The sequence below is a fragment of the Rhinatrema bivittatum genome, chromosome 1 (assembly GCF_901001135.1).
Source record: "Rhinatrema bivittatum chromosome 1, aRhiBiv1.1, whole genome shotgun sequence".
NCBI lineage: Eukaryota > Metazoa > Chordata > Amphibia > Gymnophiona > Rhinatrematidae > Rhinatrema > Rhinatrema bivittatum.
In genome coordinates this window covers 368,984,855-369,056,943 of record NC_042615.1, presented here as the reverse complement: position 1 = coordinate 369,056,943, position 72,089 = coordinate 368,984,855, and positions in this window count along the sequence as shown.

The window sequence follows — 72,089 nt, the reverse complement described above, 5'->3', positions numbered from 1 at the left end:
CGGCTGCAAACGAGCCCAGTGTTTGATGACATCCTGAGCACTAAACCTAAATACCAATGAGGATTTTAAGATAATAGGGTCTGGGGAGATCTAGGGGGTGTCCAGGGTGGGGGGTCTCTAGGCCACCAATTAAATGTTTGAAGACTTGAGGGGTGGGAGGTCACTACCAGCCTATTATATTGGAAAGATGGGCCAGAGTAGGGGGGCTCACTCTTTGGGAGGGTTTGAATCAATCATGAGGGGGTTTAACCATGAGGGAGGCTGTTGTCAAATGCTACCTTTTATTTATATATATATATATATATATATATAATATATATATATATATATATATATATATATATATATATATATATATATATATTTATTTATTTATTTATTTTTTTTTGTTGTTGTTTTTTTTTGTGGTGCCACCTTGAAATGCGGCCCAGTGGTAGGGGTGGGGTCTGTAAGACCTCTGGTGACCTGTTTTTGACATTTTTTGGCAGGATGGGCTCCAAGGCCTTTTAATCCTACTGTGCAGCATCGGGACCCATATTAGGGTCTTGGTGCTCCCGCAGTAGAATAACATTATTTACTCACCTCAGCAATGATTTCATACATCCTATAAAATTTGCTAGTTTGCCTTGGTAACTTGCTAATAAGGCAGCCCATTTACTTTAATGAGGTCAAGTAAGCCTTTTATGAAAATCTTTGTAGAGGAACTATATGAGCTATTTTTCTACCAGTCTCATTTGTATGGCAGTCTTGGTAAAAAAGTAGGTGCACTGTTTACCAAAACACATGTGATGTTCTACACACTTTAGTACATCATAAGAACATAAGAAGTTGCCATACTGTGTCAGACTGAGGGTCCATTAAGCCCAGCATCCTGCTTCCACTAGTGGACAATCCAGGTAACATGTACCTGGCAAGTACCCACACACTAAATAGGTCTCATGCTATTAAAGCTGGTAATAATTATGGCTTTTCCCCCAAGTCAACTTCATTAATAGTCCTTTATGGATTTCTCCAAACACTTTTTTTTTAAAATTCAGCTATACTAACTGCCCTAATCAAATCCTTTAGCAATGAAATCCAGAGTTTTGTTATGCACCGAGTAAAAAATAATTTTCTCTGATTAGTTTTAAATGTGCCCCATGCTAACTTCATGGAGTGCCCCTTAGTCCTTTTATTATCTGAAAGAGAAAATAACCGATTCACATCTACCCATGATTTTAGACTTTCCTTATCTCTCTCCCCCCCCCCCCCCCCCCCCCCCCATTAAGCCATCTCTTCTCCAAGCTGAAGAGTCAATCAAACTCAAGGATAGAAAAAAAACTTTGAATTTATTTTCAAAACCATTTTTTTTTGTCATGGCAATAAAATAGAGAGTGCACTGTGGAAAACAGAACCTTTCACAATTCCCTCATTTTACATGGTATAAAATCACATTCTGAGGTATTTACAAGCATACCAAAAGCATTTGGAAGGTCTCTAAATGAATGTTTTTTTCACGTAGTTTTCTTACATAAGGAAGAACCTACCATGCATTAGTTGAACTTATTTTTCATTGTCTCCAGGTCTCCAGTAAAGTAAATGGGAAACGGCTATGTAAGTACACAGTGTATTAATATCAAGCACTGCTGGATTTAGATGAGGATCCCACAGTGCACAGTAGGAGAGACTGCTTGCAAGATATCTACTGTAGATGAAGGATGCATGTTTTAGCCACGGACAAATAGTGATATGATAGCACCTGCATTATCAAAAACTTCAAGAAATATTATTCATCTAAATCTTGTTTCACCCAAAATCAGGACTTTGATCAATAGCTTTCTGCTGAAAATTATTATATTTTGCCCGATTAAAAATAAAAACACTTTTAAAAAAAAACAAAACAATGATGCAGCTTGAAGACAAGTATTAAATATCTTGACAATTACTGTTTGGAATTTTACATCTAACATAATTCTTGTTATGCATTAAGTATTACCTAATTTTCTGTGAAAATCTTTTCTTTTTATCTGTATGATCTAAAAATTCAGTAAAAAAACAATCAATAAATAAATAATTGTGGTCCAGAAGCCATGTGCATCCCAGGAAATCAAACTAATCTCAATTCATGCAGGGCTTTTGGAATGGTTGCCCCTTGTAATCATGTAATACATTATCAGTATCAGTATGTCATTAGAAAACACTTGACCTTCAGGATATCTTACTTGAAAGAGATGTGAATCGGAACCGGAATCGGTTCAGATTCCGGTTCTGATTCACATGTGTTTTTTTTTCATCGGGCCCGATCACGGTTTTGTTTATCGGCTGCGCCCAAGCCGATAAACAAAAAACCCACCCTGACCCTTTAAAACTAATACCTTAGCTTTCCCCACCCTCCCGTCCCCCCAAAAAACATTTTACAGGTACCTGGTGGTCCAGTGGGGGGCCCTGGAGCGATCTCCCGCTCCCGGGCCGTCAGCTGCCACTAATCAAAATGGCGCCGATGGCCCTTTACCCTTACCATATGACAGGGTAACCGTGCCATTGGCCGGACCCTGTCACATGGTAGGAGCACTGGATGGCCCGCGCTATCTTGTGCTCCTACCATGTGACAGGGGCTGACCAATGACACCTGTAACCCCTGTGACATAGTAAGGGCAAAGGCTATCGGTGCCATTTTGATTACTGGCAGCCGATGTCCCGAGTGCAGGAGATTGCTCCCGGACCCCCGCTGGACCACCAGGGGCTTTTGGCAAGTCTTGGGGGACGCTCCTGACCCCCACAAGACTTGCCAAAAGTCCAGCGGGCGTCCAGGAGCGTCCTCCTGCACTGGGACCATCGGCTGCCAGTGTTCAAAATGGCACCGATAGCCTTTGCCCTCACTATGTCACAGGGGCTACCAGTGCCATTGGTCAGCCCCTGTCACATGGTAGGAGCACAAGATGGAGCCGACCATCCAGTGCTCCTACCGTGTGACAGGGTCCGGCCAATGGCACGGATACCCTGTCACAAAGTAAGGGCAAAGGGCCATCGGCGCCATTTTGATTAGTGGCAGCCGATGGCCCGGGAGCAGGAGATCGCTCCAGGGACCCCCACTGGACCACCAGGTACCTATAAAAGTTTTTGGGGGGACGGGAGGGTGGGAGAAGCTAAGGGATTAGTTTTAAAGGGTCGGGGTGGGTTTAGGGGTTATTTTTATGTGCCGTTTTTCCCACCCTCCCCCAAAATGATAAGAAAACCCCCATGATCAATATTGTGGGGTTTTCCTATTGTTTTTGGGGAGCCCCCGATTTCTGATGATTTTGAAAATATAGAAACATAGAAATGACGGCAGAAGAAGACCAAACGGCCCATCCAGTCTGCCCAGCAAGCTTTCACACTTTTATTCTCTCACATATTTATCTGTTTCTCTTGGCTCTTAGTAACCTTTTTTTATTCTATTTCCCTTCCACCCCACCATTAATGTAGAGAGCAGTGTTGGAACTGCATCTAAGTGAACTAGCTTAATTTAGTTAGGGGTATTAACCACCACAATAAGCAAGCTACACCCATGCTTATCTGTTTATTCAGACTGTGTAATTCAGTCCTTGTTGATTGTTGCCTGAATATAGATCCACCTTTCTTCATTCCCCCCTGCCGTTGAAACAGAGGGCCATGTTGGCTATGTATTGAAAGTGAAATATCAGACTTGCTCCCCTGCCGTTGAAGAAGAGTACTATGCTGGATATGCATGAAGTATCAAACTTCCTCCCCTGCCGTTGAAGCAGAGAGCTATGCTGGCTTTGCATTGAAAGTGAAATATCAGACTTGCTCCCCTGCTGTTGAAGCAGAGGGCTATGCTTGATATGTGTGAATTGTCAAAATTTCCTCCCCTGCCATTGAAGCAGAGAGCTATGCTGGATATGCATGAATTGTCAAATTTCCTCCCCTGCCGTTGAAGCAGAGAGCTATGCTGGATATGTGTGAAGTGTCAAACTTCTTCCCCTGCCGTTGAAGCAGAGAGTTATGCTGGATTTGCATTGAAAGTGAAGTATCAGGTATTTTTTTGTTTGGGGTAGTAACCGCCGTAACAAGCAAGCTACTCCACTGCTTTTATGTGGTTGCAAATCTTTTTTTTCCACATTTACTCTTGCCGTTGAAGCATAGAGCAATGTTGGAGTCGCATTATTAAATAAGGATATTCATCTCCAGGTAGTAGCCATCATTCCCTCAAGCCACCCCCATGCCTCTTCTCTTCATTCACTTTATGGATCCACAGTATTTATCCGACGCCCCTTTGAAATCCTTCACAGTTTTGGTCTTCACCACTTTCTCCGGAAGGGCGTTCCAGGCATCCACCACCCACTCCGTGAAGAAATACTTCCTGACATTGGATCTGAGTCTTCCTCCCTGGAGTTTTAAATCGTGACCCCTGGTTCTGCTGATTTTTTTGAAATGGAAAAGGTTTGTCATTGTCTTTGGATCATTAAAACCTTTCAAGTATCTGAAAGTCTGTATCATATCACCCCTACTCCTCCTTTCCTCCAGGGTGTACATATTTAGATTCTTCAAGCTCTCCTCATTAGTCATTCGATGAAGACCCTCCACCTTTTTGGTCGCCCTTCTCTGGACCGCCTCCATCCTGTCTCTGTCCCTTCGGACATAGAGTCTCCAGAACTGAACACAGTACTCCAGGTGAGGCCTCACCAAGGACCTGTTCAAGGGGATAATCACTTCCCTTTTCTTACTCGATATTCCTCTCTCTATGCAGCCCAGCATTCTTCTGGCTTTAGCTATCGCCTTGTCACATTGTTTCGCTGACTTCAGATCATTAGACACTATCACCCCAAGGTCTCTCTCCTGCTCCGTGCACATCAGCCCTTCTCCCCCCATCGAATACAGTTCTTCCGGATTTCCACACCCCATATGCATGACTCTGCACTTCTTGGCATTGAATCTCAGATGCCATATCTTCGACCACTCTTCCAGTTTCCTTAAATCCCGTCTCATTCTCTCCACTCCTTCCGGCGTGTCTACTCTGTTGCAGATCTTAGTGTCATCCGCAAAAAGACAAACCTTACCTTCTATCCCAACCACAATGTCGCTCACAAAGATATTGAACAGGACCGGTCCCAACACCGACCCTTGCGGCACTCCGCTCAACACCGCTCTCTCTTCAGAGTAAGTTCCATTTACCATCACACATTGTCTTCTGTCCATCAACCAGTTTGCAATCCAGGTCACCACCTTGGCACTCACTCCTAAGCTTCTTATTTTATTCACCAGTCTCCTGTGCGGAACCGTATCAAAAGCTTTGCTGAAGTCCAAGTAGATGCCATCGAGCGTTCTTCCTTGATCCATTCATTCCAGTGGAAACACTGAGAGGAGAGGATCACCTTGCTGGTGGCTGAAAGGAATCAGTGCTATTCTTTGTTAATCAGCACAGCAGTGAGTCACTCAGGAAATCTAACTGAAAGGTCACGCAGGAAATCTAACTGAAAGGTCACTCAGGAAATCTAACTGAAGTGTACATCTCCTAAGGGATTATTTTGCACTAATTTACTTTAGAAGCACATTATAAATTAGAAGGAAAGAGCTCAGTAACCCACATTCCAGTGGAAACACTGAGAGGAGAGGATCACCTTGCTGGTGGCTGAAAGGAATCAGTGCTATTCTTTGTTAATCAGCACAGCAGTGAGTCACTCAGGAAATCTAACTGAAAGGTCACGCAGGAAATCTAACTGAAAGGTCACTCAGGAAATCTAACTGAAGTGTACATCTCCTAAGGGATTATTTTGCACTAATTTACTTTAGAAGCACATTATAAATTAGAAGGAAAGAGCTCAGTAACCCACATTCCAGTGGAAACACTGAGAGGAGAGGATCACCTTGCTGGTGGCTGAAAGGAATCAGTAAGTTTTTGCTTGGGACATTGACATTGACTTTTTTAAAAGTATTGGGGCAAAGTTAACTATTTGGGAATATTATTTAGTGTGTTTGTGTGTTTGTGCCTTTAATAGTCAGTCAGTAAATAAAACAAGTTAGACTGTTTGCATTTTTAAATAGTCAGTCAATAAGGTAGCAGTAGGTAGTGTGTTTATTTTTTAAAAAAAGTCTGCCTGACTATTAAAGTGTCCTCCAGACTTTTAAAGAGCTAAGTGTTTTATTTAATAAATAACTGAGTGCATTGTATTGAAAAACAAAAAAAACCACAAAAAAAAAAAAAAAAAACCCAACAAAAAAGTAGCCAGAAGCTAGAAATAAGCTAGGAGCAGTATATACCAAAGTAAAAAAGTTGAATATTTCAGCTCAGTTACTCACCTTGGAAAGGTGTTGAGGTAGTGTGATTAGGTTTGAATAGGGAACAACATTTGTTAATCAAGGGAGCTGTGAGTCACTCAGGCTGACTAACTAAAGTTAGACTGTTTGTAATTCCCAACCCACCCACCCCAAGCTCATCCCTTAATTTATAGGCAGGTGCCACTTGCACAAAAAAAAACCCAAAAAAAAAAAAAAACAAACCCCATCAACAAAAACTTTATTGAGAATTCGATCAGACCCCAGTAGGCCACTACCAGACATATAGTGAATTCACTAATACATTTAAAGGAACTTAGACACATTCCTAATTCCATAGCAACCTAAAACTTAACTAGGAACTGATCAAAATTGAGATGAAGGCAGCAGTCCAGCAGCAAGAGGGGGGCTTCCCAGTCTTTTGCATCGAGTGTCACATGTATGATTTTTTACCCACCGGTGAGAAGTTGTACATGTGCACGCGATGCAAAGAGCTCCTGGCTCTCAGAGAACGAGTCCGATCTCTGGAGGCTAGAGTGGCAGACCTGGAGGAGCTGAGGGAGACAGAGAGGTATATAGATGAGACCTTCAGGGACATAGTAGTCCAGTCCCAACTTCAGACTGGCAGCCCTGGTGCTGCCTTGGAGGAAGAAGGTCTCATAATGGGAGAGCACCAACCAGATGTAGCAGGAAAGGATCCTGTAGCAAGGACCTGCTCTCTAGGTGATGCATTGTCCTTTCGCACTGAGGATATCTCCCCAAGGCCTACTGCCCAGGAGGGAAGGGTTAGGTCGGCCGTCATAGTTGGTGATTCGATTATTAGGAATGTAGATAGCTGGGTGGCTGGTGGGCGTGAGGATCGCCTGGTAACATGCCTACCTGGTGCGAAGGTGGCGGACCTCACGCGTCACCTAGATAGGATTTTAGACAGTGCTGGGGAGGAGCCGGCTGTCGTGGTACACGTGGGCACCAACGACATAGGAAAATGTGGGAGGGAGGTTCTGGAAGCCAAATTTAGGCTCTTAGGTAGAAAGATTAAATCCAGAACCTCCAGGGTAGCATTCTCTGAAATGCTCCCTGTTCCACGCGCAGGTCACCAGAGGCAGGCAGAGCTCCGGAGTCTCAATGCGTGGATGAGACGATGGTGCAAGGAAGAGGGATTCAGTTTTGTTAGGAACTGGGGAACCTTTTGGGGAAGGGGGAGTCTCTTCCGAAGGGATGGGCTCCACCTTAACCAGGATGGAACCAGACTGCTGGCGCTAACCCTTAAAAAGGAGATAGAGCAGCTTTTAAACTAGAACAAAGGGGAAAGCCGACAGTCGCTCAGCAGCGCATGGTTCGGAGAGATGTATCTTTAAAGGATACTAATGATGCACTAGAATTAGGGCATCCCGACAGTGAGGTTCCAATAATTAGAAAAGTAGTCCAAATGCCTGTAACTAAAAACTCACCTGAGCTAAAAAATTCTAACTTATCCCTATCAATTAAAAAGCAGAATAAAAATACAATCAAAAAACAAACTTTGAAATGTTTGTATGCTAATGCCAGAAGTCTAAGAAGTAAGATGGGAGAATTAGAATGTATAGCAGTAAATGATGACATAGACTTAATTGGCATCTCAGAGACATGGTGGAAAGAGGATAACCAATGGGACAGTGCTATACCGGGGTACAAATTATATCGCAATGACAGAGAGGAGCAGTCGGGAGGAGGTGTGGCGCTTTATGTCCGGGATGGCATAGAGTCCAACAGGATAAACATCCTGCATGAGACTAAATACAAAATTGAATCTTTATGGGTAGAAATCCCTTGTGTATCAGGGAAGACTACAGTGATAGGGGTATACTACCGTCCACCTGGTCAAGATGGTGAGATGGACAGTGAAATGCTAAGAGAAATTAGGGAAGCCAACCAAATTGGTAGTGCAGTAATAATGGGAGACTTCAATTACCCCAATATAGACTGGGTAAATGTATCATCGGGTCACGCTAGAGAGATAACGTTCCTGGATGGAATAAATGATAGCTTTATGGAGCAAATGGTTCAGGAACCGACGAGAGAGGGAGCAATTTTAGATCTAATTCTCAGTGGAGCACAGGACTTGGTGAGAGAGGTAACGGTGGTGGGGCCGCTTGGCAATAGTGATCATAATATGATCAGATTTGATTTAATGACTGGAAAAGGAACAGTGTGCAAATCCAAAGCTCTCGTGCTAAACTTTCAAAAGGGAAACTTTGATAAAATGAGAAAAATTGTTAGAAAAAAACTGAAAGGAGCAGCTACAAAAGTAAAAAATGTCCAAGAGGCGTGGTCATTGTTAAAAAATACCATTCTAGAAGCACAGTCCAGATGTATTCCACACATTAAGAAAGGTGGAAAGAAGGCAAAACGATTACCGGCATGGATAAAAGGGGAGGTGAAAGAAGCTATTTTAGCCAAAAGATCTTCATTCAAAAATTGGAAGAAGGATCCAACAGAAGAAAATAGGATAAAGCATAAACATTGGCAAGTTAAATGTAAGACATTGATAAGACAGGCTAAGAGAGAATTTGAAAAAAAGTTGGCTGTAGAGGCAAAAACTCACAGTAAAAACTTTTTTAAATATATCCGAAGCAGAAAGCCTGTGAGGGAGTCAGTTGGACCTTTAGATGATCGAGGGGTTAAAGGGGCACTTAGAGAAGATAAGGCCATCGCGGAAAGATTAAATGATTTCTTTGCTTCGGTGTTTACTGAAGAGGATGTTGGGGAGGTACCCGTAATGGAGAAGGTTTTCATGGGTAATGATTCAGATGGACTGAATCAAATCACGGTGAACCTAGAAGATGTGGTAGGCCTGATTGACAAACTGAAGAGTAGTAAATCACCTGGACCGGATGGTATACACCCCAGAGTTCTGAAGGAACTAAAAAATGAAATTTCAGACCTATTAGTAAAAATTTGTAACTTATCATTAAAATCATCCATTGTACCTGAAGACTGGAGGATAGCAAATGTAACCCCAATATTTAAAAGGGCTCCAGGGGCGATCCGGGAAACTACAGACCGGTTAGCCTGACTTCAGTGCCAGGAAAAATAGTGGAAAGTGTTCTAAACATCAAAATCACAGAACATATAGAAAGACATGGTTTAATGGAACAAAGTCAGCATGGCTTTACCCAGGGCAAGTCTTGCCTCACAAATCTGCTTCACTTTTTTGAAGGAGTTAATAAACATGTGGATAAAGGTGAACCGGTAGATATAGTATACTTGGATTTTCAGAAGGCGTTTGACAAAGTTCCTCATGAGAGGCTTCTAGGAAAAGTAAAAAGTCATGGGATAGGTGGCGATGTCCTTTCGTGGATTGCAAACTGGCTAAAAGACAGGAAACAGAGAGTAGGATTAAATGGGCAATTTTCTCAGTGGAAGGGAGTGGACAGTGGAGTGCCTCAGGGATCTGTATTGGGACCCTTACTGTTCAATATATTTATAAATGATCTGGAAAGAAATACGACGAGTGAGATAATCAAATTTGCAGATGACACAAAATTGTGCAGAGTAGTTAAATCACAAGCAGATTGTGATAAATTGCAGGAAGACCTTGTGAGACTGGAAAATTGGGCATCCAAATGGCAGATGAAATTTAATGTGGAAAAGTGCAAGGTGATGCATATAGGGAAAAATAACCCATGCTATAATTACACGATGTTGGGTTCCATATTAGGTGCTACAACCCAAGAAAGAGATCTAGGTGTCATAGTGGATAACACATTGAAATCGTCGGTTCAGTGTGCTGCGGCAGTCAAAAAAGCAAACAGAATGTTGGGAATTATTAGAAAAGGAATGATGAATAAAACGGAAAATGTCATAATGCCTCTGTATCGCTCCATGGTGAGACCGCACCTTGAATACTGTGTACAATTCTGGTCGCCGCATCTCAAAAAAGATATAATTGCGATGGAGAAGGTACAGAGAAGGGCTACCAAAATGATAAGGGGAATGGAACAACTCCCCTATGAGGAAAGACTAAAGAGATTAGGACTTTTCAGCTTGGAGAAGAGACGACTGAGGGGGGATATGATAGAGGTGTTTAAAATCATGAGAGGTCTAGAACGGGTAGATGTGAATCGGTTATTTACTCTTTCAGATAGTAGAAGGACTAGGGGACACTCCATGAAGTTAGCATGGGGCACATTTAAAACTAATCGGAGAAAGTTCTTTTTTACTCAACGCACAATTAAACTCTGGAATTTGTTGCCAGAGAATGTGGTTCGTGCAGGTAGTATAGCTGTGTTTAAAAAAGGATTGGATAAGTTCTTGGAGGAGAAGTCCATTACCTGCTATTAGGTTCACTTAGAGAATAGCCACTGCCATTAGCAATGGTTACATGGAATAGACTTAGTTTTTGGGTACTTGCCAGGTTCTTATGGCCTGGATTGGCCACTGTTGGAAACAGGATGCTGGGCTTGATGGACCCTTGGTCTGACCCAGTATGGCATTTTCTTATGTTCTTATGTTCTTATGTTCTTGGTTACCCAGTGAAAAAATTCTATCAGATTTGTCTGACAGGATCTTCCCCTGGTGAATCCATGCTGCCACTGGTCCAGCAATTCTTCCAACTGTAGATAGCTCACTATTCCTTCTTTTAACAGCGACTCCATTACTTTTCCCACCACCGAGGTGAGGCTAACTGGTCTGTAATTACCAGCCTCTTCTCTGTTTCCACTCTTGTGAAGCGGGATCACCATCACTCTTTTCCAGTCACTCGGCACCACTCTCTTTTCTAGGGATCTATTGAACAGGTCACACAGCGGACCTGCCAGCACATCTCTGAGCTCCCTCAGTATCCTGGGATGAATCTCATCAGGCCCCATGGCTTTGTCCACTTTCAGTTTCCTCAGTTCTTCCCATATATTCTCTACTGTAAATGGAGTTACATCTACTCCATTCCCCTCTAGTTGTTAACTAGCAATGGTCCTTCTCCAGGGTCTTCTTTAGTGAACACAGAACTGAAGTATTTGTTTAATATTTCTGCCATTTCTTCATCTCTCTCCACACATTGATCCTTTTCACCTTTCAATTTCACTATACCACTTTGAACTTTTCTCCTTTCACTGATGTATCTGAAAAATGTTTTGCCACCTCTCTTAATCTCTTTGGCAATCCTTTCTTCCATTTTACTTTTTGCAGTCTTGATTACTTTCTTTGTCTCCCTCAGTGCTACCAGATATTCTTCTTTGTGCTGCTCCTTTTGGGATCCTTTATATATCTTGAATGCTGTTCTTTTAGCCTTTATTTTGTCAGCCACCTCCTTGGAGAACCAGATAGGTTTCATTTTTCTTTTGTTTTTCTTTACTTTTCTAACATATAGATTGGTTGCCTTGGTAATTGCTCCTTTTAGTTTGGTCCAATGTTGTTCCACATCTCCCTCATTCTCCCAGCCTACTAGTTCTTCCTCCAGGTACTTCCCCATTTCATCAAAGTCCGTGTTTTTGAACTGCAAAACTCGGGTTCATGTGTTTCTTTTCCATATCCTTTTTGTGATATTAAACCATACCGTTTGATAATCACTGGTGCTGAAATGGGTGCCCACCTGCACATCAGAGACATTATCTGCATTATTGAACACTAAATCGAGTATAGCTCCCTCTCTTGTGGGTTCCATTACCTTTTATTTGAACAAAGCTCCTTGCAGAGCATCCACTATTTCTCTACTATTGTTAGATTCTAGAGATGGGACTCTCCAGTCTACATCCGGCAAATTAAAGACTTCAACAATCACCACTTCTCCCTTCTTTCCCATCTTTTGGATGTCTTCAACCAGATCTCTGTCCAGCTCTTCTTTTTGGTTTGGAGGCCTGTAAACCACTCCAATAAAATTGGATGTCCCATCTTTTTTTAGGTTGGCCCATAGTGCTTCTTCATTGCCCCATCTTCCTTGCAACTCAGATGCTTGGATATTGTTTCTGATGTAAAGAGCCACACCACCCCGTTTCCTATCTGCTCTGTCCTTCCTTAACAAGTTATAGCCCGGTATTGCCGTATCCCAATCGTGAGATTCCGTGAACCACATCTCCGTGACAGCAACAATGTCCAAGTCCACCTCCACCATTAGGGCTTGCAGATCTGGGATTTTATTGCCCAAACTACGAGCATTTGTGCTCATAGCTTTCCACATTCAGGTTACTGCTGTTCCTGGACTCCTTGGTCATGGATGTTCTCAGGACTCTGTATCTGCAATGGATTTTAATAAGACCCTCCTCCTGATTGGCTTAGTAAGTTTAACTAAGTTAAACCTTTACTTAGCTGGACACAAGAATATTTAGTGCTCCCTGGCTCCACACTGTGCACTGGCCCAATGGTTCTCCTGCTTCTCTAAGTTTACCTCTCCCAAGTTCTGGGACAGCCACACCCAATCCAGATAGCACAGGTCACTTCTAGAAGTTTGTTTGTCCTTTTTTGTAAATTTTTTAAACAGTCTTTATGCTCCAATATTAATATTTAAACAGATTATTTGTGCCAGCTAACTCCAAATGAGAAATAGATTTTATCAGATTAAAAGCTGGAGTGTTTTGTTTTGTTTTTTGTTTTACATCTTAACTCTATAGCAGAGCAACCAAACAGCAAAGTAATTTACTAGAATAATATCTTACTATAAAGAAATGAAAACACAGAGAGGAATTATTCACAGAAGCCTTCTACAAGACTTATAAGTTATAAGCAAGAATACTTAGCCACAATGAGAATTCAGCTCCACAAGAGAATTCAGCTCTACAAAGAGAAATCAGCTCCACAAAGAGAAATCAGCTCCACACTGTGCACTGGCTACAATGGTTCTCCTGCTGCTCTAAGTTTACCTCCCCCAAGTTCTGAGACAGCCATACCCAATCCAGATAGCACAGATCACTTCTAGAAGTTTATGTGTCCTCTTTTGTAATTTTTTTTTAAAGTCTTTATGCCCCAGTATTAATATTTAAACAGATTATTTGTGCCAGCTAACTCCAAATGAGAAATACATTTTATCAGATTAAAAGCTGGAGTGTTTCTTTTTTTTGTTTTAAAACTTAACTCTATAGCAGAGCAACCAAACAGCAAAGTAATTTACTAGAATAATATCTTACTATAAAGAAATGAAAACACAGACAGGAATTATTCACAGAAGCCTTCTACAAGACTTATAAGTAATAAGCAAGAATACTGTGAAAATATCGTCTGATATTTTATTTTTCAATCGTCTGAAGCCCGAATCACATCCCTATTATTTGAAATACAAAATTGCTCTCATGACTTTCCTGACATCTGGAATTGAACTCTAACAGCCTACTGATCATGTCCTTGCTTTCATGTTACCTTGGATGAGAAGCATAAAGCTAAAAATGCTTACTCATATTTTAATCACAACTTTGCCTCATTTAAATGTATTCACAATTACTTATTTGACTTTACTCCTATTAATTCAAAAGACAAAGAATGTAATAATAAATGATGAATGCATCTCTTTCTGTTGCAAAAGAAATACATTTTATATTTTGAAGGAATTAATGTAGATTTTTATATATGAGTTAAGAACATTTCAAATGAAAAATTACAGAAGGCTCCCATGTATGTTGCAGACTTTGCATTGACCTCTTTCCCTTAGCTGATGCACTACACATCAAAGAGAGCTATTTACTTAAAAAACAATACCTTCATTCCCTACTGTGGTTTCATTTTACACTTTATTCCTCCTGCTTACATACTATTTTCTTACATCAATGCACTGCATAAAACATGGCTAAATATTTAGCTCCTTCAGCCTCTCCTCATATGTCTTCTGACATAGATCCCACATCTTCTGCATCATTTCTATCCTGTTTCTATCCTGATTGTCAATATCACAAAATAACCATTCAATAGAGTGTCAATTTAAATAGAATATATATTTATATTTATGAGAGACCTTCATATAATGGAGCTTAAAAAATGCCAACTCATTGTGAATGCTTTATATCACTAAAGCATCAAACAAGGCCCTCAGATTTAATTCAGCTTTAATAAGAATATTTTTGTATATTGCATTGGAAAATCAAGGGAATATTGCCACACATTATATTAAATGATAACCAGCACTGTATGGCTTTTCAAGATGATCAAATCCATTTGTTCAAATCACTGGGCCAAGCAACTGGGCCTGACACAAGCTGTGTTTTGATGCCTTCATCAGGGGCCAAGAAAAGTCTGCAATATTACCTTGAAAGCTTTTACAACAGGCATACTCCAAAACAGAAAAAGAATGACACCATGCTAAAAGCTGAGAGAGTTCTCTGATGGCATTCCAGCTCAGGATTCATCCAGAGGGGGATAGCTTCTACTATAAGGCCCAAGGGGAATTCATTCAGTCCAAAGTAATAGTCCACAACCAGAGGAGTAGATATTCAAAACTGTCCATGAATGTAATTAGCCAATTTGAATTTATGCGAAGCTGCTGAATATATGTATATATATATATTTAGTGTTTTTTTATACCGGCATTCACGATAGGCATCGCATCATGCCGGTTTACATTTAACAGGGGGTGAAAAAATACAATATATATATATACACTTAGCTGGATAAGTCTAGTTGGCTAACTTTAGAACTGCTCTATGGGGTGTCTAAACTTATATGATTATGAATAGGGATGTGAATCGTTTTCCATATCGTCTTAACGATAGAAATCGTGTGGCAGGGCAAGAAAATCGTCTTAGGCACGATTTTTTAGTTAAAAAATCGTTAAAAATCGTTTTTTCCGATTAGTGCGCACTAACGGGAGTTAGTGCGCACTAACTGGGAGTTAGTGCGCACTAACTGAAAATGATACAATTTGACACTTTTCAGGTCAGTTAAGGTCAGTTTAGGAATGAATATGTATTCCTATTGGCTGCCCTCTTATTTATTCATGTTACCAAGTTTCCTACTGACAGTATATGGGGGATGGGAAATGGAAACAGTTGGTAGCTTGACAAAACAAGTAATGTGATCAGTCAATGTGACTAGAACTTGTGCCCTAACCCTGATACCAGGGGTATTGTGATCTTCCTGCACACAGTGCCCTATCCCTATTAATACCAGGAGTGTTGTGATCTTCCTGCACACAGTGCCCTATCCCTAATACCAGGGGTGTTGTGATCTTCCTGCACACAGTGCCCTATTCCTGATACTGGGGGTGTTGTGATCTTCCTGCACACAGTGCCCTATTCCTGATACCGGGGGTGTTGTGATCTTCTTGCACACATCCCGATATCAGGGATAGGGCACTGCATGCAGGAAGATCACAACACCCCTGGTATCAGGGATAGGGCACTGTGTGCAGGAAGATCACAATACCCCGGAGGAGTGAGGGTCAGGCAGCTCCCCCCTGTCTGTGAAGCCAGCCTCTCACTAGTAATGCAGGGAGGGAGCTGTCTCAGACTTCACCATCCTCCCCCCCCCCCTTACCCACACACCATTCACTAGCTGGGACATGGGGGAAGTCAGGAGTGAGGGTCAGGAAGCTCCCCCCTGTCTGTGAAGCCAGCCTCTCACTAGTAATGCAGGGAGGGAGCTGTCTCAGACTTCACCATCCACCCCCCCCCCCCCCCCTCACCCACACACCATTCACTAGCTGGGACATGGGGGAAGTCAGGAGTGAGGGACAGGCAGCTCCCCCCTGTCTGTGAAGCCAGCCTCTCACTAGTAATGCAGGGAGGGAGCTGTCTCAGACTTCACCATCCTCCCCCCCCCCCTTACCCACACACCATTCACTAGCTGGGACATGGGGGAAGTCAGGAGTGAGGGTCAGGCAGCTCCCCCCTGTCTGTGAAGCCAGCCTCTCACTAGTAATGCAGGGAGGGAGCTGTCTCAGATTTCACCATCCTCCCCCCCCCCCCCTCACCCACACACCATTCACTAGCTGGGACATGGGGGAAGTCAGGAGTGAGGGTCAGGCAGCTCCCCCCTGTCTGCGAAGCCAGCCTCTCACTAGTAATGCAGGGAGGGAGCTGTCTCAGACTTCACCATCCTCCCCCCCCCCCTCACCCACACACCATTCACTAGCTGGGACATGGGGGAAGTCAGGAGTGAGGGTCAGGCAGCTCCCCCCTGTCTGTGAAGCCAGCCTCTCACTAGTAATGCAGGGAGGGAGCTGTCTCAGACTTCACCATCCTCCCCCCCCCCCCCCCACCCACACACCATTCACTAGCTGGGACATGGGGGAAGTCAGGAGTGAGGGTCAGGCAGCTCCCCCCTGTCTGTGAAGCCAGCCTCTCACTAGTAATGCAGGGAGGGAGCTGTCTCAGACTTCACCATCCTCCCCCCCCCCCTCACCCACACACCATTCACTAGCTGGGACATGGGGGAAGTCAGGAGTGAGGATCAGGCAGCTCCCCCCTGTCTGTGAAGCCAGCCTCTCACTAGTAATGCAGGGAGGGAGCTGTCTCAGACTTCACCATCCACCCCCCCCCCATCACCCACACACCATTCACTAGCTGGGACATGGGGGAAGTCAGGAGTGAGGGTCAGGCAGCTCCCCCCCTGTCTGTGAAGCCAGCCTCTCACTAGTAATGCAGGGAGGGAGCTGTCTCAGACTTTACCATCCTCCCCCCCCCCCCTCACCCACACACCATTCACTAGCTGGGACATGGGGGAAGTCAGGAGTGAGGGTCAGGCAGCTCCCCCCTGTCTGTGAAGCCAGCCTCTCACTAGTAATGCAGGGAGGGAGCTGTCTCAGACTTCACCATCCTCCCCCCCCCCTCACCCACACACCATTCACTAGCTGGGACATGGGGGAAGTCAGGAGTGAGGGTCAGGCAGCTCCCCCCTGTCTGTGAAGCCAGCCTCTCACTAGTAATGCAGGGAGGGAGCTGTCTCAGACTTCACCATCCTCCCCCCCCCCCTCACCCACACACCATTCACTAGCTGGGACATGGGGGAAGTCAGGAGTGAGGGTCAGGCAGCTCCCCCCTGTCTGTGAAGCCAGCCTCTCACTAGTAATGCAGGGAGGGAGCTGTCTCAGACTTCACCATCCTCCCCCCCCCCCCTCACCCACACACCATTCACTAGCTGGGACATGGGGGAAGTCAGGAGTGAGGGTCAGGCAGCTCCCCCCTGTCTGTGAAGCCAGCCTCTCACTAGTAATGCAGGGAGGGAGCTGTCTCAGACTTCACCATCCTCCCCCCCCCCTCACCCACACACCATTCACTAGCTGGGACATGGGGGAAGTCAGGAGTGAGGGTCAGGCAGCTCCCCCCTGTCTGTGAAGCCAGCCTCTCACTAGTAATGCAGGGAGGGAGCTGTCTCAGACTGGTATCAGGGTTAGGGCACTGTGTGCAGGAAGATCACAACACTCCTGGTATTAATAGGGATAGGGCACTGTAAGAGATGACTGTAGTAGATTGAATAAAGATCTGATGTTTCTGCTCTCCTCACACCAAACAAAAACAACACACAAGCAGAGAAGCCCTTCTTACAAAGCTGAGCTAGTGAGTTAAGTAGGAGGAAAAGTAAACATACTGGTGCCAGTGTGGCTACTTAAAAAATACACTTACCAACAATCAATTACATATATTTGAACTGTGTACAGTTCCAGCCAGGACCACCTTTCTAAAATGCACAGTGATTGCAAATTCAACATGCACTAGCATTTCAGGTGCCTGCTAACAAAAATAATAAACAAACAAGTTCTAGTCACGTGAGTGCTGATCATTACATTACTTTTTTTGTCAAGCTTCCAACTGTTTCCATTTCACATCCCCCCAACCATATTGGTAACATCAATAGATAAGAGCACAGCCAGCCAATAGGAATACATACATACATATTCATTCCTAAGTGACCTTTACTGACCTGGGAAGTGTGAACACTTTGTTTCATTTTCTGTTGGTGTTCGTTAGTTTCCAGTTCCATTTCCCATCCCCCCAACCATCACCTCAGTGGTAACCTTGGTAACATCAATAGATAAGAGGGCAGCCAGCCAATAGGAACACATATTCATTCCTAACTGACCTTCAGTGACCTGGAAAGTGTTTATTTGTATCATTTTCAGTTAGTGCGCACTAAATCGAGTTAGTGCGCACTAACGGGGAGTTAGTGTGCACTAACTCGAGTTAGTGCGCACTAACACGATTTAACGATTTTTAACGATAAATCGTTAGAATTTCTATTGTATCGTGTTCTATAACGATTTAAGACGATATAAACATTATCGGACGATAATTTTAATCGTTGAAAAACGATTCACATCCCTAATTATGAATACTTATGCAGCTAACACCAAGTTAGTCATATAAATTATATGGCTAACTTGCTCTGCCCACAATCCTCTCAGTATACGCCTACTTTTTGTGCATGTAACTTTTAGCCATATAGGGCCTTATTTTCCAAGGCTTGCGCTAACAGCTAACAGCGCAAGCCTGCGATAGCTTGCGAAGGTAGCACACGCCTGCGCTACCTACATTGGGGCGGAATCGGCCCCAGAAGAGGAGGAGTCAAGGCGTCACCGGGGCCGACTCGGCGATGACGGTGTGGACGGCGAAAAGGTAAGGGCCTTTTCACGTCCTATTTCGTGTCCAATAGCACTACCTTTCACGGTGGCGCTATTGGGTGCGAAACCGTGCTACCGGCTAGCGCAGGACCGCCCCCCCCCCCCTGTTTCGACCCCCCAACCCCCATTAGCGCAATTTTCTAAAGTATCGCAGGCCTGCGATACTTTAGAAAATGAGGCCCATAAAGGGCTTAAAAGGCTAAGCGGCAGCTGCTGAATTTGGACTCATATTCAGTGGCTGCTACTTAGCCACATAAGACCTGCTTAATTGGCTAAATAGCATTGACCAAGCTTTGAATATTGGGCCCAGAATTTTTAATCCAAAACAAGAAAACAGAATTTATTTAGAATCCTCCTAATCAAATCCAATAGAAGGTTTTCCTATCGTTTTGGGGGAGCCTCCGATTTCTGATGATTTTGAAAATATCGTCCGATATTTTCAATCATCCGAAGCCCGATTCATATCCCTAATATTGTGTTCATTTCAGGAGATCTTATCTCTGAAAGGACATAGTAGGCTAAATGTGCTCCAGAGTAAGGCAACCAAAGTGGTGTAGGTTCTGCAGCATAAGCCATAATGTATGAGTCTTAAAAACCTAAACATGTATACCCTGAGGAGAAGGACGATGGGGGAATATAATAGAAACATTGAAATACCTGAAAGGTATTAATAATAATGGCCAAGAAATAAATCATTTTCAATGAAAAGAAAGTTGTAGAACTAGGGTTCATAATATTAAGATCCAAGCAGTACACTCAGGAACAACATCAGGACATATTTGCACACAGAAAGCTTGGTGGATGCTGCTGAAATAGGTGATGGAGGACTAAAATTGTAATGGAATTTCAACAGTTATTTCATACAGAGAATCCTTATTTGTAAAAAGTGAAGGGATAATAGAAGCATGATCTAGTGGCACCACAATCCATGTGTGTATCCAAGGGGCAACCAGCATAGAGCAGTAGCTATGACCCTAATAGTAGTGGCTTTGAAGCAGCAGGGCATTGAGCTTCCAGGAAGCCAATGGGGTAACCTGTATAGTGTAACCATGGTTAAAACCTAATCTTCAATGAGAATGGGGAGGATCCATATTTTGGACGAGGGCTTTGCTAGTTTTGGTAGCTGTATGAATTATTAGAAAACTTGGTAATAAAAAAGGAAAGAGACCTAAGTATTTGGGATTCTTCCAGATACTTGTGCCCTGGATTAGCCACGGTTAGAAACAGGATACTGGGCTTGATGAACCTTTGGTCGACCCAGTATGGTAGTTCTTATGTTCTTAAGCTTTAGTGTGATCTTATTAGAATCATAGTGGAAGATTACAAGGCCTTAATTGGTAGATTCAAGTAATTTAATCAATTCTTGGCAAGCTTAGGACTGTAATTGTAAAAGGGTTGAAAGTTCAGGTAAATGACATGAGAAGTGGAAAGCTGATATTCCATTAAGAATGTAAATCTTACCCAAAGTGGATCTACCCAAAGTGGAAGAATCTAAACTGGCTAAGACTAGACTAGACTGATAGACTAACTTGGTCATTTTCTGCCATCACATATATTATGTTGCATTGCCTGTTTCTCCCTTGAAAACTATATTTGTGCAATTAGGCATTCTTTCACACATTATATTTCCTGAAACAAGAAAACATGGTATGATACCAAGTGGTCAGGACTAGCCAGAGAAGAGACTTCATACTGAACTGGCAACACTCTCTTCAAATAACTTTATTCTTAAGCAACAATAAACAAAACAGTAGCTAGTTTGATCAACTCAACAAAACAATCATAACTTAGAGTTTGCATTCTCAAGCCTTCTGTCTCTCTCCCTTGGCCTTACTCACCCTTTTGGCCCTTGACTCCACCCTGTCCAAGAATACCTTGCTGGGTAGGGTCTTAAGGAGGACCAGCACAGATAGCTGTACCCAATGTTTTCAGATGGTCTGATGGAGTTCCCTACTTGCTCCAACATACCCTCTCCCTGAGCTTGTCAGGCTGAGCATCCAGCTTTGCCAGGGCTAATTTCCAGCTATTCCTCACTGGTGACCTCACTGGGCTACCCTGAATCCCTGTAAGCTGAGACCACAGGTTCATAAACTGGGAAAAATTGCATCCCAGAATAACTGGGTCTGGGAGCTCAGGAAGGATTTCTGCTTCCATAATGGCTTGACCTGCTGTGAATGTCAGCAGAACCTGACTAGATGGGTATTATTGATTGTCTCCATGTATGCAGGCAAGTGTCTGCTTCCTCTTGTGGTTGATTGCTCTTTTTGGAGGAGGCCCTCATGAATGAGAGTCTTGCCAGATCCTGAATCCACCAATGCTTAGGTGGGGACTTCATTCAGTTCCACCTGAATTATGAACTCCTTGAGATGCTGATGAGGCATATCCATTAAACTACAACTTTGTAGCTTTACGAATGTGTTCTACTCATCTTCTCATTATTCATTCTTATTCTGGGGTTCTATTACTTACCCCTTATCTTCATTCAAAAATTGGAAGAAGGATCTGACAGAAGAAAATAGGATAATGCATAAGCATTGGCAAGTTAAATGTAAGACATTGATAAGACAGGCTAAGAGATAATTTGAAAAGAAGTAGGCCGTAGAGGCAAAAACTCACAGTAAAAACTTTTTAAAATATATCCAAAGCAGAAAGCCTGTGATGGAGTCAGTTGGACTGTTAGATGATCGAGGGGTTAAAGGGGCAATTAGAGAAGATAAGGCCATCGCGGAAAGATTAAATGATTTTTTTTCTTCAGTGTTTACTGAAGAGGATGTTGGGGAGATACCCTTATCAGACAGCGCAGGACAGTTAAATGGCACGACAAAGGGGCACTCCCCTTTGTGTACCCCTTTGTGTAACCCATAGAGTTAACAATCTCCATGTTCTTTTTATATCCATTGTTAACAATTTCCATATTATAAATGTTCAATGTTTTAGACAAAGGAAACACCTGATTTCCTGCATTTTTGCTTGAATGTAAACCGATGTGCTATGTAAAATCAAACACTGGTATGTATAAATAAATAAATAATGCCTCTATCGCTCCATGGTGATACCACACCTTGAATACTGTGTACAATTCTGGTTGCTGCATCTCAAAGATATAGTTGCGATGGAGAAAGTACAGAGAAGGGCAACCAAAATGATAAAGGGGATGGAACAGCTCCCCTATGAGGAAAGGCTGAAGAGGTTAGGGCTGTTCAGCTTGGAGAAAAGACTGCTGAGGGGGGATATGATAGAGGTCTTTAAGATCATGAGAGGTATTGAATGAGTAGATGTGAATATGTTATTTACACTTCAGAATAATAGGACTAGGGGGCATTCCGTGAAGTTAGCAAGTAGCTCATTTAAGACTAATCTGAGAAAATTATTTTTCGCTCAATGCACAAAGCTCTGGAATTTGTTGCCAGAGTATGTGGTTAGTGCAGTTAGTGTAGCTGGGTTCAAAAAAGGTTTGGATAAGCTCTTGGAGAAGTCCATTAACGGCTGTTAATCAAATTTACTTAGGGAATAGCCACTGCTATTAATTGCATCAGTAGCATGGGATCTTCTTAGTGTTTGGGTAATTGCCAGGTTCTTGTGGTCTGGTTTGGGCTCTGTTGGAAACAGGATGCTGGGCTTGATGGACCCTTGGTCTGCCCCAGCATGGCAAGTTCTTAAGGTTTTCATGGGTAATGATTCAGATGGACTGAACCAAATTACGGTGAACCTAGAAGATGTGGTAGGCCTGATAGACAAACTGAAGAGTAGTAAATCACCTGGACCTGATGGTATACAATCCAGGGTTCTGAAGGAACTAAAAAATGAAATTTCAGACCTATTAGTAAAAATTTGTAAGCTATCATTAAAATCATCCATTGTACCTGAAGACTGGAGGGTGGCTAATATAACCCCAATTTTTAAAAAGGGCTCCAGGGGTGATCCAGGAAACTACAGACTGGTTAGCTTGACTTCAGTGCCAGGAAAAATAGTGGAAAGTGTTCTAAATATCAAAATCACAGAACATATAGAAAGGCATGGTTTAATGGAACAAAGTCAGCATGGCTTTACCCAAGGCAAGTCTTGCCTCACAAATCTGCTTCACTTTTTTGAAGGAGTTAATAAACATGTAGATAAAGGTGAACCGGTAGATATAGAATATTTAGATTTTCAGAAGGCATTTGACAAACTTCCTCATGAGAGGCTTCTAGGAAAAGTAAAAAGTCATGGAATAGGTGGTGATGTCCTTTCGTGGATTACAAACTGGCTAAAAGACAGGAAACAGAGAGTAGGATTAAATGGACAATTTTCTCAGTGGAAGGGAGTTGGCAGTGCAGTGCCACAGGGATCTATATTGGGACCCATACTTTTCAATATATTTATAAATGATCTGGAAAGAAATACGACAAGTGAGGTAATCAAATTTGCAGATGATACAAAATTGTTCAGAGTAGTTAAATCACAAGCAGATTGTGATAAATTGCAGGAAGACCTTCTGAGACTGGAAAATTGGGCATCCAAATCGCAGATGAAATTTAATATGGATAAGTGCAAGGTGATGCATATAGGGAAAAGTAACCCATGCTATAGTTATACAATGTTAGGTTCCATATTAGAAGCTACCTCCCAAGAAAGAGATCTAGGCATCATAGTGGATAACACATTGAAATCATCGGTTTAGTGTGCTGCGGCAGTCAAAAAAGCAAACAGAATGTTGGGAATTATTAGGAAGGGAATGGTGAATAAAATGGAAAATGTCATATTGCCTCTGTATCGCTCCATGGTGAGACCGCACCTTGAATACTGTGTAGAATTCTGGTCACCACATCTCAAAAATATATGGTTGCGATGGAGTAGGTACAGAGAAGGGCGACCAAAATGAATAAGGGAATAGAACAGCTCCCCTATGAGGAAAGACTAGAGGTTAGGACTTTTCAGCTTGGAGAAGAGACGGCTGAGGGGAGATATGATAGAGGTGTTTAAAATCATGAGAGGTCTAGAACGGGTTAACGTGAATCAGTTATTTACTCTTTCGGATAATAGAAAGACTCGGGGGCACTCCATGAAGTTAGCTTGTGGCACATTTAAAACTAATCAGAGAAGGTTGTTTTTCACTCAACGCACAATTAAACTCTGGAATTTGTTGCCAGAGGATGAGGTTAGTGCAGTTAGTGTAGCTGTGTTTAAAAAAGGATTGGATAAGTTCTTGGAGGAGAAGTCCATTACCTGCTCTTAATTAAGCTGACTTAGAAAATAGCCACTGCTATTACTAGCAACAGTAGCATGGAATATACTTAGGTTTTGGTACTTGACAGGTTCATGTGGCCTGGATTGGCCACAGTTGGAAACAGATGCTGGACTTGATGGACCCTTGGCCTGACCCAGTATGGTATGTTCTTATGTTCTTTGTACAGTTTCTCCAACTTATCTTTGTACTTCATGTCCTCTAACCCTGGACATTCTTTGACATTATGGTCCCATGCTTTACAGTAGGAGCATGTCCCCTGTGTGGTGTCTTTGCCTTTAGTCAATCTCCTTGAGGGTTCTTTAGTTTCAGCCTTTCTAAATGGGCAGCAATCCTCCTGATGACCATTCCCCGCACAAAGGGCACAGGTGTCAATGTGGTGCCATGAAGTAGGATACTTGCTGAAAGAGATGCCAGCTTAAGGAAAACTCCTGTATCCAGCACAGATGGTAATGCTTTCCCAATGCCCTGTGTTCACTCTTTCCCTTGCTGAATTAACTGTAAGGGTTGGTTCCTTGATATTTCATCTTCCAAAAACTTTTTAATTCTTAAATAAATGACTAGATTGTGTTCTATTTCTGAGACTCACAGAAGACAGAATAATTTTTAATGAAAGTTTGTGAGTTTGGTATTTTATATTGCCATTCTTTTTTTCATCATGTTCTCCTGCAGTGCTGTTATTTGATAGATCCAGCAGACAGTTTTAAGGTCATTTTGATATGGGAATAGACTCTGCAAGGTGCCATTCAAATCCTAGCAGTAAGTACAGAAGATTTTGAAATACTGACTGCAGGTGGGCAGTTTCCATTCCAATTCTCTATCTATACAACTATATATCTATCTTACTTTAGCTATTCATTTTCTTCCAGCAATAAGCGTTTATATGGTGGAATATAAATATATTATTAAAATGGAAAGTATCTGAATTATTACCTAATGCAGAATCTCTGAAATAATATTACTCTCATGCAACTGACTTCTTCCCAGAGGAATAGGCATATTCATTATAGGTATTCTAAAAACCAGACCTGTTTGTGGCACTTCAGGATTGTAGTTACCTACCCCTATGGGAAACAATTATTGCCAGGAAATGTTGATGACTTTAGTCAAGGTTCAATATTTTACAGTCCCAAAGCACAAAATGGTAATATGTTCCAATAATATTAGATACTTGCCTATTCTGCACATTATATATGGTATTAGATGGTACACATGTTTATTTTCCTACATAATACATATATTGAATATGGTATTTAAAAATATCATAGGGACAAAATTTACTTACAGATTTATATTTTAGGAGTTCTCTTTAATTCTAAACAGGAGACAGGAAATTACATATAACTAGGTAACTCAATGAATCCCTGCTTGGCTGTCCTTCATCTTTCAAATACACCAGCACATAAGTGAATCATAGAGCATTCCTCTAGGATATTAATGGCTGCAACCTTTTATTAAATATCTGACAAGGAAAGCTAATTCTGAGGGTTCAAGGCTGACTATACCTATCCTAAATCCTTGGAAGTGTTGTTGGGATTCTCCGCAACTATCTCCTGCTGGTCACCCAAGGCCCTGCCCCTGTTCCAGTGGATCCATGCTCAGATAACAAATTTCACAGAGGGGACCCTGACCAGGAAGATCACCACAAACAGCAATTTTTCCAGTCTCTCCTTTTGGTAGAACAAACCAAGTTTCTTCCTGGACAAATCCCTTGGACCATCAGAGGTCATATTCCCTAGGCATTTCATTCCTTATTCAAAGGTTGTAACCCTTGCTATACTTTTGATTGAGCCTTCTGGCACCTCCTCTAATATAATTCCCTCCTTTCCCCTTAAATTATGTTTAAACACCCCACTACACAGGCTGCCAAAATGCCCATCCTACCCTCAATGTGATCAAGAGTGAGGAAGGCAGTCCCACACATCTAAAAAGGTTGTGACCTGCCCATGAAAGGTGCAGACTAGCCTCTTTAATGCCTGCAAGAACAGGTCATGACCCTTGTCCATAAGTGTACCCTGTCCAGGCTCTAAAGTTCCAGGCAAAGGGCATTGGTCCATTTATGGTGAAGTTGGGAAGCTAGAGACCCAGTCCTCCCAGGTGGCATACAGCTTTACCAACTTGCCTTTTGACCTTCTCCTGTCACCTTCTCAACATCCTATTCTCAGCCATTCAGTGATGAGGTATGATATTGGACCAGCAGATTCAAGTGTCAGTCCATTTAACTGATAACAAGACCAGTTTATCCATGATGGAATTATGAGCTTCAAACACTGCATTTTTCCTAGTTATTATCTTACCAGGTGGATAATAACAAGATTTGAATGGAACTTTCCTTGATCTCCAGTGCACAACATGGAGAAGAGCAGGGTCCAACACATTCACCATGTCAATCCACCAAACCTGCTACACTTTGGTAGCTAAATACAGGTCATTTATGAAATTAGCTTCAATTGCAATTATGCAATACAATTTATTTTGTTTACATTTTATCTTTCAGGTACTTCAAAGTGTTATTACACTCAGGTACAGTCTTTTTTTTTTACAGTTCATATGTATGTATATAACTATATCTATCTATCTATAGATCTATATCTTTATATATCAATATCTATCTATCTATCTATCTATCTATCTATATATATATGTAAAGGGGAAATTCTACAGTGAGTTGGGTTGTGGTAACTGCTTCAGATGGCAAAATTTTGTGGGCAGTAGCAATTGTCCCCCAAAATCCCCATGTGGGGCTGCTTCATTTTTTTTATTTTAAATGCTATCGCCAGTAGAGTTCCCACATTTCACTAGCAGGAAGACTCACAGTGGTGTAGAATGATGTTCTGGCAAAGTTCTAACTTCCCACCAGCAATGAGGACACCAAAGGATGACATGCTGATGGGGTTCCCACTTCCTGCCAGCAATAAAAGTATCTTGTGGTGCCAATGTACTGGTGGTATTTCCATTCTCTGCCAGCAATGAGGAGCCTGAGGCATAAGAAGAAGAGCCATGTGTGGGGGCACTGTTAGTATCAGGAAGAAGGGAAGTGGTTGAATGAGAAGAAAAGAAGGAAGAAATGATAAGGAGGAAGGGGTGGTGAGGAAATCGAATGGGAGTGAATAACTCAGAGAGAAGGGGGTCAATGAGAAGGGAAGAAAATGAATGAGTGAGATGGGAGTGAATGAATGAGAGGGTAGGGGTGAGTAGGAAGGGGAGTGAATGTGTGAAAGGGAAGGGGTGAGTAAGGAAAGTGAATGAATTGTAAGGCATTGCTATACATCAAAATGTTGCCCTGTGCTGGGGTGAAAATACTCTGGGATGCAACCCCAGAGGATGGTATCAGTTGGCTTCAAGAGCCAAAGAAAGAAGAAATAAGAGGAGCGCTCCAAGGTCTGGTCCTGACCCTGGGCCGAGGCCAAGACATTGGGACTCAGCCTCCGAGCTGGGTCCCAGCATTGGACTGGGCCTGGTTCCAGGCTCCAGACTAGGCTGAGGCCCAGGCATCGGGACCGAGCCTTTGAATTGGATTGCAGCATCAGGCTTGGGTCCAGGCCAAGCCCCTGGCATCAGGACCTGGCCACCGGACCGAGTTGCAATGTACGGCATGAGTCTGGGCTCTGGTCTAAGCCGAGAACACAGGTGTCAGGATCCGACCTTCAACAGAAACCCGACAGATCAGGTAATTTTCTTTTTTTTTTTTTTTTTTTACGTTCAGGATCTCAGCCGAGCACCAGTGTTGGCGAAGGCCTCAGCCAGGACCCTGGTGTTGTGCTCTGGCATAAGCCACAGCCTCTACTTTTGTCTTCACCCTCTGCTCTGGGCAAGGCCCCGGCTTCAGGCCAAAGCCTAGGCTCGATGCATTAAGTTTAAAACACATTTTATGAATAGGGTTCATTTCATTCGGAAGGGGGGGGGGGGGATTCCATTTCAGGGAAATCCAAAAGAAATGAATCAGCTCTATTTGTCACATTTTGTGCATTCATTTTAACCAAATCTATATCCCCATAATATACATGTTGTAGTAGTAAGCGATATGTTTACCTCAGAAGACTGTACTTTGAATGACTCTTTTCCATGTATAATCTCTCTTTTTGGGATGGGGATGTGATTAAGAAATTTTGAAATTAAAAAAAATGCATTTTTAACTGTGTTGTGGAAATGATTGGGGTTCAAAAAACTCTTAAGGTTCACCTAGGGCACTAATACCATTGCAACCACCCTAAGAGAGTACAACACATAGACTCCCAGCATTCCCCTGTCACTTACATCATCAGAAGGTAGAGTCTGGGGAAGGGTGGGAAGCAGGTGGTAGGGTTCTCAGGAGTGAGGCAGAATTGACAGCTTCCTAGAAATATTATCACTGAACTCTATATGCTACTCCTCTAGAAATCCTGGTTCCTGCCTCCTCTCTTCTCCAGCATTACAAATCACCAAAAGGGCCAGTCTACAGGGAGGATCCCATCCCCCAGCACCTCACGGCCATCTTGATGATTTCACCTATGCTTCATCTCAGGGGAGAGGCTGTCATTTCATCCCTATTGCCTCAGGCAGCAGATTGCCTTGATCCTCCCCTGTATATATATTGTCAGGAGAAGAGTGACAAACTCCTAGCACGGCAGGATATTCTACAGGTCCCCGTTAAGCAGTGGTCCAAAGATACCAAGGGGAAACAGCAGGGGGCGTGGAGACACCCTGTGTGGACTACAGTTCCCAGAATCCCAGAGCGGCAGGGGAAGGCTCCTAACCAGAAGGAGGCTGAGGTGAAGGCCGAGGGTAATCTGGAGGAATTAGAGGCAGCTGAGAGCATGCTGTGGGAAGCAGAGGGTGTGTCCAGGAGTGAGGAAGAAAGCTCAGAGAGCAGTAGCATGGAGAGTGAGGAGGAGATGGACTGGGAGCTGCCTTCCGAGGATTCATCTGCGTCTGACATGGAGACGGAGTGAGGATGTCCTGCAGCATTGGTGTTACCTGGTTTCACTACACACTTACAAGGAGGACAAGGTTGATTACCGCAAGAGATAGAGGTGAGACAGGAAGGGGAGCACAACTATAGGGGAGAAGGGGTGAGTTGATGCTGGATCCCCACGCTGGGTAGTCAGTGCAAGGTTAGAAGCCTGACTACAGACATTTCGGTTTCAGTGCAGAGGCAATAGTGAATTGCAATTTCTGCACAATCTTAGGAAAGAAAAAAAAGACCTGGATTTTTGATAAACTATTATATGTTCGTTTGTGAATCCTTCCTCAGTGGAGGAGGGGGAAGAACTGATAATTGCATCTCGGTGAGAGCTCAGGAAAAATACCTGACTGGAGGAGGGCCAGTCAGAGACAGAATGAGAAACCTCATTCAAAAGGTTGACTCCTAAACTGTTTTAAAGAATTGGCAGAACGTCTGAATTTGCAGCAGAGCCCAGCCGTTTCAGCCTTGCTGCGATGCCTAGAGGGATGACAGCCCTGTGAGTGAAGGAACTACCTCTCGCTGGTGGAACTCCAGAGGTGCCCGCGACAATATATATGTATATAAAAATATATATATATATATATATATATATATATATATATATATATATTTTTTTTTTTTTTTCAGCATTTCATCTCTACTTTTCCTTTTTCTTAAAGGGGTAATGGAGGGTTCAATGATGCAGGTACTCACTGGGCATATAAACTGTGGGCTTTTTCACCATAGCTGCAATTCCCAGCCCCATCAGGCAACAAGCCCAAAGACAACTTCCTTTAATCTCCATTGTTTTGTGACTTTTACAGTCTGCAAGGACCAATTAAATTATTATATTATGTATATATATTTTTTTAATTTTGTGACATGCCCAACAAGCACGGTCCAATTGAATAGTCTGCCAGATGTTGGCCATTAGTAACTGACTATTTCTGCATCTGAAGTCTAGGAGCTAGATTTCTGCTCACATATAGCAATTATCCTCTGGTCCTAACTTTAGCCTTTGGGTATTATTTTTCATTGTATCTTTATAATTAAACTCATAAGATATCAAACATTTTGATATCAATTAGCTCCTCTTGAATATCAAAGTACTATCACACACCATTCTTAAGGTGGCGTGACCACCTTTAGTCCTCAAGAGCACAATCAGGCCTCATTTTCAAGATATCCATAATTAATATGCTTAGTCAGATGGACATAAAAAATAAGTTTAAAAATAAACATAAAACAACTCTCTTTATATAGTAAGCACAATTATTTACCTTGCACTCATTAGATCAGCGGTTTCCAAATTCTGTCCTCGAGGGCTGCAACCCAGTTGTGTATTCAGGATTTCCACAATAAATAGGCATGAGGTCTATTTGCATGTACTGCCTCAATTGTATGCAAATAGATCTCATGCATATTCATTGTAGAAATCCCAAAAACCAGACTGGTTGAGGCCCTTAAGGACCGAGTTTGGAGACCCCTGCATTAGATGTTTTAGTTCAAACATTTTATTAAATCCTTTAACCTAAAATCGCACAATTCCCCTGTTCTTTGGGGAGAAATCAGGGTAGCGAATGAATGACAAATTACTATAGAAAGGTTGAACAGCCAGTAACAAACAGATTCATGATGAGGATACAAATAGCAAAAAGACTAAGGTACTGATTTATTAAGCTTTTTTCCCATAGACAGAGAATGGAAAAAACAAAGCCTTTGTAAATCAGGCCCTAGGATGAGTGTGTGTGAGTGTGAAAGAATTTCCTACCTTTACATCCGTATGTGCATTATATATTGCATATGGAGAGAGTGCATACATTTCTCGAAATTACCGATTGAATTGTGAAATAATTCATTAAAAATGTATCATTTTTACTGCTGAAATACCTAGAGAATGTTAATATTGCTCTATGTACTTCTAAAATACATTCCTTTAAAGAGGGATACTGTTTAACTAGAGCAGTGATTTACCTTAATTGCACATACAGGGTGATTACTTGGAAATGAAGCTCACAATTTAATGAAAACATGAGATATATAACTCCAAAAGCATTAAGAAAAAATCTATTCCTCATAATGGCTTTTGTTCAATTAGATTTCATTAAAAGTTCACTTCTACACTCTGAAGTTCTCACTAAAAAATGCCTGGAAAATAACTAATTAATTTTGTATAAATGTCACCCATAAGGTAAATTCATGTAGGGGAGTACAGAAATCAGTGCTATCATTTGCCTATCATCAATTCGGTACACAAAGCATAAGAATTGGCAATACATTATTAAAGCATATCATTTAGACAATTAAAACCGAAACTTACAGAGCCAATAACAATAACTGAAGAAAACAAAATCCCTTCTGAGAAAAAAAACTTGCATTTTGAAAATAATTTAACAATATGTTAAAGTCTGCTGCCTAGATTTTTTTAAGGAAAATGTTTATTATATGATTTAAACACCTCCTCCCTCCATATATAGGGGTGGATTTTAAAAGCCCTGCTCGCGTAAATCCGCCCGGATTTACGCGAGCAGGGCCTTGCGCGCCGGCGCGCTTATTTTCCATAGGCCTGCCGGCGCGCGCAGAGCCCCGGGACTCACGTAAGTCCCGGGGTTTTTTGACGGGGGCGTGCTGGTGGAGTGTCGGGGGGCGGGGCCGATCGACGCAGCGTTTTGGGGGCAGGCCCGGGGGCGTGGTTTCGGCCAGGGGTGGTACGGGGGCGTGGCCGCGCCCTCCGGAACCGCCCCCAGGTCGCGTCTCGGCACGCTAGCGGCCCGCTGGCGCGCGGGGATTTACTTCTCCCTCCAGGAGGCGTAAATCCCCGGACAAAGGTAGGGGGGGGTTTAGATAGGGCCGGGGGGGTGGATTAGATAGAGGAAGGGAGGGGAAGGTGAGGGGAGGGCGAAAGCGAGTTCCCTCCGAGGCCGCTCCGATTTCGGAGCGGCCTCGGAGGGAACGGAGGCAGGCTGACCGGCTCGGCGCGCGCCAGCTGCACAAAATCGGCAGCCTTGCGCACGCCGATCCTGGATTTTAGTAGATACGCGCGGCTACGCGCGTATCTACTAAAATCCAGCGTACTTTTGTTTGCGACTGGTGCACCAACAAAAGTATGCGAACGCGCATTTTTTGTAAATCTACCCCATACTGTTCAATAGAAGATAGGTTATTGTAAATTACATGAGATGAAATCTTGCTTCTCAGGATTCTCAGCATTGGTAGACTTGCTATCAAAGAGCATAAGATATAACCTGTTACGCGCCCCACCCGCGGTCGTCCCGTGCATGGGACTGCTCACCTTCGGGGTCACACAGCAGGTCCCGGTCCTGTCTCCCTCGCGACACTTGCAAGTCCAGCTAGGCCCCGGCATCCCACAGCGGCTGTCGCTGGGCCTTCAGTTGCGCCGAGCCTCATGCCAGGCCTCGGCGTCTGAGCAGTTAGCCACGACCCTATGCGCGCATGCGCGGACCAGCTGCCCTGATGTAGACTCCAGGGCGGGGCCTAGTTCCACAGTGCACCGATTGAACTCATGTTATAAGGAAGTTCCTGGCCTCACTTCCTTGCCTTGGCAATCGGGTCGGTTTCTTCCTGAGATTGCCCTTGCTCGTGTTCCTGCTTGCTTGTTCCTAGTCTCGTTCCAGGATCCTTCTGTTCCAGTTCCGTTCCTGCTTGTACCTGCTTCCTTGCCCTGCTTATTCCAGTGTTCCGTGTTCGTCTCCCTGGTCTTACCTTGGACTGACTTTCTGGTAAAAGATCTCAGCTTGTTCCTTACCTGCCTGCCGCCTGCCAAAGACCTCAGCTTGTTCCTTTTTTACTCAACACACAATTAAACTCTGGAACTTGTTGCCAAAGGATGTAGTTAGTGCAGTTAATATAGCTGTGTTTAAAAAAGGATTGGATAAGTTCTTGGAGGACAAGTCCATTACCTGCTATTAAGTTCACTTAGGGGCGGATTTTCAGACTCCGCGAATAGGCCTACTTTTGTTTGTGCTCCAGGCGCAAACAAAAGTACGCTGGATTTTAGTAGATACGCGCGGAGCCGCGCATATCTGCTAAAAACCTGGATCGGCGTGCGCAAGGCTATCGATTTTGTATAGCCGGCGCGCACCGAGCCGCGCAGCCTACCCCCGTTCCCTCCAAGGCCGCTCCGAAATCGGAGCGGCCTCGGAGGGAACTTCCTTTTGCCCTCCCCTCACCTTCCCCTCCCTTCCCCTACCTAACCCACCCACCCGGCCCTGTCTAAGCCCCCCCCTTACCTTTGTCGGGGGATTTACGCCTCCCAGAGGGAGGCGTAAATCCCCGCGCGTCAGCGGGCCTCCTGTGCGCCGGAACGCGTCCTGGGGGCGGGTCTGGAGGGCGCGGCCACGCCCCCGGGCTGCCCCAGGCCGTAACCATGCCTCCGGGTCTGTCCCCGAAACGCTCCCGGCACGCCCCCTAAACGCCGCGCGGTTCGGGCCAGCCCCCGACACGCCACCGACACGCCCCCCTCGGAGAACCCCGGGACTTACGTGAGTCCCGGGGCTCTGCGCGCGCTGGTGAGCCTATGTAAAATAGGCTCACCGGCGCGCAGGGCCCTGCTCGCCTAAATCCGCCCGGTTTTGGGCGGATTTAGGCGAGCAGGGCTCTGAAAATCCGCCCCTTAGAGAATAGCCACTGCCATTAGCAGTGGTAACATGGAATAGATTTAGTTTTTGGGTACTTGCCAGTAGGTACAGCTATAATACCAAACACCTCTGGAGCTCTTCTGCATTTTGTATACTTAAGGACCTTTTTTTTTTTCAGTTTTCATTCTAATTTTCCTGGAAATTGATCAGTGTTTCTTATAATGAACAAAAACGGGAGAAAATCAGTGGAAAACAATCAGTCTTTTTTATTTTTATTTTTTTTCACTGCAGAAGTAAAGTTACTCGGCTGAGGACCCTGATGCATGCTTGTGCGCGTAAGTATTTACGTACCAATTTCAATGTGAAATCCAAGAACATCCATGCCCTTGCCCTGTCCCTTGTTTGTAAAAAAATGTTTGTGTGCGCAGCAGGAGATACACACATATCCAGGCGTGCACATGTTCTATGTAGGAATCTCTATGCTAACTGAGTCATGTTGAAAGGGTCTGTGAGCATGGGAGATTTCCTCTTCCCATGATCTTCCTCATCACAAGAGGCCCAACCCCCTTCACCCTAGAGATGCCTCTTTTTGGGGCAATCCCCTGATTCTCTGATGTGAAAAGAAAGAATCCTCTCTGGGGCAACGCTCTCCCTCTCCCCCCAAAACAATGAAAGAGGCTCCTCCAGGGCAAACCTCTTCCTCCCCCCCATGAAGAATAAAGGGACACTTTAGAAAGCAAGTTACATTTTTTAGGAGACATACACTAAATATATTTTGCATGAGTATTTAGGCCACTATTATTCTCTTTTTTTATGCTTGAGAATATTTTATGCCTCTGAAGGATATACAGAACTGTAAAAACAAGCTTGTATTTGTAATGGAAGTTATTTCAAATTTTTCAGTGATTCTGTTACCTTTCTGGACTACAGTTATGAATTTGCATGCACTTTACATTTGAAACTATAATCTCCTTGTCACCACCTAATGTATGCTGGTCTGCTATCTGTAAATTTGAAAAATAAAGCTTATTTTTATAGATGAGAATCTGGTAGCTTTAACTGTATGTGCAATACATTTAGCTTTAATGGGAAATATAACTCTTGAAAGTCATTGTTGAATATTAGGTAGCTAGTAGATTTTCAAATTACAGGATTCATTTGTCACACTTCACTTAGCCTATATTCAATATATTTCAAAAAGAAATACCTTCATTTGAAAGTTATTTTAATGGGTGAAAGGGTAAATGTTTGAAGTAGAATGCAATAGCATTGAAAAAATGAAAGATAATTAAAGCAGTATTTTTTTTCTCTTGGTGTCACACTAAGAACTTAAGATTTAAATGAAAAATGGTAATGAGCAGCACTGGTTCAGACAGATATATGAATAGAATTCTGGGATAGGTTTTTCTAGTACGCTTTTCAGGTATGATAATTTTAGATGGCTGTGGGGGTCATTTTCCAAAGGTATCGCATGCGAAAAGTCCCTTTTCATGTGCGATATCTAAATCAGGGCGGACTCGGGGCGGAGTCCGCTCCGGAAGGGGAGGAGTTGGGGTGGACTCCGCGAAGACTTCACTGATGGCGAAAAGGTAGGACACCATATTGCTGCCAGCAGCGCGCCCATTACCATCACCTTTCATGATGGCGCTATTGGGTGCGAAAGCCGGCAGCGATCGCACCGTAGACGTGCGATCGCTGCCGACTTTCGCAGGCCCGTCCCCCACCTCCCATCCCCTGTTACCCTGGATTTTCTAAGGTCTGTGACCTTAGAAAATCCAGGCCTATGTGAGAAACAAAGTCATAAATCAGGAAATAGTTACTCATTCAATCTGGAGCTTGCAGGTAACTAACACTTAGGGGTAGATTTTCAGACGAGCGCGAACAGCCTACTTTTGTTTGCGCTCCAGGCGCAAACAAAAGTACGCTGGATTTTAGTAGATATGCAAATCCTGGATCGGCGCGCGCAAGGCTATCGATTTCGTATAGCCTGCGCGCGCCGAGCCGCGCAGCCTACCCCGTTCCCTCCTAGGCCGCTCCGAAATCGGAGCGGCCTAGAAGGGAACTTTCCTTTGCCCTCCCCTCACCTTCCCCTCCCTTCCCCTACCTAACCCACCCGCCCGGCCCTGTCTAAACCCCCATCCTACCTTTGTCGGGGATTTACGCCTCCCGGAGGGAGGCGTAAATCCCCGCGCGCCAGCAGGCCTCCTGCGCGCCGGGCCGTGACCTGGGGGCGGGTACGGAGGGCGCGGCCATGCCCCCGGGCCGTAGCCACGCCCCCGTACCCGCCCCCAAAACGCTGCCGACATGCCCCCGCAACGCCGCACGCTCCGGCCCCGCCCCCGACACGCCTCCCGACACGCCCACTCCGAAAACCCCGGGACTTACGCGAGTCCCGGGGTTCTGCGCGCGCTGGTGAGCCTATGTAAAATAGGCTCACCGGCGCGCAGGGCCCTGCTCGCGTAAATCCGCCCGGTTTTGGGCGGATTTATGCGAGCAGGGCTCTGAAAATCCGCCCCACAAAGCGCTATGCAAGTAAAAATTAGCATATATGTGCGAAGTAGCCTCTACTTGTATATGTATGTATTTTCACATTTGTGTGTATATATACACATATAAGAAAGGGCGATCTAGAGGCGTTCCTGGGTGGGGCCAATGGTTATGCACATAAGTGGCTATTTTAAAAGACATATGTACATTTGCTAGCTTAATCGCCATATTTTTATACCTGCTAATTATCAAATGTAAGTGATATTAAATGTGTTTTTGTGTAGTACTTGACTGGGTGGGAGGTCTAGGTGAACTGTGGGTAGTTCAGGCCAAAGAAGAACTCCCTTATAAGGAAAGGCTAAAGAGTTTAGGGCTGTTCAGCTTGGAGAAGAGATGACGGAGGTCTACAATATCATGAAAGGACTTGAACAGGTTAATGTAAATCAGTTATTTATTCTCTCATATAATAGAAGGATAGAGGGCACTCCATGACGTTAGCAAGTAGCTCATTTAAAATATTCAGAGAAAATTATTTTTCACTCAATGCATAGTTAAGTTCTGGAATTCATTGGCAGAGGATGTGCTTACAGCAGTTAGTATAGCTGGGTTTAAAAAATATTTGGATATGTTTCTAGAGGAGAAGCTAATATTCCTTCTTGGGATCTATTTAATATTTTGGTACTTGCCAGGTACTTATTATTTGGATTGACCATTGCTGGACAGTGGACACAGGATGCTGGGCTTGATGTACTCTTGGTCTGGCCCAATATGGCATTGCGTATTAGGGATGTGAATCGTTTTAGGACGATTAAAATTATCATCCGATAATTTTAATATCGTCTTAAACCGTTATGGAACACAATACAATAGAGATTCTAACGATTTATCGTTATAAATCGTTAGAATCGTGAGCCGGCACACTAAAACCCCCTAAAACCCACCCCCGACCCTTTAAATTAAATCCCCCACCCTCCCGAACCCCCCCCCAAATGACTTAAATAACCTGCGGGTCCAGCGGCGGTCCAGAACGGCAGCGGTCCGGAACGGGCTCCTGCTCCTGAATCTTGTTGTCTTCAGCCGGCGCCATTTTCCAAAATGGCGCCGAAAAATGGCGGCGGCCATAGACGAACACGATTGGACGGCAGGAGGTCCTTCCGGACCCCCGCTGGACTTTTGGCAAGTCTCGTGGGGGTCAGGAGGCCCCCCACAAGCTGGCCAAAAGTTCCTGGAGGTCCAGCGGGGGTCAGGGAGCGATTTCCCGCCGCGAATCGTTTTCGTACGGAAAATGGCGCCGGCAGGAGATCGACTGCAGGAGGTTGTTCAGCGAGGCGCCGGAACCCCCGCTGAACGACCTCCTGCAGTCGATCTCCTGCCGGCGCCATTTTCCGTACGAAAACGATTCGTGGCGGGAAATCGCTCCCTGACCCCCGCTGGACCTCCAGGAACTTTTGGCCAGCTTGTGGGGGGCCTCCTGACCCCCACGAGACTTGCCAAAAGTCCAGCGGGGGTCCGGAAGGACCTCCTGCCGTCCAATCGTGTTCGTCTATGGCCGCCGCCATTTTTCGGCGCCATTTTGGAAAATGGCGCCGGCTGAAGACAACAAGATTCAGGAGCAGGAGCCCGTTCCGGACCGCTGCCGTTCCGGACCGCCGCTGGACCCGCAGGTTATTTAAGTCATTTGGGGGGGGTTCGGGAGGGTGGGGGATTTAATTTAAAGGGTCGGGGGTGGGTTTTAGGGGGTTTTAATGTGCCGGTTTTGCGATTTTTCGATTTTTCGATTTTTCACGATTTTTCACGATTTTTCACGATATTTTACCCCCCCAAACGGCAACAATACGATTCCCTCCCCCTCCCAGCCGAAATCGATCGTTAAGACGATCGAGGACACGATTCACATCCCTATTGCGTATGTTCTTAGGGTCTCAATGACCTGGAAAAGGACTGAGCAAGCTAGTGGACTATTTGGTTAAACTGGTAATTTCAGTCATGTGCACATGTATTAAAATACAGCAATTTATGTGTGTAAATCCTGAGTTACACAAGAAAGTTCTACTTTATGTTTATATAATTGATCAAAGTACATGCATTCAATGCATTAAAATATGTGATTTCAAAGCTATTAAATGCATTTGTGCAATGGCCTACATATGTACATATGTTGTGGGGTAAACATGTGTATTTTATAATATGTGTGCATATTATATTTGTGTATTATAAAACATTATGGTGAAACTACACACTACCACATTGTTTGAAAGTTATCCTGATAGGGAGCTTAACTTTCAAATAACACACCCTGCCTCATATATGTGCTTATATGGGTGCACAGATATCTACTATAGCATTTTATAACCTGGGCATATCTGGCCCATGCAAATTATAAAATGCATATTTGTCCACCCCCAACATATGCATTTTGGGGTGGATTTTAAAAGGGTTTCGCGCGTAATATATGCGCGCAAACCTTATACTACTACCTAAACCTCACCTCGAGTTACTAGGTGGACCTCCTATAGTAGCATAAATAGCTAACTGCTACAAAGGCCTTATAGATAGTCTCTCTCTCTCTCTCTTTCTCCCCCACCCCAGTGGTTGCTGGTAGGAAATGTAATAATTGTGGTACTACTGCATGTGATAGTTTGATTTATCTATCCCTTTATTATAAATACAAGCATGAAAAAAATAGAAAACTTAAAACCCTGAATTATATGCATTAGGCATATTATCAATAATGTACATAGATTTCAAATCACCAGTTTTCCAATACCTCAACCATTTCGTTGAGACCCACTAAGTACTTCACCTTGAACTCTCCCCACTTTACCCAACCAACAATAAGAGACAAGTTTGAAATTGATTGCACTAGATAATTAACAGTTATAAAATTGCTAGAATAAGTTGCTTAATATATTCACATATGTTCCTCTTGGCCAGTCTCTGGAATACCCCTAACTGCTGCTTTTTGGCACAGATAAACATGCATGCAAAACAGAAAATATGTACATAGCTTTGATGTTTATAAAATAGCATGTACATGAGTACAAGCTGCTTACATGCATATATGATCATTTTACACATGTAACTCCTTTGAAAATTTACTTATTAGGGATTTATTCACCTCGGCTGAGCTCCAGATAACAAATATCTGGTATATTCAAATTTTGCTGAATAGAAACTATTGCAAAAAGGGCTATTAAGAAGATACTTGGCATAGCTCAAAAAAAGATATTCAAAGCACACAGGAGAAGCCACCCTAGAAGTCAATTAATACACTATGCCAGTTGGAAACAGGATGAGGCCTCACCTGGAGTATTGTGTTCAGCTATGGAGACTGCATCTCAAAAATGATAGAGAAAAGATGGAAGTGGTCCAGAGTAAGGAAACCAAAATGGTGTGGGTTTGAATCAAACGTCATATGAGAGAACCGGGATATGTATACACCATACGAACATAAGAACATAAGAAATTGCCATGCTGGGTCAGATCATGGGTCCATCAAGCCCAGCATCCTGTTTCCAACAGAGGCCAAACCAGGCCACAAGAACATTGCAAGTACCCATACACCAAGAAGATCCCATGCTACTGATGCAATTAATAGCAATGGCTATTCCCTAAGTAAAATGATTAATAGAAGTTAATGGACTTCTCCTCCAAGAACTTATCCAAACCTTTTTTGAACCCAGCTACACTAACTGCATTAACCACATCCTCTGGCAACAAATTCCTGAGCTTAATTGTGCGTTGTTAAAAATAATTTTCTCCGATTAGTCTTAAATGTGCTACTTGCTAACTTCATGGAATGCCCTCTAGTCCTTCTATTATCTGAAAATGTAAATAACCAATTCACATCTACTCGTTCAAAACCTCTCATGTTCTTAAAGACCGCTATCATATCCCCCTCAGCTGTCTCTTCTCCAAGCTGAACAGCCCTAGCCTCTTTAGTCTTTCCTCATAGGGGAGCTATTCCATCCCCTTTATCATTTTGGTTGCCCTTCTCTGTACCTTCTCCATCGCAACTATATCTTTTTTGAGATGCAGTGACCAGAACTGTACACATAATTCAAGGTGCGGTCTCATCAGGAGGAAAGGAGAGACACAGGAGATACAATACAAACTTATAAATACCTGAGAGGAATTAAGGATGCACAAGAATCAAAACATCCAATGGAAAGAAAGCTGTAGAACTAGGGGTCATGATATGACATTCCAAGTTGGTAGATGCAGCAACAATGCCAGATATATTTCTTCACAGAAAGAGTGTTGGATACATGGAATGCCATCCTGGAAGAGGAAGTGAAGACAAAAACAATAATGGAATTCAAATGGTCCTGGAATAAACATAGAGTATCTCTTGTGGAAGGAAAGAAGAAAAGGGGTATCTTAGTTTAACTGGGATAACCTGCACATAGAAACGGTTATTTTCCATCACAGAAGACATGGGGGTAACTCTCATGGTGTGCCAGTTACTATCCGTAACAAAAAATATGGGGGTAACCTGTACAGATTGGCAGTTACTACCCTAAAAAAAACTTGCTGGGCAGACTGAATATACCACTTGGATCATTTTTTGCTGACATTTATTATGTTAACATGTTACTATAGGTAGAAAACAAAGAGTAGGACAATGGTCAGTATTCCCATTGGAAAGAGGTAAACATTGGTGTGCCTGAGGGTTCTATATATTGGAACTAGTATTGCTTCACTTATTCGCTAATGATCTGGAAAAGAGAGCAATGAGTATGTGATCAAAATATATTACCTTTATATTGAGCCATGATGTACATTGAGACTATATGCACTTCTGTTCACTCTATCTCATAAAAGACTTAATGGAACTAGAAACAGTTCAGAGTGTCAAAAATGATAAAGGAGGTGAAATGGCTCTCCCATGATGAGAAACTAGGCAATCTATGGCTCTTCAGCTTAGAGGGGGCATGATAATCATGAGTGTTGTGGAATAAATACAAGCTGATTACTTATTCTTTCAAAAAAATACCAAAAAAAGGAGACACTCCATGAAACTAGCAACTAGCAGATTTAAAACAAATATTAGAAAGTTCTTTATCACACAGTACACAATTAATGGTCAGGGTCACTAGCATATTATATTTAAAAGAATTTGAATAAGTTCCTAGAGGAAAAGTTCATAACACATTATTAGACAGGTAGACTAATGAAAGCTATTGCTATCCCTGGGAGTGAGTAACAGGAAATAGATGTACTTTGTGGGACCTGGATTAGCCACTTTCGGAGACAGGATGCAGATTTTGATGGACTTTGGTCTGATCCAGCATGTCAATTCTTATGTTCTAAGGGCTTAAGGAAGGACCATTTCTGGCCCTTTGAGTAATTTGAAAGCTGGGGAAGAGGGCAAGGCAGGAGACAGAGTTCCCAGGCGTGTAGCAAATCAAGTGTCATTAATAATAATTCTAGATTTCTCCAAAGTAGGCAACCCTGCTACACATCCCAAACAACTTTGCCCCCTGCCTCTCCCTTTTCTTTAATATCGACCAACCTAGAGAAGTAGGGGACAGGGAGGGTAGAGAGTGGATAAATGGTAGGATGGGGTATGTGTGTGTGTGTGTGTGTGTGTGTGTGTGTGTACCTGTATTGGGGGTGCATGCTCTCTCACTCACACACACCTATGCACATTTGTCCCCAATCTACTTCCTTCCCTTTCTCATCCCTTCCCTCTTTTCCTTTATTCTCATTTCCCTCTCTTGCAATATGCCAGATTCATGATATGTGCAAAACAACCTCCTCTGGAGATCCTAATTCCGGGAAAAGCTCTTGGACTTGGTATCTGGGTTATAATAATTAATATTTATACATTCTGTAACTCCAAAGCCTGAATCTTTAGCAGACAATATCCATGCCTCATCTCCCATAGCTCCAAATAAATGGCAGCATGGTTAGGAGCTCCAGGAACCACCATTTTTACCTGGATTTCCATAGCAACCTTGCAGAACCACAGATCTCTGTAGCCTGCATCACCCTTCACAGCAGCTGAAAACTCTGTATGTCTATGCTGCAGCCTCTCTCCTTGTCTTCAGCCCAAGTGGCTCCACCTACTCAAATAGCACTCATGCCAGCAATGCATCACACAGCCATTCAGTGGTGGCCTTTCTGGCATGCCCCACCTACACTGCTCTGACATGCTGCCACTTTCACTTCTGATTTCAAGTATTTGAGCTGGCGGTAGCAGTAGAATGTGCACCCATTACCAGCACTGCAGGCCAATCAAGTTCCCTCTGTCATCACTGCTATGGGCTGGATCAAGCTCCTCCTGCTCTGGCTGCCAGAGGCCAGATAAAATTCAGCCAAGAGCTGCATATGACCCTCAGGTTATGGTTTGGGGTCACCTGCTACAACTGAAAGTTGGGGTTATTCATCACCTCACGGAAAGGCTGCCCTCTAAGGCAAGCCACTTTCCAACTCATAGCTTTTTTTTCCAGTCTGCTTTGAATCTTAATACTATCTGACTGGTAACAATTGTTCCCCACTACTGCAACCGCTTAGGTTGGCCTAATCATTGTCATCCACACTAAGATTTCTCTGCCATTCATCCTTAAATTGGTGCCACCAGCTAGGCATAGCCACTATGCTGACAACATGCTGTTAATGCCATCATTATAACTGCTGCATTTTAGCTGCCACTTTGCTTCTACTGCCCATTCCATCCTCATAGATCATTCACATTCCATTGCCACTAGCCTTCCTCCAACAGGTACTCACACAGTCCCCTCATGTATAGCACATTCCCACCTCCACCTCCAGCTCCATAATCCATTCACTGGTCCTGCTTACTTTATCGACACATTGTCCTCTTTTCACTGGGGAGATATTGGGGAGGGGGAGGAAGAGGAGAAGGCGAGGGAGCAGGAGCAGAAGAAAGAAAGGAAGGATAGAGGAAGAAGAGAATGAGCGAGATAGACATGACTCCACCCAGCTATTCCATCCAGGGAAGCACCCACTCATTGCCCTTCTCTGGTCACTATCACATCAGCCAGCCCTAGACTGAGCTAGGAGCTATGCTCCCTCCCCCCGCCCCCCACAGTTGGGCCTCCTTGGATGGAGGAAGCCCCCATTTTAATTGCCCCAAACTCTGTAGGGTCACCTCCCTGTTTCCCCCCAGGGACCAGAGAATGCAGGCCTTGCTTGTGTTTCCCATTTGTAGAAGAAAGAAAGCCAGCATGATGGCCAGCATTTTCCATCAATCAGACCACAAACCCTCTCAGCTCCTTTGTGTGCCTCCATGCCTGGAGTACCTGATCCAGTGATGGAGCCAGTACAGGAAGCAAAGGGAGTCACTCTAGTCACCCTGAATGAGAATGTGGCTGGCATGTGGGATGGATGCTAATAGAGATCAAGCAGTAATTTATGGGAGCTCTGGAGCTCTTTGTCATTTACCCACAACCATCATTACCAGACAGCTAAGCATTGCAGGATTGTTTTCCTCTGGTCCTTCTTTATATATATATTAGTTCTTGACATTGTGTGTCACTTCCCTAGTAATATTTTCTATTTTTTTTCTATTTTTACTTATTTACTGTAAATAGTTGTTACATAATTTTAAATAATTTATATTATTTTGTTACATCCTTTGAGTCAGAAGTCCCCAATCTATGGCCAAATACCAGACACAGCTTTGGCTTAATTTTATCCAGCCTACGATAATAATGACAGAAGGAACTTGATCCAGCCTGCAGAAGTGAATACAAATGAAATTTGATCTGTCCTACAGTGGTGGTGGTGATGGAAGCACATTCCACTACTGCCATCAGCTCAAATACTTAAAGTCGGAAGAGCAAATGACAGCACATCAGAATGGCATGGGCTTGGTGTTGTAAATAAGTAGGGATGTGCATTCATTTTGAATGAATGCGCAATCCACAACGTATAGGTCCTTATTCATTGCATTCGTGGGGTTCCGAAACGTATGGCGTACCCCCACGAATGCAATGTATCACTAATGAATAAAACCACCACCCTCCTGACCTCCTCAAGATGCTGGTGGTCCAGCAGGGGTCCTTGAGAGATCTCTTGCACTTGGGCCATTGGCTGAAGGTATTCAAAATAGCGCCGATAGCCTTTGCCCTTACTATGTCACAGGGGTTACCGGTGCTATTGGTCGGCCCTGTCACATGGTTGGAGCAAAAGATGGCAAGTCTTGGGGGGGGGGGGGTCAGGAGGGTTGTAGTTAATTAAATTTAAAGGGTTGGGATGGGTTTTTTTTTTAATGGGAAACAAATACCATATGTAACTAATGGATGAATCGGGGTCCACCAAAAATGGATGTAACGGATTTGGGTCCCGACAAATACGAATACCAAATCGAACGTATCAGTCCCTGCTGCACATCCCTATAAATAAGTGAAAAAAATATTTGTATTCTGTATGCCTGGTTGAAAGAAATCCCAGAAACACTGCAATGATTAAAAACAGGGAAAGACAGGCTGAGAGTACTAGCCTGTGTTTTTATCTTATCCATGCCTGATTACCTTCTATGGTTCTGAAAGAACAGCAAAAAGCAGGCTTCAACCACATCAGAAGTCAGAACAGAAAGGCCTCAGCTCCTGTTATTACAGAGGAAGCAGAAATCACTGAAAAACAAACAACAACAAAAGGAGTGCACTGAGAAAGTTGCAATTGTACCTTTTGAATCAGCTGGGTCTTCAGGGAAGGAGAAAAGGAAGTGACATCTGCATAGATCCCCAGTATTGTAAATCACTCTGAGAAAACCAGAACAAAAGTATTGAAACTAGTGCCAGCCTAGATGTGAGCAAGCACTGTGCAATCCCTTCATATAATTTTTATTTCAAAATGAAGCTTTAAAAAAGTTTTAGAAGATAAAGTTTCACAGGAAGCAGTTGGAGACAAATCAAATCTATGGGAAGGTCAAGGAGATGCACCTTTCAGCTGGCACCACAAGGATCCATGTGACAATGTTTCCCCTGTGATAAGCTAATTTGTATGGATGCTGATGTTAGCTGCAAGAAAACCTCCTACTTAGTTTTGTTTTTTGTTTTTTTTTTTTCTGTAAAAAGGTTGTGGAAGAATCAAGGAGCTGTGAGTTGACTGTGTGTCATAAAAGTTTAGTACTGTGTTTAACACAAGTTCTAACTGGATGATTTTAATTGTTATACTTCTGCCATCTTAAGAAGGTTATAAAGGAGTCCAGCAAGAAGTGTTTAAGGATATATTAGCACTATGTGAGGAACTATTTTCTCTTTTATGACCTCATCCAGGGCAGTAATCCTCCTTGTGGAAAAAATAGCCATGTGCAGAGAGACTAGTCCTTTGCAGAGGCAAGAGCTTACAGCTGGAGCTCTTCCTTGGAATCAGGAGAAAAGGAGAAAACCCTGTTTGTTTGAGACAGAAATAGTGAGAAAAGAGAGAGAAAAATCTAGCATTGTTAAAGCCTGAGCAAGTCAAAGAATGGAGGAGATTGTGAAAAAAAAATAAAATCCACTGTCAAAATAAGGAAGAAATACAAAGTTAAAAAATAATTAAATGAACAGGAACACGGAATTTACCTGTTCTATTCAGGAGTGATTTACCAGTTAAAATGTTACTGGGAAAGCTGTAAAGTCAAGATTCTCAGCAGAAGAGGAGACTGAAGTGTATGATTGTGGCATAGCTCTGAATCCAATTAGCCCCAGAGTGAAACTTTTCTGCCAGAGGTGACAAAGGGGAAAAAGCTGGACTGAACAAGGGAGAAGTGACTTTAGCCCATTTTGCCTTCTATATACTAAGATGCAATTCCACTGAAAAAAAATCAATGTTTTGAGCCAGTGTTACTGTTTGGTGAACAGTCAAAAGACATTAAGTGGGACAATTAAACAGACTTCTAAAATAAATTCTGACAAATGCCTCTCTACACAAGAAAGGAGTGAGGCATTTTGAAAGAGTGACTGGAAAATAATTAATAATTAAAAATAATTAAAATATTTTCTGTTCCCACAGGAAAAGAAAGGACTAGTAATTAAGGACAATTGCTTATCATTTTATTTTATTAGTTAGAATTTCAGTACGTGGTAAGTTCCTGTTGCACTCATTATAGGACCACATTGTTAGTCTTCTGGAAGATATACAGTGAGAGGAAGATAGTTTCCCTTTTTGATTTTTTTTAAAGTCAGGCCAATAGGCTATTCCTGCAGTTCTTGGATGGTGACAAAAGAGAAGAGGACCGGGGCCCCAAACCCAGGAGTACTTCGCTCTCAATCAGTGCCACAAGCACCTATGTGCATCAGAGACAACACACCCTGCATCACAACAGCCTAAGTCTAGTGAGACACTAGTGGCTTTTACTAAAAAACAAAAGAAATACATAACAGAATTACAGGAAGAAAATTATACTTACATAAGAAAAAAATGTTCAAAGATACTGCAAGCTAGAGAGCAGTCCAAAGCATCAAGTTCAGAGAATGCATTGATATTAAGTAAAATACAGTATAAAGAACAAGAGTGGACAATATTGTTGTTGTAATTATGTGTGTTCATGGATCCTTGGGTGCTGTGGAGGTGACCATGCCCACGGAGAGGAGCCCCGTGAGGAGCCACAGCACTGGACTAGACTCGTACTACACAAACACAAGAGCTATTTTATTAAACAACTTGAAGAGAACTACCAAAGGTGGCAGTAGTGAAGCCGTCTAGTAGTTGCAGTCTCAGGGACCTCAGCAGAGGGAGCCCTTCTCTCCTTGATGACATCAGGAGGTTCTTTAGCAGGTCTTCTAGCGAGGAGATACTGTGGGTGAGATAGACTGAGCATTAAGAGTACTCACTAGGTGTTGGCTGTTGATATGTGATTCCACCAGGTCTGTTGTAGAAGGTACAGGCACAGAGGCAGGGAGAGCAGGCCCTCAAGGAGCGAGTACCTGTTCCCTGTAAGGCACCTGAAATAAAGCAGAGGGCCCCCGAGTAGCGGGTACCCAGGCTAGCATATACCCCGAAGGGCAGAGAGAGAGAGAGCTTCCTGCGGCAGCACGGAAGTGGCAGAGTAGCGTAGACAAGAACGGATTTGAGTCCTTGCTAATTCAGAGAGCTAGCAAATGAGTGAAGGTAATATACCCGGATGGCGTGACGTCAGCATGAAGGAACACCTTCGAGGTTTGCGCCAAGGATGGTACAAAGACGTGGGTTGTGCCACGCGTGCACCCTAGTAGGTACCTGGGAGGAGTAATGGTGGGAGGCTGCACCATAGCCATTCCGGGGACACCAAAGAGGTCGGCTTGTAGATGCGGTGGTAGCCATCTTGCCCAGGTAAGCGGGAGGAGCCGTGAATAAGGTGAAGCAAATGGGGCAAAGCCATCGAGGACCGATGGATACAACAATTGTGATTTGCCTGAATAACTGTTCTGAATGTATCTTGCTTTTTTTGAGAGAAGGAAATGCTAATTACCATATTCACTTAGGCCTGGAATTATCAAAATTCACTAAATACCACATGTGATAGAAAAAGGGTAGTGTTTTATGGTAATAGGCAGTTTATTGCAATTTGTGCTAAGTTACTGCAAATTGCATTAACGTTTTTGCACTTTGAGATAAGTTTGGTATTTCCTACATACAACAACTGGGGGGACCATGTTTACTATCAGAGCCACTGAGGAGAGGGAGAGAGAGAGACAGAGAGACACTAGCCATAATACCCCAACATTAGATAGGTATTTATATCTCTAAGGGAGACCCACCTAGTAAATTGAGGTGAGGTTTAGGTATTAGTGTAGGAGTAAGGGGTAAGGGGCCACTTAGACATTCAAAGTGAGATGTACGAACAGAACAGTGCTCTCTTGTGAAGATTTGATGACCCTCGGAGTGAGGAAACTCACTCAAACATGAGATTTGTGCAATGTTCCCTCAACCTAGCTTGATGGTACCCAGGTACAGAGTCCATCAAGCTAAGTTGAGAGAACATTGCACATAGGTATTAGCACAAATTGTGATAAACTGCCTATTACCATAAAACATGCCCCTTTTGTCTATTGCAGGCGATATTTAGTGCATTTTGATAAAACCAGGCCTAAGTCAGATAAGTTATCCAGCTAACTCTGAATATCGGAGTTAGCAAAAAACTAATCCAGTTAACTCAACTACTCCCTGTTATGCCCCTGGAATGCCCCTAACTTATTCAGCTAAATTTTAGTCAGATAAATTATTTGGCTAGAATTTAGCCAGATGAGTGCTCAAATATGCATTTAGCCTGATAACTTCTGAGTTATGCAGCTAAATGTTTCTGAATATGGACCTCTTTGTATTTAGCAAGAATTCCATGAAGTAATACTCCATTTAAGGTTTTGGTTGGAAATGTTAAAATTTCTATTGTAAACAAGGTGCGAGAATTGGATTTTGTATTAGACTCATCCCATTCTATGTGACCTCAAGAAAGAAATTTGATAAAACACTCTTTTTATAAACTGTGGGGAAAATGCTTAGTAAATAAGGCCCTTGCAATATTATGACATTTGAAGATTTTTCTTGCAGAAAATGAATTGATGACAGTGATACATGCATTAGTTGTATCATTTTTTTTATTATTGGAATTCACTTTTGTTGGCTTGCATTTCTAGACTTTAACTTTACAAATTGTGCAAAATGCTATGTTGTGGATTACTTCAGGTACTAAACTTCATCATCATATTTCTCCAATACTAAGTTGACTACACTGGTTACCAATATGTGCTAGAATGAAATTTAAGATCAGTATACTTGTTTTTAAAGCTGTTAATGGCTTAGCCTCTGATTGTTTTAACTCTGCTTTAAAAATTTATAGACGAGTACGGCCTTTAAGATATTTTTTTCAGAATTTGATTGAAGTTCCTTATATCTGAGTGATTAATTTTGGCAAAATTTAGAGATAGGCTATTTTGTGTTGCAGGGCCTTGTTTATGAAATAACACTGCCAAATGAATAAAAGATCAAAACAACTTTGTGTAAATTTAAGAAGTTGTTAAAATCCCATTTATTTAGGAAAGCCTTTTGAGAAGTTGGGACAAATGAAATGATTTGATGTTCGAGTCATTGTCAGATGAAGCGGTGATAGATTTTATTATGTTTTTTGATATGTGATAGTGTTTTTAGAGGCTGATTTTCCAATCTACTTAGCTTAGTTTAGTTTATTAGATTTTTTAAATTGCCTTTCTAAACAAGAAATCTAAGCAATTTACAATAAGAGGCAGATTTTTAAACCTACGCATGCGTGTCCATGTGTGCACGCTTCCTGGCGCGCACACATGGACTTGCCATTTATGTGACATGCGCGCGCCGGTGCACACATGTTATAAAATCATTGGGCCGCGTGCACATGTGCGCCAGATTTTGTAATCCACGCGCATATGTGCGGATGGCGTGCGCAAGTGAGGTAGACTTTGGCAATTTTACTCGGTGACACATCCCTGCCTTCCCCAGTTCCCTCCCAGACCACTCCAATTAAGGAGTGGTTTGGGAGGGAACTTCCCTACCCCCTACCCTAACCACTCTTCCCCAACCCCTAAATCGTACCTTTGTTTTTTTTCTTGTTTCCCCAACTTATTTCAGGGCCCAACCTGCAGTAAGTTGCACGTGCTGGCACAGCAATAAATGGCACTGTTCCAGCCCGCCCCCTGGCCCACCCCTTGGAAGAGGCCTGGCTCTTGCGTGCAAAATGGGGGATATGCGTGCGACAGGGCCCCTTCTAAAATGTGTGCGGGTATGTCTGTGAGGGTTGCACCCTTCCTTATGCTGTACTGCCAGTATGACACTCTTGTCTGCTATCTGTGGTAGAAGTTATCAACATTGAAATTAGAGGGTGTCAAACCAGCATTAAAGGGTAGATTTTCAAAACTTATGCTCTCGTGTCCATATGCGTGTGCTACCTGGCACGCGCACATGGTCACGCAATTTTATAATATGCGTGCGCTGGCATGTGCATGTTATAAAATGCCGGGTCAGCATCCGCAAGGGGGTGTTCGACTTTCACAAATTCACACGGCGATGCATCAGGGCCTTCCCCAGTTTCCTCCCAGCCTGCTCCAATTAAGGAGCGGACTGGGAGGGAACTTTCCAACACCCTAGCCTAACTTCCCTTCCCCTTCCCCTATCCTGCCCTCCCCATATCCCCATCCTAACTAGGCCAAATTTTTTTATTTCACCTGTTGCTCCTGCCTCGGTCCCAGTCACTTCTGTAGAACAAGGCAGATACCTACCGAGTTGGCAGCAAGTCCAGAGACACAACCAGGGTCTAAAGAAGCTATTGACAATGAACCACAGATGGCAGAGGACAAGGAGTTGCTTGGGGATCAGGACCAGGTGGAGCTGGAAAACATGAGCTTTTGGATATATGATGATCCACACACACACATCTGAACTGTTCCTAGTTGGGGAAAAAGAAGAGGATAGGCATGCCACTGTTGTTGAATGCCCAGATTCTCCAGTACCCGATCATGCAGAGCCATTAACACCAGCAGAAAGCTACTTGATAGGTCAAAATGATCATCTTGCTGGCCTCCTTGAGGGTCTGCAGGAGATGTATGGCCTCCAAAATGTGCTGTGTGAGAAGATGAGGGACATCCGAGATGTGCTGCAGGAGATGTTGCCGTACATGATTCCCTGGATACAATAATTCTGGCAATTTAATCATATATCACGAATCAATCAATATTCATTAATATATAGTGACATATATATTGTTCTCAATCTTTATTTTGTGAAAATTTCATAATACAAAATCCCAGAAACATTTTTTCACATTACCCCTGACAATAACCATTTATAAATACCCATAGTATCTCATACATATAATCATACTCATTCACATCACATTCATTCTACATACCACTCACACATATCTTACTATCATTTAAAAAACTTTGATAATTTGAATTAAACACAGATGTAAACCTTTTCACATAACGTTATCAACTTTTTTAAATACAATCTATTTTATAAGCAGAGAAAATTCTATTGCACAAATCTTTCTTCGTTCCAAGAACGCCAATCCTCTAATCCTTCTTCATCTTCTCAACATGTTTCGCCTTCCCACAGGCTTCTTCAGGAGAACTTCTGAGGAATCTCCTACTGCTCATATATCCTCAACATATCCAAAAGGTTTTTCATCTGAACGTCCCAAAAAACCTTTTTTCAGAAGTACAACCAGATATATCCCCGACTCTTATTTCATAGCGTCTTTCACAATCAAATCTGTAGAACGCCTCATCTCACACACTATGAACCTTTTCAATTTTCGGCGAGAACGCCACCTCCATAGCTCAGAGAAACACCGTCATAGTGAGGGCAAAGGCGATCGGCGCCATTTTGAGTATTGGCGGGATGGCGATTTAGAGTCTCAAAATGGCGGCGATCGGCGCCATTTTGAGTTTTGGGATTGGACGGACGGCGTGAAAGGAGGTTGCTCCCGGACCCCCGCTGGACTTTTGGCAAGTCTTGTGGGGGTCAGAAGGCCCCCCCAAGCTGGCCAAAAGTTCCGGTTGGGTCCAACGAGGGTCCCGGAGCGACCTCCTGCCACATGACCTGTCACGTGGTAGGAGCACAAGATGGCGCCGGTGACCATGTGACAGGGGCTGACCAATGGCACCGGCAGCCCCTGTGACACAGGCTATCGGCGCTGTGAGGAAACCACAAACGAGTGCAGGGATGGCTTTCTGACTCCCCGCTGGACCACCAGGGAGTTTTGGTAAGTCTTGGGTGGGGGGGTCAGGAGGGTGGGAGGTTGTAGTTAATTTAGTAGTAACGTATTTACAGATCGACAACTTATTGAATTTGCCATACGTTCGCATTGAACGGAATTGACCCCCCATGAATACGTATCGCGTACGCAACGAAAACGTTTTGCCAGCACATCTCTAGAGGAGACCTTCATGAGATCTGTCCAAGCAGAGGAAGCAGATATTGAGTAGGTTGAAAGTTCTTTCTCTGATTTTTCTGGTCTGCATGTAAACATGGTTGTAGTATTCATCACTAGAGGAATCATGAGCCAGATTTTGAGGGGGTAGCCTCTATAATCTGGGGTGAGAAGGCAGAGAAAAAGAGAGTGTGAAAGTCCAAGGTGGAGTGCTTGTGGCTGGGCCTTGATGTGACAGGAGCAGCCATCCATGCACAGAGCTGCAGCAGCACCTAGAAACAAAGGGAGAGAAAAGAACGAATGTTAGTTGCAGAATAGTTGTTGCGTCAGAGGTGGACCCTTGGGCTGAGGTGGGGTTGACGCAACCCATAGGTTAGGACCTATGGGTCCCCACCATCGACAGGTAGAGTGGGCTGATAGGCAGAGGCCGCTAGAGCTTCACCTATACCAGCCCTCATTCCCTGCGGGTTGAGCCTTTGGTTGCCGAGGTCGACAGGACTTAGGTGGGCCTCTATATAGTTGCAGTAGGAGTTGGTTCAGCCCAGAGACAGCAGGCAAGAGATGGTACAGTCATACTCAGGACTGGGTAATGTCCTGGAAAATTGGGCGCCAATGGAACGAAGGCAGACAGGGGGCACTCAAGCAAAATTAGGCTGAAGCCTGAAGAAACCACGTCCAGGGAGTAAGCAGAAGAGGCGTCCAATGGAAGGCTTGAGTCAGAGCTGGCAGCGATCCAAAAGCAGTGGAAAACAAGGCTGCGGTCTGATCATGAAGATAGTCAAGATCGTAGTCACGTAGAGCTGAGGTCTGATCACGGAGATATTCAATAGCAAGGTCAGGAAAAGCTAAGGTATGATCACGGAGATAGTCATTAGCGTAGTTGGACGAAGCAGAGGTCTGGGTCTGGAGATAGGCAGTAGCATAGTCAGGTGAAGCGTAGGTCTGGGTCTGGAGATAGACAGTACCATAGTCAGGAGAAGCGGAGGTCTGGGTCTGGAGATAAGTAGTAGAGTAGTCAGGTAAAGCAGAGTACTGGGTCTGGAGATAGGCAGTAGTGCAGCCAGGCAAAGCTAGGGTCTGGGCCTGGAGATAATAAATGGCAACCTCAGGTAAAGCAAAATCAAAGTCAGTGTAGTCAATCCGAAGCATAAGCAGGATAGGAATGAAGAGACAGTAACCAGGAACAACGAGGAACAGGAATGAAAGGATGGGACGAATGTCTAGGAAGCAATGAGTACCCGACCAGCGAGGAGACCTGTTGCAAAGGCAATGCTAGGGAGCGTAGCCTGAGCTTAAATACTAAGGTAAGGTTGATTTCATCATCCGGGGATGTGACTAGGTTCCTGCCGCAGTCCCTACTTAAGAGTCAGTGATGCACGCGCCTAGGGAGGGGCGTGGCATGGGTAGCAGTGTCTGTCCGTGGGCCATGTGGAGAGGCCCGATGAGAAGTGGAAGCAGGACTGGGAACGCCGGGGACTGTGGCAGAGCTGGAGGCACTGGGGGAGGCCTGAAGACGAAGCTGACGGCCCACCGCTGACAGCGAGGAGGAACCAGAGGCTGAAGTCACTATAGAAAGGTGAAGGGGCCGTGCTGCGAATATGCCGCAGACAGTATGCATAACAGTAGAGGTTTTGAAAGCTGCATACATACCTAGAAAACATCCTCCAGTGATGCAGTCTTCCTGTAAGTGGTTGTAAATGCCAGAATATGAGAGGACATAAATGTTAGGGCAGGAACCTGAGAACCTGAGTATAACATGCATTATAAAATCATTGGCATTGCAGACCACCTGCATGTTGAGGGAGTGAGAGCCATTGTGTTTGTGGAAAATGATCTCATTCCCAGTAGGTGGCCTGATTGCACACATATGCAATCTATTGCCCCCAAAACTGAAGGAATATTTAGAAAAAGTCAGTCATAATTGCTATTGGTACTCTGTAGCTCAATTATTGAGGAATGTATTATCATCTGAAAGAGCAACTAAATTTGGTTTGGATCCTTGTCCCTCTATTTTGACCAGATCCATCCCAGATGATCTGTGTTGAGGTTACAGTCAATTGTTAATGCATCCCTAGAGGAGGGTATTTTACCAGATGTGTTGAAAAAGTTGGTGGTGACCCCTCTCTTGAAATGTACCACCTTGTATAGGATGAATTGTGTTAGTTACCTTCCAGTGCCTATTTGCCCAATCCTGTCCAAAGTAATTGAGAAGGTGGTGTATTCCCAGTTAACCAGCTTTTTGAAAGAGGTAAAGGGGTTAGATAGGTGTTAATCAGGGTTTAGAAAGGGTTATGGTACAGAGGCAGTTATAGTAGCAGTGCAAGATGAGATTTTAAGATATAGGGATAAGAGGAATTCTGTGGACTTGATATTGTTGGATTTATCAAGCACTTTTGACTTGGTGAATTATGATTTACTTTTGGAGAGATGTAAGCAGTTGGGACTGGGGGGAACTGTATGGAATTGGTTAGTGTCCTTTCTGACTGGGTGGTCAGCCAAGGTATAAGTGAGAGGTGATTTTTCCCATCCATTACGGTTTAGAATGAGGGGTGCCTGTTGCGCGTTTCAGCCACGTTGACACCGCGGCCGGGCCTGCTCACCTCGTGCTTCCATCTACTAGCTCCGGGCACCCCTCACTTGCGGCCGCAGCCAGTTCACAGCATCCTCAGGCTCTCCGCTCACCATCCTCCTCACAGGCCTTATGCCAGAGCTTCCGTCGGGGTTCCACATCAGCGTCATCAGTGGCCATGTCCCTAGACGCGCGAGTGTGGCTGAAGTGTAGCCCTTTAAAGGACCCAAGGCGCAAAAACCCTCGGGGGCGCCTCCCAATGACGTCACTTAAATTCACTACTTAAGGCAAGGCCCTGTCCCCAGGACCTTGCCTTGGCAATCGGGTCGACACCATTGGTGTGTTATGTTTGCTTTTGTGTTCCAGTGTCTCCTGTTCCAGCGTCTCCTGTTCCAGCGCTCCCGTGTTCCTGTGTCTTCCGTTCCCAGTGGCTCCGTGTGTTCCTGTAACCTTCTCAGGTGGTACCTCTCCGGACTGACCTTTGTACTGACCACTGCCTGCCTGACCATTCTCTCATCTGCCACCTGGAACCGACCCTCGCTTGCCCTGACTACTCACGGACTGATCCTAGTATTGCCCCTGCTTTGGCTGACCTCTCCTGGACTGATACTCTGGCTTTGACCCTTTCACTTCACTCGGAAACTCTCTTTTGGCCTACCGTGACTACCAGACCAACCTGCTTGGACTCAACCCACGGCCTTCATCAGATTAGACCCGCAGGCTCTGCGTGTCTTTCCCGGAGAACCTTCCTGAACTGTTAACTCCCTGAAGTCTCCGGAGCTTCCAGCTTGGGTCTAGTCCCTCCTTTCAGCATCAGCCTCGCACCCTTGCTCGTGGTGGGCACACCCCTCCACTACCTCTCCAAGAGATCATCTGAGGTGCACCTAAGTCTATGCGGTCCGGGTACCCAAGGTCTCAACCTGTGGAAACCCCGGACTGTCTCCTCGTGTGCTGTGCCTCCTCATGGCAGGTGCTCTCTGGGACCGACCAGAGGGCCATACCAATCCTGCACCAGGCCAAGGATCCACCTCCAGCGCAACAGTGCCTCAGGGATAGCCATTATCCCCTTTATTGTTTAATCTTTTTTGGCAACCTTTGGGGTCAGACATCCGGTAACAAGGATTTACTGGATTTATATATGCAGATGATATGCAACTTGTTCCCAGTAGATAAAAATACCACGGAGTCAATGAATAGGATAAATGATAGATTGGAGAGGATATTAAGGTGGTTTGAGTCTCAGAGATTGCTGGTGAAAGTGGGGAAAACTAGATGGATCTATGTGGGGGGAGTGAATAGCCCATGTGAAACATCATGTTTGAATATAAGGGGTTTGATCATTGGGAAAAGTCGAAAGATGAGAAAATTGGAGGTATTATTAAATGATACCTTTTGTTTGGACACCCATATTTCTATGGTAGTCCAAAGGGTCTGTTTTAGACTTATATAAATAAGGAGGTTTCATTTGTTCTTAGATCCTTCAGCTTTTAGAGTGGTAGTTCAGGAATGATATGCCCTTTGTTTGTTTATTGTAACATTGTGTTGGTGGGTCTTCCTAAAAAAAGCATACAGCACCTACAAGGAGAACAAAACATGGCAGCTTGTGTAATCTTTGGCCTCCCAAAGAAGGACGAGTGTGATTCCCTTATTAGTTTGCCTTCACTGGTTGCTAGTTGAAAAGAGGACACAATTTAAGATAATGGCAATGATATATAAGGAATTATATGGGTTGCGAGCTAGCTACCTACAAGATAAAATCAGGAGTTATGTGCCTACTTGAAATTTGCGGTCAGTAACAGTGGCCTTGGTAATGGTTCTACAAGACAAGAGGTTCGTAAGGTGGCAAATAGGAAAAGAATGTTTCTGTAACTGGACCAGAACTGTAAAACCTTTCACCCTTAGAGGTGAGGGTTGAAACAAATTTACTTAGCTTCAGGAAAAAGGTGAATTTGTGGCTTTTCCATTATAATCAGGGTCTCATTGTTTATCATTTTTGGGGTGGATTAAGTCCGAAGTAGGTACATGGTGGTTTTGTTGCTGAATTTGTTATGAGGGGTTTGTTTTAATGGGAGGGCGGAGGGTAACTTTTATGATTACAAATGATTTTTTACATTATTTGTAATTAATATAATAGTATTTTGTATTTGTAAACTGCTCTGGCCAGATCTGGAATCTGTTGTGTGTTATATAAGAAATAATAAATAAACAAACAAACAAATAAATAAATAAAACAATATAGGTTGGTGTGTCCTTTTGTGAAAAGAAGCAAAAAAGTGATCCATACATAGCCAGGTAGCTGATTGGTTAATTCCAGCAGTGACTCCTAAACAATTCTGTGAGAACAGTGGTAAAAAAGGCTAGGCAAGTGATGATTTTCAGATGGACTAAGAAAGCATGGTCTCTCTCCAAAATAGGCCATGCCTTGTCTGTCTGCCTGAAAGATCCACCTCTAGTCATCCCAGATCCATACACTCACCTAAATACTGTCACACACACAAAAAGTTAGCAATATATATATATAAAACAAAACAAAACCCAAGGCTGAGACAGAGAGAGAGAGATAGGGATGTGAATCGTTTTAGGACGATTAAAATTATCGTCCGATAATTTTAATATCGTCTTAAACCGTTATGGAACACAATACAATACAGATTCTAACGATTTATCGTTATAAATCGTTAGAATCGTGAGCCGGCACACTAAAACCCCCTAAAACCCACCCCCGACCCTTTAAATTGGCGCCGGCAGGAGATCGACTGCAGGAGGTCGTTCAGCGAGGGTTCCGGCGCCTCGCTGAACGACCTCCTGCAGTCGATCTCCTGCCGGCGCCATTTTCCGTACGAAAACGATTCGCGGCGGGAAATCGCTCCCTGACCCCCGCTGGACCTCCAGGAACTTTTGGCCAGCTTGTGGGGGGCCTCCTGACCCCCACGAGACTTGCCAAAAGTCCAGCGGGGGTCCGGAAGGACCTCCTGCCGTCCAATCTTTTTCGTCTATGGCCGCCGCCATTTTTCGGCGCCATTTTGGAAAATGGCGCCGGCCGAAGACGACAAGATGCAGGAGCAGGAGCCCGTTCCGGACCGCTGCCGTTCCGGACCGCCGCTGGACCCGCAGGTTATTTAAGTTATTTGTGGGGGGGTTCGGGAGGGTGGGGGATTTAATTTAAAGGGTCGGGGGTGGGTTTTAGGGGGTTTTAATGTGCCGGTTTTTCGATTTTTCGATTTTTCGATTTTTTAACGATTTTTCACGATTTTTCACGATATTTTACCCCCCCAAACGGCAACAATACGATTCCCTCCCCCTCCCAGCCGAAATCGATCGTTAAGACGATCGAGGACACGATTCACATCCCTAGAGAGAGAGAGAGAGACAAAGAACAAACACAGATGAAATGATACAACAAAGAAAAAGTATTTCAAAGAAAACAAGAATTACCATATAAGCATTGCACACCCCAATTGCTATCGGTACCTAGAACACAAGCATCAGGCCCCAAAAGACAAGAAATATTTGAATGTGGTGCATTGCATAGCTGTGTAAAAGCATCCATGCATACATGATGATGTACACATTTACTTTACTTATAAAATCTGGAAGTATACACCTACTCACTAACCACACCTCAACACACCCAAAACTTTCCCATTTAGTACTCTGAATATTTCATGCGATAGCATGAGTAGGTGCGTATTTGTTACATATGTGCAGACCTGCTTATTTCAAATGCAAAATCCCCACATAAGGCTTTGAAAATGTGGTTGTATACTGAATTTTATGTACCTTTATTTTGTCAACCACCTTGATTTTATTATAAAAAGTGGTCAATCAAATAATCAACAAAACTAAACTAAAGAATATGATAAAGCCTCTGTTTAGATCATACTTTAAGTATCGGGTACAGTTCTGGTCACCCCATCCCAAAAAGATATAGTGGAATGAGAAAAAGTACAGAGAAGGCCAACAAAAATGATAAGGAGGTGGGATTGGTGTTGAGTTCGTGGACCCTTGGGCCGGCTAGAGTGAGAGATGTAACTACTGCAGGAAGGCCTGCAGCAATGCTCATAGCCGGGAGGTGGATCAAGACCAGGAGACCTGACAGGGCCTTCACCTATACCAGCCCTTGTTCCCCGCAGGTTATGCCCTTATGTACTGAGAGGGCCGGCAGGACTTAGGAGGTCTCTTGGAGATGAGAGAAGTAGTGAGCAGACCAAGTCGTGACAGGCAGAAGACAAGAAGAGTAAATGACAGTCCAGAGGTTCAAGGCAGGTGGCAGACAAGAAGGAAGTCAGGAGACAAAGCTGAGGTCAAACCGAGGAATCAAGCCAAGGATCGGATACAGGATCAGGAGCAGGAACAAGGCACGGAGCAGGAACAAGGCATAGAGCAGGAACAGCAACTGACCTTCCAGGAGAGACAACCTGTTGCTAAGGCAACTCTCCACAGCAGCTACCAGGTCTAAATACTCCCTCCTTTATGAGATCATCCTCTGTCGCGTCACTGCCCCTTAAAGGGGGTGGAGTTTCCCAAGCGTGTCAAGGAGGAGCCCTTGCTGAGGGAAGCAGGACAGTGTCGGCGGCCATGCGGCAAGCTCTGGGAGGCCTGTCACAGTGTGGAGCATGAAGAGGAGTGTCGGAACCAGTAGGGGGGTCCCGTTGGGGTCTGCCGCCAGGGGTGTGGCTCGCGGGCGCTGCACCCGCAAACCATAACAGTACCCCACTCTTCCGCCCCCTCCAAGAAGGGCCAGGCTTGCCAGGGTGTGTCTGATGAAAGTGCTGGAGCAATGCCTTGTCAAGAATGTTGGAGGATGGTTCACATGAGTTCTCTTCAGCACCAAAACCTTCGCACGCAATCAGATATTCCCAGCATCTATGGTGCCAGTGGACATCAAGAATTTCCCAAACTTGATAAACAGAGTCATCATCAGATACCACGGCAGATGGTTCAGATGGGGCCGCATGGAAGGGAGAGAGTACTAATGGTTTTAAAAGGGATACGTGGAAGGAATTATGTATCTGGAGACTTGTAGGAAGCCGCAAGTGATAGGTTACTGGTCCCAGGCGATCATTAATAGAGAAAGGTCCAATGTACCTAGGAGTGAGCCTCATCGATGGAACCATCGGTGGATGTGGCAGGTACTGTGCCAAACACGGTCTCCTGTGTTGAACAGTGGGGCTGGTCGACGGTGCTTATCCGCCATATGTTTGGCAGTGTTGGCAGCCCGGAATAAGTTGGAGTTAGTATCGTCCTATAGGGCGTGTAGTTTTTCGGCCGTAATTTGAGCCGCTGGGGAAGTTACAGAAAGTGGCAGTGGCAGTGGCGGTCTCAGAAGTTTTCCATTTACGATTTGGAAGGGAGAATTCCCAGTAGCGGAGTGTATGTGGGAGTTATGTGAAAATTCTGCCCAAGGCAAGAGTGTGGCCCAGTTTTCCTGATGGCAGTTCACAAATGAGCGGATGAACATCTTCAAACTCCTGTTGACACATTCTGCTTGTCCATTTCCCTGAGGATGGAATGCTGTGGTAAAGTCCAACTGTATTCTGAATTTTTTACACAGTGACTCCCAATATTTGGCTGTGAATTGAGGACCTCGGTCTCATGTTATGTGGAATGGGAGGCTGTGTAGCCGGTACATGTATAGGGTGAACAGACGTGCCAGCTCCGGAGCTGATGGAAGCTTGGGCAATGGAATGAAGTGCTCCATTTTGGAAAGCCTGTCGACCACGACCCATATTACTTGATTCCCTGAAGATGTGGGTAGGTCCACCACAAAATCAGTAGATATATGAGTCCAAGGTTCTCGTGGTGGTGACAGAGATTGAAGAAGCCCCCAAGGTCGGCCGGGTAGCAGTTTTTGTTGGGTGCAAGTCGGGCAGGAGCTAATGTAGGCACGAACATCTTGCATCATATGAGGCCACCAGTAGTAGCGGGATAAATTTCTAGTGTTTGCGCTCTCCCTGGGTGCCCCGCGGAGAGGGAGTCATGCGCCCAAGAAAGTACTTTGGCACGAAGGTGGAGTGGGACCACAGTCTTCCCTGGTGGTATGGTATCCATGATGGCTAGTAGACTTATCTGGATCCAGGACATAACTAGGTGAGTCTTTGGATTCATACAGTCTGGAGAGAGCATCTGCTCGCACATTTTTCACCCCCGGGCGGTAATGTAGTATGAAATCAAAACGGCTAAAGAACAAGGACCAGCGGGCTTGGCATGGGTTCAGTCGCTGTGCTTTGCTGAGATATTCTAAGTTTTTGTAGTCAGTGTAGAGCGTAAAGGTGTGCTGCGCCCCCTCCAGCCACTGCCTCCATTCCTCAAGAGCCATCTTTATTGCTAGCAATTCTTTATCACCAATTCCTTAGTTCTTTTCTGCTGATGAAAACTTACGAGAGAAATAGGGGCAGGGAATTAGAGTCCCCTGGTTAGAATGTTCACTAAGGACTGCCCCCACCGCAAGGTCAGAGGCATCCACCTCCACAATGAATGGCCGAGTTGGATCCAGATGATGGAGACAGGGTTCTTGCAGGAAGGTGGCCTTGAGTTCCTTGAATGCTTGAATGGCTTCACTGGACCAGTGTCTAGGATCTGCACCCTTCTTGGTCAGGGCTGTAATTGGCGTGTCAAGGAGGAGCCCTTGCTGAGGGAAGCAGGACAGCATCGGCGGCCATGCGGCAGGCTCTGGGAGGAATGAAATTTCTGTAGAAGTTAGCGAAACCAAGAAAACATTGCACTGAGCAAAACCCCACCGGTTGCGGCCACTCCCGGATGCTGACTAGTTTATCCAGGTCCATTCGGAAGCTGGTGGTGGAGACAATGTAGCCCAAGAAGGGTAAAGACTGTTGCTCAAAAAGACCCTTCCCAAGTTTCACGAATAGACAGTTCTCTCTGAGACGTTGGAGAACCTGGCGGACATCAGAGTGATGGGTGGCTAGATCCCTAGAATAGATTAGAACATCGTCCAAATAAACAATAACTCCCTTGGTAGCATATCGCGAAATATTTCATTCATCAGATTCTGAAAGACTGCGGGCACATTACAAAGTCTGAATGGCATCACAAGATACTTGTAATGAATGTCTCGCGTGTTAAACGTGGTTTTCCTCTAGTCCCCTGGCTTAATCCGGACCATGTTGTATGTGCCCCACAAGTCCAACTTAGTGAATAATTGGGCTCCGTGAAGACGGTCCAAGAGCTCGGGAATTAAAGGGAGAGGATAGCCATCCTTGCGGGTGATGGCGTTGAGTCCCCGGTAGTCTATGCAGGGTCTTAATGATCCATCCTTTTTGGATACAAAGAAAAACCTGGCACCAGATGTGGACGAAGAAGGACAAATGAATCCTCGGTCCAGGTTCTCTTTTATGTATTTGGACTTAGCTTGAGTCTCTGCCAAGGATAGCGTGTATACCCATTCTCGGGGTGGAACTGTATCAGGTAGGAAGTCGATTGCGCAGTCAAAGGGACGATGCGCCGGAAGGGTCTCTGCCTCCTCCTTGGAAAAGTCATCTGAAAAGTCGGCGTATTGTGGTGGTAGTTGGAGGGTAGTAGTAGTAGCAAGTTGAACCAGTGGTTGCGGCTTCTGGTGCAGGCAGGTAGTGAAACACTCGGAACCCCAAGCCGTGAGTTTTCCAGTCAATAGTAGGTGCATGTTTCTGTAACCAAGGGAGACCCAATACAACTGGGTGGACCGCCTTTTCTAGGATGAAGAAAGAAATTTTCTCCTTATGGAGGACTCCAGTAAGGAGGGTCACGGGGGCTATGCAGGCGGTAACTCGACCTGGGAGTTGCTCCCCTTGAATGGATGAGATGATCAACAGTGGGCTGTGGCAGAGAACTGGAAGTTGCAGCTGGCATACTAATTCCGCCAGGATGAAGTTTCCTCCAGTTCCGGAATCAATGAAAGCCAACGTCATGAGCGAACCCCTGGGGAACTGAAGAGACACAGGAACAGTACATTGGGGAGCAGGATTGATTCAGCCCCCCAGAGACACCGAGACCCGGGAGTTTCCCGGACGCTTGGAGCACTGGGCCAACAGATGCCCTTTACCACCGCAGTAAAGGCATAGGCCCAACGTTCTTCAACGCAGCTTTTCTTCTGCAGTGAGATGACTGCGCCCCAGTTGCATTGGCTCCTCCCCGTGTTCTGGTTCACCCATGGATGTCGCTTGATGAGCCATCGGGCATGTGAAGGAGGGAGCCAGGGGAACTGGGCAACGAGCAGGCTTAAGTTCTCTTGCAACCGCCAATTGATCTTGCCGGACAGATCAATGAGAGACTCAAGTCCATCTGGGAGGTCTCGAGCGGCCAGTTTATCTTTGATACAGGGAGATAACCCCTCGAGGAAAATACCGCGTAGGCTGTCTTCACGCCAACCCAGTTCGAATGCCAAAGTGCGGAATTCTACTGCAAATTCGGCCAGCGGGCGTGACCCTTGACAGTGATGAAGCAGTTCAGAGGTGGCAGTGGATAAATGACCTGGCTCATCAAAAACCTGATGGAAGGTCTGGATAAAGAGAGACAGATCTCCGAGAATGGGATCCCCGCGCTCCTACAGCGGGGATGCCCAGGCCAGGGCCTTGCCATCCAACAAGGACAGGATGAAGGAGGTTTTAACTTTATCCATTGGAAACTGCTGGGCCTGGAGCGAGAATCAGATAAAGCAGTGGCTCAAAAACCCCCGGCACTGCTTTGGATCTCCGGCAACTAGGCAGGACTGGCATATGAGTAGAGGAGAGGGAGCAACTGGAAAAATGGGGGGAGGGGCGACTGTCCCCAGCCCTGGAGTGGATTCCAGATGACTGACCAAGTGCTCCACCATGCTGTTGTATTCATTGAGCCATACCCAGAATAGCATGGAGGCCGGATAAATCCACCGGGTCCATGCCCTTAGCAAACTGTTGAGTTCGTGGACCCTTGGGCCAGCTAGAATGAGAGATGTAACTACTGCAGGAAGGCCTGCAGCGATGCTCATAGCCGGAGGTGGATCAAGGTGAGAAGACCTGACAAGTCCTTCACCTACACCAGCCATCGTTCCCTGCGGGTTGTGCCCTTAGGTACTGAGAGGGCCGGCAGGACTTAGGAAGTCTCTTGGAGACGAGAGAAGTAGTGAGCAGTCTAAGTCATGACAGGTGGAAGACAAGAAGAGTCAATCACAGTCCAGAGGTTCAAGGCAGGCGGCAGACAAGAAGGAAGTCAGGAGACGAAGCTGAGGTCAAACCAAGGAATCAAGCCAAGGATCGGATACAGGATCAGGAGTAGGAACAAGGCATGTAGCAGGAACAAGGCATGGAGCAGGAATAGCAACCTTTCAGGAGAGACAACCTGTTGTTAAGGCAACTCTCCACAGCAGCTACCAGGTCTAAATACTCTCTCCTTTATGAGATCATCCTCTGTCGCATCACTGCCCCTTAAAGGGGCGGAGTTTCTCGCGCGTGTCAAGGAGGAGCCCTTCCTGAGGGAAGCAGGACAGCATCGGCAGCCATGAGGCAGGTTCTGGGAGGCGTTCCGCAGTGCGGAGTGTAAAGAGGAGCATCGGAGCCAGTAGGGGGTCCCGTAAGGGTCTGCCGCCATGGGCGTGGCTTGCGGGCGCTGCGCTCACGAACTGTAACAATTGGCTCCCTAATGAAGAAAGGTTAAACAGGATTTGTGCCTACAGCTTGGAGATGAGATAACCAAGAAGAGATATGATGGAGTTTAGAACATCATGAGTGGGGTGAATAGACAAATATGAAACAGTTATTTCAAATACTACTAAGACTAGGGGACACTCCATGAAAAATAACAGGTAGCAGATTTAAAACAAATTAGAAAAAGTGGTCATGGCATTCTGCAAAGCTGGTTTTAAAATGGGTTTAGATAAATTCCTGGATGACAAGTCCATAAATAATTATTAGCTGAGTAGTCTTGGGGAAGGCTACCACTTATCCCTGGAAGTGTCCAACCCTGGGTTCTGCAGGGTTCATTAATTCTAGTGACTCAGATTGGTCCCTATCGGAGACAGTATGCTGGGTTTGATCGGTCTCATGTTTGACTCAGCATGGAGTGACTTATGTTCTAAAGGAGGCAATAATCAAACTGTGCACATTGGTGCAAATTCCACTGGTAGGTTTTACCAGCGGGGTTTACACCAATTGTCAAAGGTTATTTTGCCTGCATAAATACCCACGGAAATAGTTCTTGTAGATATTTACACCTGCTTTCTTTGTGACTACTTTTCCCAGCTAGAACAATGTGTGTAGTTTAAAAAAAAATGCAAAAACTGTTATGTTATGAGTAAAGTCAATAGTGGACCCTTGGGCCGGCTGAGGTGGACAGCGTCCACAGGAGTTAATAAGCCGGGAGGCAGCACTCAGCTGGAGCGGACTGGTGGCGTCTTCACCCTGGAAACCCGAGACCCCCCCAGGAGGAGCCCGTAGGGGTCCGAGTCGCTGGGACTTAGGAGAATCGTGAAAGAGTCCAAGGTTCGAGGCTGGCAGAAGACAAAGGAGAATCGTGAAGAAGACCAAGGTTCGAGGCTGGCAGAAGACAAAGGAGAATCGTGAAGAAGACCAAGGTTCGTGGCTGGCTGAAGACAAAGGAGAATCGTGAAGAAGACCAAGGTTCGTGGCTGGCTGAAGACAAAGGAGAATCGTGAAGAAGACCAAGGTTCGTGGCTGGCTGAAGACAAAGGAGAATCGTGAAGAAGACCAAGGTTCGTGGCTGGCTGAAGACAAAGGAGAATCGTGAAGAAGACCAAGGTTCGTGGCTGGCTGAAGACAAAGGAGAATCAGGAACCGGAGCTGGAGTCAGGATATGTAGACAGCAAGTGGAGCCCAGAGCTGGAGCCAAGGCACAGCAGGACCAAACAGAACCTGACCTGGAAGCAAGGCACGGCTGGGACAAGCTGGAACCGGAGCTGGAAGCAAGGCACGGCTGGAACAAGCTGGAACCGGAGCTGGAAGCAAGGCACGGCTGGAACAAGCAGGAACCAGAGCTGGAAGCAAGGCACGGCTGGAACAAGCAGGAACCAAGGCTGAAAGCAACGCTGGGAAGCAACTAAGCACTCAGGAGAGCGACCTCGTTGCAAAGGCAAAGCAAGGAAGTCAGACGATGGTTTAAATAGCCAGCCAGCGTCTGACGTCAGGAACAGGGCGGTTCAGCACTTCCGGGTGCTGGACCTTTAAGAGCCCCCTGCTCACGCGCGCGCGTTGCCTGGCAGTGGGAGGAGTCAGAATCGTCCTTCGGCAGCGTCTCCACGTGGAGAGAGACGCTGCCATGCGGCCCTGCAGGCCCCAGGAGCAACGGATTGCAGCGAGACCGGGGGAGGCAGGAGAAAGGTAAGGACCCGGTCGCTAGCCTAGCGACCGGGACTGCAACAGTACCCCCCCCTTTACGCCCCCTCTTCAGAGGGCTTGGCCTGTCAGGATGGTCCAGATGATATTGCTGCAGAAGAGTCTTGTCCAAGATGTTGCGGGCAGGCTCCCACGTATTGTCTTCGTCTCCACAACCTTCCCAGGCTAGCAAATATTCCCAACGTCTGTTGGCGAAGCGAGCATCCAGGACCTCTCGTACCTGAAACGTAGTATCCTCATCCGTAGTGATGGAAGCGTCCTCAAGAGGCCTGGGGTGGAATCTGGAAAGAATCACTGGTTTTAAGAGGGAGACGTGAAAGACATCATGAATGCGTAAAGTGGTTGGGAGTCGTAGACGGTAAGAGACCAGCCCTACCCTCTCTGCAACGCGGAAAGGACCACAGAACTTGGGTGAGAGCTTCTTGGAAGGTTGCCTCAGATGAATGTTCTTTGTACTAAGCCACACTCGATCGCCTGGGAAAAAAGCGAATGCCGGTTTTCGGTGTCGATCATAGTAGCGTTTAGAAGTGCGTGCGACTTTCTGAAGTCGGTGTTGAGTAGAGGACCAAAGTTTACTCAATTGGTCTGCGGTCAATTGAGCAGCTGGTGAGGAGGTTGGTACTGGTAGAGGTAACGGTGGTTTGAGCTGTTTACCGTACACAATTTGAAAAGGGGATTTCCCCGTCGCCGTATGTATTTGATTATTATAGGCGAATTCTGCCCAAGGCAAAAGCTCCACCCAATTATCTTGTTTGTGGTTAATGAACGCTCGTAGGAACAACTTTAATGAACGATTCATGCGTTCGGTTTGCCCATTACTTTGCGGGTGGAAAGCGGAGGAGAAACTCAGCTGGATCTTAAATTTTTTGCATAAGGCTTTCCAATACCTGGCTGTGAATTGAGGGCCTCTGTCAGATACAATGTCCTGAGGCAGACCATGAATACGGAATACATGGTGTGTGAACAGAGAAGCCAGTTCAGTGGCGGAAGGTAATTTGGGCAAAGGCACAAAGTGAGCCATTTTAGAGAAGCGGTCCACCGTGACCCATACCACAGTCTTGCCTTGCGAAGGCGGGAGTTCCACCATAAAATCAGTAGCAATATGTGTCCAGGGTTCCGTGGGTATAGGTAACGGTTGTAGAAACCCTCTCGGAGGGCCATTAAGCGGTTTCTGCAGGGCGCAAGTGGGGCAAGAATTCACGTAAAGGGAAACATCACGTCGAAGACCAGGCCACCAATAGAAACGATTTATAAGATCCAATGTTCTTAGTCTACCAGCATGTCCCCCGGTCAAGGAGTCATGGCCCCAAGACAAGACTTTCCTCCGAAGCCTCTTAGGAACGGTAGTCTTATTTGAGGAAGCAATGGAAGTGGTAGTTATTTGAACACAGGCAGGATCCAGGATGGTTCGTGGAGAGTCGTCCTCTTCTTCCGGCTGATAGGTACGAGATAGAGCATCGGCTCGAACGTTCTTCTCAGCTGGTCGAAACTTGAGGATGAAATTGAAACGACTGAAGAAGAGTGACCATCTTGCTTGCCGCGAGTTTAGTCGTTGAGCTTGGGCCAAGTACAATAAATTTTTGTGATCAGTGTACACTGTCACCGGATGATTAGCCCCCTCCAGCCATTGCCTCCACTCCTCGAAGGCCAACTTGATGGCTAAGAGTTCTTTGTCTCCGATGCCATAGTTACATTCAGCAGGCGAAAACTTTTAGAGAAGTAAGAACATGGCATCAATTTGCCCGAAGTATCGTGTTGACTGAGCACCGCTCCAACAGCCAGATTCGAGGCATCGACCTCCAGGATGAAGGGTCGTTGTGGATCTGGGTGTCGTAGGCAGGAAGCGTCTAGGAATGCTTGTTTTAAGTCTTCAAAGGCAGCCGAGGCGGTAGTGGACCAATCGTGAGCGTTAACCCCTTTGCGAGTAAGCGCCGTGAGAGGAGCTACCTTCTGGGAGTAATGTGGTATAAAATGCCTGTAAAAATTGGCGAATCCAAGGAATCGCTGTAGCGCCTTCAGGCCAGACGGGCGAGGCCATTTGACAATGGCCGCCACCTTCTCTGGGTCCATCTGGAAACCGGACGAGGAAACAATATATCCCAAGAACGGAAGCGACTCGCGCTCAAACTGACATTTTTCAAATTTAGCGTATAGATGATTGTCTCTTAGAGCCTGTAAGACCTGTTTGACGTGTTGGCGATGGGAGGAGAGATCTTGGGAATAGATCAGAACGTCATCAAGGTACACTATGACGAAAGAATGAAGCATCTCTCGGAGTACCTCATTCATCAGATTCTGGAAGACAGCAGGGGCATTACATAAGCCGAAAGGCATTACTAAGTATTCGTAATGTCCATCTCGCGTGTTGAACGCTGTCTTCCACTCGTCACCGGGACGAATACGAACCAAATTGTATGCTCCACGTAAATCCAATTTTGTAAAGATCTTGGCCCCCTGAAGTCTATCGAGCAGTTCTGGGATCAGAGGCAAGGGATAGCGATCTTTCTTAGTGATGGAGTTCAGACCTCGATAGTCTATGCACGGCCGGAGGGAGCCATCTTTTTTGGACACAAAAAAGAATCCTGCTCCTGCAGGAGAGTGCGAAGGGCGAATGAACCCTTTGGCAAGATTCTCCGTAATGTAGTCTGACATTGCATGGGTTTCTGGCAGAGAAAGAGGGTATACCCTACCCCGCGGGGGAGTGGAACCAGGTAGTAAATCAATGGCACAGTCGAAGGGCCGATGGCATGGAAGCAGTTCAGCTTTTTGTTTGGAGAACACGTCAGCGTAATCCTGGTACGGCAAAGGAAGGTCCAGGGCAGAGTGAGAGAGTAATATCTCCGGTCTAGGAACGGGATCCAGGCAATTCTGGAAACAGGAAGGACTCCATTGCCAATTTGGAGAGAGTCCCAATGGATCACCGGAGCATGTTGTTGCAACCAAGGGAGTCCCAGGACCACAGGGTGCACCGATTTATCCAGTAGCAAAAAGGAGATTGTCTCAGTGTGAAGCACTCCCGTCCGTAAAGTGAGAGGCATCGTGGTTTCAGAAATGGATCCAGGTAGAGGGGTTCCCCGGATAGAGGTAACCCGTAACGGAGGTATCCGGCGCTTAGTAGGTAGTCCTAATTGGTGTACCAGTTCTCTCCAGATAAAGTTCCCTCCGGCTCCGGAATCAATGAAAGCTAGAGTCTGCAAGGAGCCACCTGGATATTCCAGCGTTATAGGAACTGTACATTGAGGAGTAGCATTAACATAGCCTAGGGGAACCTCCTCATCTCTCCCTAGACTCGAGCATTTCCCGGTCTCGCAGGACATTGACCCAGGAAATGACCCTTAGTGCCGCAGTATAAGCACAGGCCCAGAGTGCGGCGTCGTGTCTTCTCCTCCTCGGTTAGCGGTGCCCGTCCAAGCTGCATAAGTTCCTCTGAGGAGCTGTGGGAGGCTGATGGTGTCTTGTGAGGTACAGTCAGAGACCTGGAGAAGGAGGGTGCCAATGAGACAGGCCGACGAGGAACTCGACCCTCCTTAGCTCGTTGCTGCAATCGCCGGTCAATCCTCCCGGCCAAGTCTATCACCCCGTTCAGAGTGAGGGGCAGGTCGCGAGCCATCAGCTCGTCTTTGATACGACCTGCAAGACCTTCCAGGAAAATACCCCGCAAACAGTCATCCTGCCAGCCGAGTTCCATCGCCAGAGTACGAAATTCAATAGCGTACTCCGCCAGAGAGCGGGATCCTTGTCGTAGCTGTAGAATTTCAGTGGTAGCAGTGGTAGCACGAGCTGGCTCATCAAAAGTCTGTTTGAAGTGAGTCACGAAATCCTGCAAGTTGTGCAGCATGGCGTCCTGTTTCTCCCACATGGGAGAGGCCCATAGCATAGCCCTCCCATCGAGCAGAGACAAAATATATGCTACCTTGACGGCATCAGACGGGAACTGCCCTGGTAGCAACGTGAAGCGGATGAAGCACTGATTCAAAAACGCCCTGCACGATCTGGCATCCCCGGAGTATCGAGTAGGCGCTGGAAGCTGAGTCTGTGCGGGAGCTTGAACCGCCAGTGGAGGCGGGGGTGGTGCCAGCGGTGGAGGATTGGCGTCCAAGCGACTGGCTAGGCGATCCACCGTAGCAGCCAAGACTTCCAGACATTGCTGTTGCTGCTGGATTCTTTGGGCCATGCCAGGGATGGCCTGCATAGGAGCGGAGTCCGCCGAGTCCATGGCCTTTGCAAACTGTTATGTTATGAGTAAAGTCAATAGTGGACCCTTGGGCCGGCTGAGGTGGACAGCGTCCACAGGAGTTAATAAGCCGGGAGGCGGCACTCAGCTGGAGCGGACTGGTGGCGTCTTCACCCTGGAAACCCGAGACCCCCCCAGGAGGAGCCCGTAGGGGTCCGAGTCGCTGGGACTTAGGAGAATCGTGAAAGAGTCCAAGGTTCGAGGCTGGCAGAAGACAAAGGAGAATCGTGAAGAAGACCAAGGTTCGAGGCTGGCAGAAGACAAAGGAGAATCGTGAAGAAGACCAAGGTTCGTGGCTGGCTGAAGACAAAGGAGAATCGTGAAGAAGACCAAGGTTCGTGGCTGGCTGAAGACAAAGGAGAATCGTGAAGAAGACCAAGGTTCGTGGCTGGCTGAAGACAAAGGAGAATCAGGAACCGGAGCTGGAGTCAGGATATGTAGACAGCAAGTGGAGCCCAGAGCTGGAGCCAAGGCACAGCAGGACCAAACAGAACCTGACCTGGAAGCAAGGCACGGCTGGGACAAGCTGGAACCGGAGCTGGAAGCAAGGCACGGCTGGAACAAGCTGGAACCGGAGCTGGAAGCAAGGCACGGCTGGAACAAGCAGGAACCAGAGCTGGAAGCAAGGCACGGCTGGAACAAGCAGGAACCAAGGCTGAAAGCAACGCTGGGAAGCAACTAAGCACTCAGGAGAGCGACCTCGTTGCAAAGGCAAAGCAAGGAAGTCAGACGATGGTTTAAATAGCCAGCCAGCGTCTGACGTCAGGAACAGGGCGGTTCAGCACTTCCGGGTGCTGGACCTTTAAGAGCCCCCTGCTCACGCGCGCGCGTTGCCTGGCAGTGGGAGGAGTCAGAATCGTCCTTCGGCAGCGTCTCCACGTGGAGAGAGACGCTGCCATGCGGCCCTGCAGGCCCCAGGAGCAACGGATTGCAGCGAGACCGGGGGAGGCAGGAGAAAGGTAAGGACCCGGTCGCTAGCCTAGCGACCGGGACTGCAACAAAAACTGTAATGTTGTTGCCTCCCCCAACTCTGGTAATGCCTCCAAACTACAAGAGTAAAATTTGGTGCATTTTTAAACAACAAGCATGATTTTACTCACATATAGAGTAAGCGATTTTTCAGATCCCATTTCCATGGGTGTTTTAGCTGCAGAAATGGAGTTTTACATAATTGTCAACGCAATCCGTGGGTAAAGTTGTGCACGTATGGCTTGTTTGCACTTAAATTTACCTGCAGTGAGAAGAGGAATTTCCAGAGGCAGGGTTAAGAACATAAGAACCTAAGAAAATGCCATACTGGGTTAGACCAAGGGTCCATCAAGCCCAACATTCTGTTTCCAACAGTGGCCAATCCAGGCCATAAGAACCTGGCAAGTACGCAAAAACTAAGTCTATTCCATGTTACCATTGCTAATGGCAGTGGCTATTCTCTAAGTGAACTTAATAGCAGGTAATGTTCTTCTCCTCCAAGAACCTATCCAATCCTTTTTTAAACACAGCTATACTAACTGCACTAACCATATCCTCTGGCAACAAATTCCAGAGTTTAATTGTGCGTTGAGTAAAAAAGAACTTTCTCCGATTAGTTTTAAATGTGCCCCATGCTAAATTCATGGAGTGCCCCCTAGTCTTTCTATTATCTGAAAGAGTAAATAACCGATTCACATCTACCCATTCTAGACCTCTCATAATTTTAAACATCTCTATCATATCCCCCCTCAGCCGTCTCTTCTCCAAGCTGAAAAGTCCTAACCTCTTTAGTCTTTCCTCATAGGGGAGCTGTTCCATTCCCCTTATCATTTTGGTAGCCCTTCTCTGTACCTTCTCCATCGCAATTATATCTTTTTGGAGATGCGGCAACCAGAATTGTACACAGTATTCAAGGTGCGGTCTCACCATAGACCGATACAGAGACATTATGACATTTTCCGTTTTATTCACCATTTCCTTTCTAATAATTCCCAACATTCTGTTTGCTTTTTTGACTGCCGCAGCACACTGAACCGACAATTTCAATGTGTTATCCACTATGATGCCCAGATCTCTTTCTTGGGTTGTAGCACCTAATATGGAACCCAACATTGTGTAATTATAGCATGGGTTATTCTTCCCTATATGCATCACCTTG